The following is a 71,254-nucleotide window of genomic DNA, read 5'->3' on the forward strand; positions in this document are numbered from 1 at the left end:
CACCTCGGCTGTGACCTGGGACAAGCCAGCTCTGTTTAATCAGCATTTTAAGCCTCCAGCACAGGAGGTTTTTGCTCTGGGTACTTGAGACTACAGCTATTCCGTCAGCTCAGTTTGGGTTTGACTCCCCAGGAGCTCACGCAGCCCACGCACCCCGGCGCAGCCACCTCGCTTCCCAGGAAAGGAAACTTGGGTGGGATGAGAAACCTCTTCAGGCGCCCTCGCTGCCCAGTGCGGCAGCGGCTGACTCACGAGCGATGCCCGCAGGGCTGCCGCCCATCGCTGCGAAAGTTGGGTGCCTCAGCCGCCTTCCCCCCGGCAGCCCTGCCTGCGCCCCGAGGCACAAGCGAGCGATGGGTGTTTCAGTTACCAGCAGCACCAAAAAGTCAAGATGAAGCAAATCAAGAGCAGGTGGGGCTGAGCTGTTTAACAGACCGAAACCCAAGGTGAGGAACACAGCTTGGCTCAGCAACTGCGGTGGGTGAGAAGCGCCCAAAACTCACTGAGATGGAGTTTGACCATGTGAAAGCTGGGGTGGAAATCAGAAATCTGGGTACAGTCAAGGGCAGCTCATCAAGTCCCACTTCTTAGCAAGAAGCCAGCGCTGGGCCTTAGAGCAAGTACTCAAGGAGCAGAGGCTACGCACTGACACGGATCTCTCGGAGGCAATCCTTTATGCGTGTGCACAAAATCCATTGGTTTCTTCCTGCATACATTTTCCCACCACTATACCGCTCCTGAAACACTACTTAAAATGGCTTGAACAAACAGTGCTGCACACCAGGATGACGACTTCGGGATGCATCACACTAGCCATAGCTGGCTGTACCACTGCTGGCACGGTGTGTAGGCAGAAACCCTGGCATCTGTTGGGCTTCCTACACACTCTTAAAAGGACCAGACAGCACGTGCACGGCCAGCCCTGTGGTGCTGGAGGCACTGGACTTGCTTTGAGCCTGCCATGGAAGAGCTTGTGCATGCTTAGTGGGCGAGGTCAGCGTCTCTGGACATCTGGCAGCTCTTGACAGCTGCCAGAAATTAGGAAATCTGAGACAAACACACAAAAGCCTCCAAATCTGCCTGTACACAATGTTCAGGTGGAAAATGTCTGGGGAAACCTGCACGCATGGTAACCCTCCACTCTGCAGCCTGCTTTGCTTTAGCCACGACTGAAATGCAACCAGTTCTGGCATGGGCTTGGACACCTGTAGTGCCGGGAGCTGTGCTGGGCTGTGCTGGGAGACAGCAGCCACGTGAGCTGAACGTTACAGACCAGCAAAACATTGCTTTGTGATACAAACCTTGGCAGCCCCCATGCTGTGCACGTCTGGCCACGCTGCTGGAGCAAAGCAAGCACAAGAGCACAGCAATGCCTGGCATCGGTGCGCTACCAGTCACTGCTAGTTAGAAACGCTCCCACCGAGTCCTGCTTCAGAGCTCAGGCTTCTCTGGGGCTTGGGTTTTTTGGAGAGCGTCCCCAAAGAAGCTGCACAGCCCATCCAGGACAAGCAGCACCTGAGACCTCCCTCTGCATCACAGCTGAGGAAGATGATGTGTCCTAAAGCTTGGAGTTTTGTGGGGCCAAAATTAGGACCTTTACCCCTGAACCCACTCCACTGCCAGGTTCACTGAGGTATTTAGGCACAGGAATCTCATTGAACAACTAAATCCTATTCATTTCGCTGGACCTCTGTTCACAGGGAGCAGTTCCTACCCAAAAGAGCTTGCAGGTGAGGAGCAGCAATGTCAGGTGGTACAGATTATTAAAAACCAGCAGCACATACAGCAGATTATTAAAAACCAACAGCAGATACATGTCCTCTAGGAGAAAAGCCATTTTATCTGCCTGTTCCTAGTAAGTGCAGGAAGATGTTTCATGGTCACCGTAAGTATTAGGATTGAATAATATTTGGCTATATTAATCTGAAGTGCACAGCAGGGAATAAGGTAATTTTTCCATCCTTCTGACTATATGTAAAAATTTTATATGAGCTTTTTGTGGATTTGATTGCAGCAACTTGGGATGTTTCCCAATTTGCTCCTCTCCCAGGACAGTTTTTCTGGATCAGCTGCTAGTGAGCCTTGGTGTAACACATGGTATAAAATATTTGTTGCTTTAACATTTTAAACAACCTAGAGAGAGGAGGTCACACTCTCCTGGCACGTGGCCCATGTGCAGTGCCTTCGTTATCTCAGAGGTCCTCCTTTAATATCTGCCGCAGCCAAGCAGCAAGGAGTGAGATGGTCCCACAGCGCTGTGTTGGTTCACAGTGAGACACATGCAAACACAAATCCGTGCTTTCCTGCCCCGGCACTGTCCCGTTGACAACCTTTCAGTCTGGTTAAGGCAATGACAGGCTGGCTAAGAATGGCCTTGCCCACCCTCTAAACAGCAGCGCGTGTAAGTCACTTTGTTACTTAAAGTCTGTATGTCTTTATTAGAGGAGATGCTGCAAAGCACTTGGAAATAATGTTGGCTGCTGTGAACTGTGGTGCCTGATCAATGAGGGACATGACAGTCAATTACCCTTCCACGTTCTGATTGTCCCCAGCAGTCAGCCTGGATCAATACCTTCAATCTCAATTGATAGCAGATACGAAATCTGAAATAATATGTTTCATTGTTTGGGAAGTACTATCACATTGTGTACAGGCAGCCAGCACATTTAACCATTCATTTCACTTCCATCTGGTCCAACCTGTCTGAGCGATGTGCTGCCCAAATGGCTCCCTGAGGAAGGCTGTGTTGGAGAATAAGGAAAAAAAAAGTTTAGGTCACTTCAGCAGGGCAAAAGCATGAAAATCAGGAGGGAAACTCAGGTGCTGAAGCAAGGAAGACATTTCATCAGGTGCTGCTCTGCGGCAATGCTGTGCGAGCGGGGCGGACAGGAGAGGGGCTGCAGAGGGGCCGCAGCAGCCCTTGCTGTTGTTCCAGGCAGGTGGCTTCTCTGTCCCTTGTGTCACCCAGTTATGGTTGGACCAGTGATGGCCTCTCGGTGTGCACTTGCAGAGGCTCAGCTTCACAGGAGGGAAGGCAGCGGGGACACTGGGGGTAGCGCCTGCCTTTGTTCCAGGAGACTTAGCAAAGCTTCCAAATATTTGAAGAAATGCCATGCCAGGAGCTCTTTCAGAGTTTCCTTTAAAGATGCCAGTGTGCACAGGCCTTTGTAATTGAGAAGGATAATTTACATTTCTAATGGTTTAAACAAAAACCCATATACACCGATATGGGTGCGGTGAGCCAGGGCCCTGCTGCGGTGGCTGAGGCAGGGACAGGACTGGCTGGGATGGAAACGGTCTAGATCAGGGGAGAGCTGCTCTGCACTCCCACCCTCCCATCCAAAAGCCTTGTGGCCTTTGATTTTGGTGTCCCCCATGCATCCCGGCATGACCCCTCCCTGCTGTTAGCACCTATGGATGTCTTGGCTCCCCACCATGCCAGACCTATCCTCTTGGTGGTCCTTCAACACCTGTCCTTTGTACAGCGGGGTAAGCTCCTCTGTGGGATGACCACAGCAGCCAGAAATCCCCATGCCAATTCCCGGAGCATGTACCTGCAGGCAGCTCAGCTGTGAAGCCAAAGGTCTTTTGCATGCAGCAATTGCTCCCTGCAGGTGAATCCCAACACCACAACTTGCCACCACGGTGCTGCCAGCTCCTGTACGCTTCACCACAGGTAACTAGCTTCTTTCAAGCACCGTGTCCTGGGGTCAGACAGCCAAGGTTCTTGGCTTCTCCTTAAAAAGACTTAGGGAGGGAGAGGGAAAACAGAGGGGGTGTGCGTGTACCTGCTGCATCCTTGGAGTCATGGAGAAAAAGCTGGAAAACATGAACTCATGAGCTCAGGATGTAGACAGCAAAAACCTCACTCTCTAAAAATTATTTACTATTGGGGTTGGCTGTAACAGGTCTGAATTGTGGGTCCCCTCACCCTCAGTTCCCTGCAGCATCAGGTAGCCGCACCAGACATCTCAGGATGCACTGCACAGGCAAACACCATGAGCCCAGGCCAGGACCTTAGCTGGCTGCTTGTATGGAAAGGAGCGGAGAGATATTCAGTTAATCCGTTCACCAGAGGGGCTGAGCACAGCACCGCTCCAGCATGGCCCAAGGAGGACCAGGCTGGGTGATGCTTCTCACAGCCATGCAAAAAGGAGGTACTCCTGGTACATCTTCGGCTTCTCCCACCCTGCTCCTTACAATCCCTAAATAAAAATAACCAAGGCAAGAAACCTCCCCAGGAAATTCAGATGCCCCAGGTTGTCCCTTGCAGTCCCCAGCTCCTGTCCTTGCCACATTTTACCCTGCTTTTATCGGGGCAGTGGACACAGGCTACCATTTTTAGAGGATAACCTAATGAAATAGATTCCGATTAGCTGGCCGTCAGTTACTTCATTTCAGTGTTCACATGCAAGGGAGGCAGGAGAGCAGTTGAAAGATAATGGAGATAAAGCATTAGCCCTACCATCGCAGCATGGCAAGGAGCCAGGGCGCTCCCTTTTTTTAATACACAATACTTGTTATAAGATTGAATATCCATTTGGGGGCAGAATTCACCTACTTTCTTGTGCGCACTCCCCTCTGAAAGCATTGTAATGCTTTACTTATTGGCATTTTATTTTGATGAATAGGCTGCAATTGGTGCAAAAATATCCTGAATGGCATTAAGAGACTCAGCCATGTGACCGTTGGACCATTTGCACTAAGTACCATCAGTCAAAGTTCGTATTACTTACAGGATGCTTAAGCCAGCGTATTTTCCTAACAGGCATGGTCCTCTGAGGCTAGCACTAAATGTGCTGGGGACTTCTCTGAAGTAGCATAAAGGGTAATTATTCCCCAAAGTACCATTTAAAAAAGAGCCTTAAAAACTAAGTTTTGTGCCTTTGGACAAAAAAAAAAAATCCAACACTCCTGCCTATGCAGTAGCTGGCTGCTTGTCAGAGTAGTGCCTGGAAGGCTCAGCACAGCGCTGGCTGCCAGGCTGGGAGCAGTGTGGGAAGGAGAAATGTCCTGTCTCTGCTCCTAGTCTGGACTGAAATGCAGGTAGGGGGGTAGGAAGGAAAAAGGGACCTTGCAGAAGTGTGGGTCAAGTACAAGAGGTTGCTTTTATTTGCTGTATTCTATGTAACGGGCAGGGATAACGCAGGTCAGGGTACCTCGGAGAAGCAGACCTCAATCAGCAGTGGCAGCAACAAAGTCTCTGAGCTCAGGTGGATTTTTGCAACCTGTTACCACCAAGAAATCATTTCTCTGCTGACAAGCTGGCCCCAGTACCGAGCTACTCCTTACCAAAGTCCTTTTCCTCTTGGGATCTCAGGAAAATGCAGATGCCCAGGATGGTCTGCATTGAGTACCCCTTGGCAGGTGTTTTGGGATGTGCATCACCATGCCATGCGAGATGGAGGGGTCTGTCCCAGCACAGTGAAGCAGGCAGCACCTGGGGAGATGCTGAAGTTGTTACCACATGAAAAAATGCTGATGCAACACAGCCAGCTTCCCTCCAGCACTGCCCACGGCCCAGCACCACCGCTGCCAGGGGTACCCGGGTGCTGCCAGGGGTACTCGTGCTGGGCAAGTGCCCGGGCAGCACAGCAGGTTATTGACACCAACAGCTAACGATGGTGGTTTAACACATCAGCAGGGAAAAAACATCCTGCTGCTGGCCCGTTACCAAACCCTTCTTGTGCTGTGGGGCAAGAAAAGGGCATCACCACCCCCAGCCCACTCACATGTATGGGTTTTGTTGGTTTCTTCCAGAACTGCTCCTGACCTCACCAGTGCCATAGGGAAGCTGTGGAGACACAGCCTAGTCTTACTTTCTGACTGCAGAAATGGATTTGATGTGCTGCTGTTTGCTTTCCAAGAGTTAGACCCAGACAAGGCCCTGTCTGAGCGCCAAAAAGATGTATTTCTAGGTGGGGATGCAAGGGAAAGGCAGCTATTTGGTTCAGCTCAAGACAGGGGAGAAGCCACCCGCAGTATGTAGAGGCCCATGGTTTAGTATTCCCAATTACAAATAATTAGAACTTGTAGCATGATCCACCCCGTGCTTTCTGTCTGGCTCTGAGCAAAACAGTTGGCTAAAAGTTTTTTCAGGAGCATTTCATTTATGGTGTCAGAGATGTCACGCAGCAACAGTGTGACATGGCACTTTACAATGGATGTGCTGCTTTGCCCTACTGCAGACACAAAGCGCTTTTTCCCATGTCCTACCAGGAGCAGAGAGCTCCAGGAAGAGGTCCTGTGCCATCCCCAAGGAGCAATGGCTGGGTGGCACAGCCAGCCCCTGCTTCAGCCTCAAACCTGCCCGGCCACGACAGCTTCTCCCCCGTTCCTACAGCTTGGTTTGCTTTAAGCTTCGTGTGTGCTCAAAGGGAGAAACAGTCTAGAAGAAAGTTATACCGTGACTATTTGTAACATGGTGTTATGCTCAGAAACCCTCCAAAAATGAAAGATTTTCTGAATTTGCCAGCAACAGTTAAAGAAAAATCTATTTCCTTACTGCTGTTCATAATTTAGATAGCCTCCCCTCTCTTATTTGCACTGTTTATACATGAATTCCTACAGCATTATGCACTTTGTGTAAGCAGGAAAAGTCCAGTCCAGACACGGCTCCATGACAGCTCCCCCTGACTAATAGCAGAATTATCCTTACACAAGTCCTTTCTCTTCCCTGGCATTTGTTCCCCACCGGGAAGGTGCTGCCCTGCGCACCCGGCAGGATGCGCGCCGCGCAGCCAGGCGCTCCAGCTGCGCTCCATGCTTTATGTTGCAGTGCCATCTCATGGCAGCTCCAGCGCCAGCCTGTCACGGCAGATCCATTTTCTTTCAACTCTTTGCAGGTATTTTCTCATGAAGCCGTTAAGGTTTTAAATGTCTAAACCCTCCAAAAAAATTCCAAAGGTTAAATAAGGTTTTTCATTACCAAAAACTCTAGGTCCAAAACTGAAGAGCCTTCAAAGGAAGCTCTGGGACAGAGCACAAGCAGCCAAGAAAATTTAGTTTTTTTAGAAGATGATCAGCTTTCCAGTACAAACTACTGCTATATAAAGGGTAACACTATACAAACATGTGTCTTCCATATTACAGACCATCTCTAATGGCCCCTTTATTTCAATGGGGAGAAAAAAAGAAGATAAAAAACGTACCTAAATCTGGAAGCCATTGCAGACTTCGGACAGTAAAACTATTGCAAATGTTGAACTCACCCTCCCACCTCCTCGCAGCTCAGAGAAGTTTCCAGCAATAAAATCCCAGGGGTACCAAATGCCAAGAGCAACCCCTGCTCCATCCAGCACCCTTGGGTGTGCAGCAGGAGCACCTTGCCCCAGGCAGCCAGGGACGGTTCCTGTGCAGAGGAGGAGAAGCAGAATGAGCACACCCCAAAATGAGACACCCCCCCTGTCTTGTGGCATGCTGGCAAGCTGAATAAGTGTGCCAGGAAAGCCATGCTTTCAAAAGACCTTTTCTTCAAGGCTTCAGGAGGATCAGAGGGAGGCCTAATCCCAGAGATTAAAGTCTGGATGCAAGTGGAGGAGGGAAGCTTTCTGCTCCTTGGAGCACCAACACACACAGCTCTGGCTTGAAGGGGATTCTCCTTTAGCAGGCAAAACCCAGGAAAATCAGATGTTGTTTCCAACCGGCTCAGAACCCCATTTGCAAAGGTCAGTGCCGGGGTGGGAGATGGGCTGTCAGCACCGTGGAGGGTCTGCTGCTCCCCATGCCAGAGCCAGGTCAACAGGTCCCTCCTTGGAAAAACCTCAAGTCTACGTCTGATAAAAACAATCAGGGAAAATAACCACAGAGGAAGAGATGCAGCACCTGCCCTGCCCTCGGAGCTCCCCACCAGGTATTTTCCACACAGCAGGGGAAGGGCTCAGCCCTCAGGGCCACATCCATCCCCCTGGTTGGGGTTTGATTGTCTTGAGACTATGGGTCCGGTAGTACGTGAATCTCCACAAAAAGTAGAGGTTTATTCAAAGCACAGCAGGGTGGTGCAGTCATCATCAGCACGTTTGTTGCTCACTTGTTTTATGTGAGGAAGATGCTGCCACAGGCAGGAGAGGAGCAGTGGTTGTGCTTCCCGAAGACCTCAGGCTGACTCCAGAAACGTGTGAAGGAGGGAAAGAGGGGCAGAGGGTGCTCAGGGGGACAAAGGCTGTCAGCAGCTTGAAAGGGTGAAAAAGGAGCAGGAAGGATGGAGGTGATGACAACAAGGATGCTTGCATCACTTCTGTCATTAGCTTGACTCCAGAGGCAGAGGCATCACCCTGATTGCTTCTGAAAGCACAGAGAGGGAGTTGCCCCAGGCTCCTCCGGCAGGGTGTCCCACTGGGAGAAGCTAGGGGACAGTCACCTGGTGACCCCCACCACACAGCTGCAGTGAGAGATTGGGGGATCAGAGACACGAAGCTGGAAGAGCGGTGCCGCCACTGCTGTGGGATGTAGGGGGTGACCGACAGGCTAGTTGGGAAATACTGAAAGCAAACAAAACAAGAGAGCCCCCACCCCAATATCCGAAATTAAAAAACAAAACAAACAAACAAAACCCAAAACAAAACAAAAAAACACAAATAAAAACAAACAAACAAACAAACAAGCAAGCCAGCAAACTTTCTGTGCAGACTGTGCCTGTGCCATATGTTGTGGGATCATTTTGCATTTTATCTGGCAGGTCACCCTCTCCTTTTACAGGCAAATATTATTTTTAAAGTTTGCTAAGAGCTGGCAGTGCTAACACATTTGAGTCAGGGTTTTCCTACTCCAATCCCACTGCTTCATAACCAAAATACAACCATGAAAGATCTCTTCTGCCTTAGATCACATTTAGGATGTGATCTACCCCATGCCCCTGACGGCTGCAGCGGTGGGGGCAGGGGTACAGGGTGCCAGGCTGGATAACTCCCCGGTAGGATGGGAAGCCCTGCAACACAATTACCAGCCCAGGGAGAGCACAGCACTGCACAGGTTTACATGCACCATCCATCACTTGCTGACCACGGTGTTTTCTCTTTGCACACTTGTACAGAAATGTAACCACAAAATGTTCCTGCAAACTGTTCTCTCATGTGCAAATATAGCTTTAAATTACTTCTCTAGGAAAGAATCCTTACTATTTTATACAAATTGTCTTGCATGTTTATTACACAGAATCATGATCCAAAAAGAAGCGGATTCATCCCATGCTTATTCATAACACTGCTCTCCCTTATGCATTACGAGTTGGAACATACTCCAGGCCCCCTTACATGATGAACGATACCTACTTTGCTCTTCGCTTCCAGTCTGCTCTGATTTGCTTATTTATGGAGCCTTAGCGCACCGACTGAATCCCTGCTCTCCCAGTTTCTCCATGACACAGAGCACATCGTGGGCACCGGGCTTGCAACAGGCGGTTTGGAGGGAGAGCACCAAGACCTGAAACGCTGCTCCTGGCCCCACCGCTGTGCAAAGACACCCCAGGGTGGCTCCAGAACTGCTGCGCTTCCCACTGACGTTCTTCCCAGCAGCTGGTAGTTTCTCTACCACATTTAAAGTCCTTTCTCTCACCTCATGTCTCAGAGAAGAGGACCAGGCTGGACACGGGGCCACCTGGGTGCACGGATGCCCACCTGCCTGCTCCGGGCAAGCTGCGCCTGTGAGGCATGAGGATGTCTCCCACTGTATTTAGCTTGGCTGGCTCAGCCAGCCCATTCCAGTGTCTGCACACAGCCTCAGGGAGAGTGGAAGGAAACAACGGACCGGCCAGCCAAGCCAAACACTGGAAGGTCAAAGGCTGCAGCACAGCTTCTTGGAGATGACACACGCACCCAAGGCAAGTCCACTTGTCTCCTGGCGTGGGAGCATCCTGCCGAGCCCTGCACTAACACTGCAGCTGCCAACGCCAGCTCCTGGCCTCGGGCTCCAGCACAGGCTGCCTCCCTCGCAGGGATGCAGATTTTGCAGCCTGGGTGGGAGGAAGGTGCTGGGGTGGGTAGTCCCAGCACAGAGCACAGCCCCCCCTTCCCCAGCGGCGCTGTACGTACAGCTTCAGAAATCATCCAGTCTTCATTAACTTGTCAAATTAGGAAATTGAAAGCTGTCAAAGTGTAGTGAAGATCGGAGGTGGCTTTTATAGCAAGCTGTGGGATCTCCCACTGTTTGTCTAATCTAATTTCCTCATCGTCATTGTCCTAAGAGAATCATTACAAGAGAAGGAGAAGCAGCCTGATGAAGACATGAATGGTTTCCAGTTGAAAGTGCTTCCCTTCCGTGTGTGGGTGCAGATGAGAGGGTTGATACAAGCTGCTCAGGATCACTAGTTTCCCTCTGTCACAGACACGTTTGTGTTTTAAGACCACTCTTTAACTTCACCCCCTCTGGTCAATCCTGCCATAGGAAGAATATATAAAGTGATTTCTTTTGTACCGCCATCAACTGGCAAAGGCAGAGCACTGACTGAGCCCCTTCTGACCTGCAGAGCTTTTGTGTTCCTCACTCTGAAGTATTAAGTTAGTTAATTATTACTGAGGAGAGTGTGTCAACCTGTCCTGAACCTGAAACACTAAAATAAAAGCACACAGAAGACCAAGCAAATGCCATAGCCTGAAATGGCTTCAAATTAAAGATGCTGTGATGCACTCCTCTGCAGCAATCAAGCAGCATTGCTAAGGCATGTCATACGATGTAAAAGCACCTTCTCCTCTACTTGCTCCTCTTCCCCCCCTGCTCTTTTTTCAACGTGACTTTCCAAAACAAAACTCTACAAGCACCTCTATGGTGCAAATAAGTCATAGACCAGAATAATTCATTCCGGTATGTCTCTCATTTCCAGGACTATTTGCAAAGGCAGTTAAAAAAACCCCAACAACAGTACCAAGTGAGAGTGCCCAGCAGACAGAAATCTTAACATGGGGCTGCAGCTCATTTCAGTGCATGCAAATGGCACAAGTGCCTGGTGAACAAACCCCACGTGCTTCTCATGTGGTCTCTCCAACACATGTAGCTCAGTGGGGAGGGAGATGCTGCTGTGCATGGAGTAACCATGGTGGAAAACCTCCTCCCCGCAGAGGAAGCACCGCTGGGGTACAGCCCCAGCAAGAGGACAAAGGATTTATTCTCAGGGTGGCAAACACTCCTGTCCTCCAGTGCAAGCTTTTAAGGTGGCAGCATCACAGACCATTCTGGAAAAGCAACAAGTGGGACATCCCCAGCCCCTGCAGCTGAGATAAGGCTCAAGAGGACCCAGCTGCTGCAACAGCAGCGAGAACCAGCTGTCCAACGACAGCAGCAAACCCAAGCAAATTAAGAGTCAATACCATCTTTGCTGGAGAACGAGAGGTTAAAACCGTACCAGCAGCTGGCTGGAGATAGGCTTTTGAGGCAAAGCTGCCATTCTTTGCCTGCTAATTGTTATGTTTTCCAAAGATTTCATCAACGAAGTTGTGTTCAATAAACTGCTATTTAATTACCAGAGTAGAATCCTGTTAATTAGCCAGCCCCAAAAGACAGCCCTTCATCCCTGTTAAGTGAAATTCCCAACTAATCCTTCCAGCAACAGTTGTGTCGCAGCCTGGGGAGCCATGGAGGGCTATTAGAGATGCCCCCAAAGTTGGGGGGAACAATCAGAGCACAGCCCCCACCCGTTGCCAGCACCTCTCTTCAGCCCTGAGAAGGTGCAAACCAGCACAACTGTAATACTCAGAAATAAAAAGCTATTCGTTCCCCTTACCATTTCCTTAGTGGTCCCTCCTGGCTCCATTCACCACGGTGGCTTCAGCCGCAGCCTGGCCAGCATCTCCTCTTCCCCCAGGAATGGTACACCTGCCACATCCCTACGCACAGTCCATGCTTGCACCCGTGTAAGAGGCCAGCAGCTCTCCTCCAGCCAGCTCACTGCCATCCTCCGCTTAACACCACATGGCACGAAAGCTTGCCCCAGGAAGATGCTGGGAGCACCTTTCACATGGTGTTATGGACATTTCCAAAACCAACCTTTCCAAACCTTTTGTCTTACCTTGCTTCCCAGGACAGAGGGCAATCCCCATGCAACAGGAACTCCATGCCCAGCAGACCTGGGTGGCAGGACAGGTGTATCGAGGATATAAAATTCCTACAAAATTCATAAAAACAGCCTGGGTAAAGGAGACCAGTGCTCCAGCTACATGAAAGGCTTTAGTGTGACCTGCTACACCAGCAGACACCAGAAAAAGCCCAAGAGCAGTCCCAGTGTGGGCAGGTACCAGTCAGGGCTCATTGCCACCCCATGAGAGAAGCAGGTTTCTTGGATTCAGCTAATCACAGAATTGTTTAGGTTGGAAAAGACCTTTAAGATCATCACGTCCAACCATTAACCCAGGACTGCCAAGTCACCGCTAACCCATGCGGCAAGCTGGAGGTTCTTTGCTGTCCATCACCATGGAAAGTAAATGTTTTAATTTTATGTTGAAATGACAGCAGACATTAATTTTGATAGGAAGTTGTAGGCTTTTCTTTGATATCCATTTAAACAATTTAGGTGATTTTGAAGTAGGGGAGGGTCATTTAATCAAGTTTAATAAAACAGATCTCCAGGTGAAAATAGTAAATATTTAAAAGATTTAAAAAATTGACTGTTCATCATCATTTGGTATAAATATATCTGTGTTGTGGAGATCAACAGGGATGAAAGGACAATTAAAAAATTCTACAAAGTCTTTAAATTAATGGCTGCAAAATTCCAATATGCAATTTGTTGTGTTCATGTAAACCTACATTACCCCTTTTGATTGAAGCCTGCTTTTGGATTGTGGCATATGATATGCTGAATTTTGGTCAGGAGATATCCATCAACCCAGATGCTAAGTAATAATAACAGTTATCATCAGAATTAAGCCATACAGAAAAAAAATCCCTAATTTTATAGACCAAGGATTTAGAACAACGAAAAATTGACAACAGTTCATAATGTGGGCTTTGGTAGTCAATGCGCTTATCCCATGGCTGAGGTAGTCTCCATCAATCTCTACCCGATGTTCAAGCAGAGAGGTCTTTAATATTAGTGGCATGCAAGGGAAGCACATAAAAATAATTTCCTTCCATCGGATGAATAAAGTAGTATCTTAAATTGGCAACTTCCAGGGACACGACCAGAGCGGTCACTTCTGCCAGCAGATCCGACTCTACTGAAGTCAATGTCTGCACCCAGGATGAGCCTGGAGGAGAGGTGAGAGGCTCTGGCTTGTTTCCAAGAGTAAAAGCAAGCAGGGGGTGAGGCAGGCAATTAATTCCCCATTAGTATTCCATTCACATGTCCTCCAAAGACAGGAAAATATTTCAGGTGACAAATCTTGCCCATCAAGCCATGGAGAACATTTTTCCTCATAGTTTTCTACTCCTTGCTTCTCCGAAGTCCCTTTTGGACTCTATCACGCCAGCCTTGAGGCTGCCCATGCCCACTGCACTGGGAAACACCAGCTCGCACTGCAGGGGGCTGGGGTCCCGAGGTGTCCCTCCCCCCATCCCCTGGGAACAGAGAACTCCTCGCTGCAGAGCAAAGCCAGGGCCACAGCAACGCGTTCAGTTCACCTGGCAGGGAAAGCACCTTCCCACCTTCCCATATTTCTCCAGGGAGCTGGATATCTCCACATAGCAGTTGATGGGTGATGATGTACCTACAAAAGAAACTACTCCGTTTCAACACCATTTGTAGTTAAATATAGAATTATTTAAAAAAAAAAAAAAAAACAAAACCAAAAACCAACCAAAACCCAAAACAGATCTCAGGCAATTTAGACATAACAAAAAGGAGTAATACTATAAGAAGAAATCCTTGCAGCATTAGATGTATCTTGGAAAGTTACAGTGGTAAAAATTAATCTAAGCAAGGCTAGCTAGGGTATTTCATATACTGTCACTGCATATAATGCCACATCATATGTCACTGCAGGTGTCACATCATAAAATTAAATTGGTAATAGTCTCTATGCTTTTTATTTTGAAAGCTCCATCTAACTGCAACTTCAAAATATCTCAAGTATTAACAGAATAGATACAAGAATACATGCTACTAATAAACTTCAGGCCTCTTTTCTGATTTAATAACAGAAAAATAAATTTTAAAATATTTTTAATCTATGAACAAAACAGCTTCTAAAAGAATAAGTTTTACTGAGAAATACAGAGGTTTGAAAAAGCAGGACTGGTAACATTTAATCTCAGAAAGCAATTACAGAAGCAAGACATTTGAATTTCATAAAATTTGTTTAATTAATAATGCTCATTAACTGTGTGGTTTTAATTCATAAATACAGATAAAGTTGTAAAAAAAAAAACCTCAAATGTGCAATTCTTATTTTAAAATTTGATTTTAATGGCTGCCTCTTAATATACTAAAGATGTGGAAATCAGTGCAACTTGAACAGTTGCCAAACAAAAACCTCTTAACAATGAAGTAATGCTCAGTGGAGTGTACGTTCATCTCTACCTGGCAGCTTCTTCTGGTAAAAGGAACTACACCAATCTTTGGTTGTATATTAAAGCAAACTAACACCTCAAATAATTAATACAGACAAACATTTAAAGATTAACACTGTTTATATTTGTGGATCTTTGCATTTAACTAAATACAGTACAGAAGAAATGAAAGCCTGCTGTCTTAATGAAATGGGAGCAAATATAATCCGATTGAAAAAACAATAGCCAAAATATCTTTTTAAAGAAATTATGAAGAATTAAAAAACCCAGCCAAACTAGAAGCGATGAATTGCACATTTAGCGGTCAGAGCAACTGTTTTTCCTCATTTTCAGTAGCAATAGCCCAGTTTGAAATGCTAGAAACTCAAAGGGCCAACTGCGTGTGGTGCTTCTGCAGAGCTTCCACCATCCTTCTCATCCAGACCACCTCAAAACACCAAACACTGACACACGTGCTTGGCACAGACTGTGCACTTCATGTTTTTCACATCAGCCTTCAAAAGCATGATGCTCTCTGTGCGCTAAGGAAGACAGATGGAAAAAAAAATAAAAGAACATGTAAGCTCAGTCAAAGAGGTGAAAACATTAAAAAGAGAGAAGACAACAACGTATAAAGCAGTCAAGGAAGACACAACATGCCAACAAGTGATCTTTGGGAATACAGTATTCTAATAATACATTTATCTAAAGCCTAAAATAAGAGACCCTTTAAAATCCTGATTGCAAATGATTCCTCTATGAATACTTAAACTGAACAGCTTGTAGTCTTGAGAGTTATCAAGAGATTTGTCTCTCCTTTTACTCATTTCAGGCATATTAAACATGAAACCTGAAACAAGAATAAAATATATTCTACAAATAAACTAAAAATACCTTATAATTTGAATGATTGCTGGCTTTTACATTGAAAGGACGTAACTTAATGCCATGAGAGATGTCACGCTTCTAAATGGTTAATGATGAATTAGGCAGGATGTTTCCATGGCAAGACCACACCAGCATCTTGTTGCTCCAAATAACAGTACACAATACTTACATTTATAAAAGACCGCTTTAAAAGATGTGTGTGGCAGGAGTTTACGTATCTTTTCTAAAACTTTTGCTTCACTTGCTAAAGAGGCATTCACATTCCAGACTTGCACAACATCTTCACGGTCACGAATGCTGACACTAACCCCTATTACTTCATCACCTGCACAGAAGAGGGAGCATCATTAAGGAATACTTTAAAAGTGAGACATGTCTAATTTGATACTTATGTATTATAAAACAGCGCCCAAAAGCTGAACAAACTGAAGAAAAAGAGCAATCTCCAGTGAGGAGAATACCAATGCTCAAACCAGACAAAATAGTTACCAAACTGAAACAAACACTGTATTTGTAGAAACTATTGGAAATATTACCTCATTATGGTTTTAGTAAAGTGCCATAGGATTATTCTTCTTTGCTATTAGCACACTTACACTTGAGTAGAAGGGAATCACAAGACTCCCTTCAGAAATTCAGGTTAGCAATATAAACTACTAAAGATAATTTACCTACAGTAATGCCTATAAGCAAAAATTGGGGGTGAGGGTGAAACAACTAAAACCCCAAGAACAGTACCTGGCGGAGATCAGGCACCAGCTTTTCCAGACTATGCTTTCTTTTTCCTTTAACTTTGTCAAGGCAACAACAGGAAAAAAAAAAAGCATTAAAAAAAAATTAATAAAACCCCAGTCAGGATGATGCTGCCTGTGTCGGTAACGCCGTGCTTCGCTGTAGCCGCCCTTTTTGGTGTGAAATTCTGAGGATGCAGCTTTGTGGGAGCTCAGGCTAAGGCCATGCTGCATCTGGGAGCGGTGGCTGCCTCCAGTGCATCCTAAGGGAAGGGCCAGTAGTGAGCATGCACAGCCGGTGTCAGCAGCACACAGCCAAGGGGAAAAATTACCCCTGTAGGCAGCAGAATATCACATATTTGCTTGAACTGACCCCAAGACCACCCTATCAGTATATAAAGGGCAGGAATGCTCCCTTCTCGACACCAGCTCAGTTACGCGTGTTAAAGATTTTGAAAAACAGCGATTAGAAACGTCTCTCACAGCTTAAGGATTTGGGGCTTGTATTCTCTATCTTCCAGTTCTGAAAGTCAGGAGGGCTATGAGAGAAATCCACTGTTTGAGAAACTCATTCAAGAAAATTTCTGCAGAAAAAATAAAGGCACCAAGGCGATGCTACCAGCAGCAGCCTACTGCAATGTGCCTGCTCCACCTTATTAGCCAGGTGTAAGAGAAACCCTTTGAAAGGTTTTTGCTGAACAGCTCAGCAAACCCGAGAAATGCAATTCTTTTCTACAGAATGATAGAGCAGCAAAGGAATACTCCTAACGGGATATTCACTGTCACTGCAACAGCCAGTTAACCAGATACTCGTGCATAGGAGAGAAGTAAATATGGTCAAAAGAAATGATGGAGAAGTGTCATTTGAACTGAAAAGTTTGCTTAGTAACCAGCTCCCAGAACGCCTTCCCTGAAGGCCAGTGGATCACTACATTCATTGTTCACTTCCACCCAGAAGCAAGAAACAGTTCTGTAATGGAACCTCAATGAATTAAATGGTCAGACTCGTACTTGCTATCCATGACTAAGCAGCAGCATTTGATGACCTATCTTAAGCCAGCTAGTGTTCACAGTCCCTTCCAGGAGTCCATTTCCAAATTAAACATGCAACCTTGCAAGCCTAGAGAAGATATTTATTCTGAAAGCAACTTTGTTAAATTATTACCTCTGACCAAAATCACACATGAGCTTCTGGATGATTAATGCCTGTTTTCCAGTAAACCAGCAAGTTATTTTAAGAATATTTATGTATTCAATTACACTAAAGATTACCTTGACCTAAGCAGAATTTTTAGGCAAGAACGAAGCTATTGCTAACCTGGGCTTCAGGAGAGCCAGGTTTGTGTTATGGCCCTGCCATGGGTCTTTTAATGTCACCCCAGGCAAACCACGCAGCCTCCCTCTGCCTCAGCTCTGCACTAGTGCTTCCCCTGGCAACTCCAAACCAGGGGGGACCATGACAGCTAACAGGGGCATCTATCTCATGCAGCTGCTTCCAGCAGTGACACTGCAAACAATTGGTACAGACATGTCACTTGGGGTTCCAGAATCCTGTCATTGGAGAATGAATATTAATCATTTAAACAGTGGCTAACAGATAGATATTTAACAACTAGAAAACCTGCTGGCTTCCCAGGGAACCAAGCTGTTGAGCTTGAGTCTTATGTCAAAACAGTCAGAATACCTTGTCCTCCTCTTAATGACAACATGTATCAATGTGATTTCCAGCCCTATACCCCTTTTTTAGCAGTGTTTCCATGTTCTGTATTCAAACTCAATTTGTCATGCTAGCCTCAATCATTTTTAAGTTACCTGCTGCACAACAATCTGTAAACTGCTCTCCAATAGTTGCTAACAGTAGCTCTTTCCAAACTGCAGCCTAAGAAGGGGGAGAAAAAAAAATTTACATTTGCATTATTATTTTTTAATAAGTTAGGTTTTCTGGCTCAGTTTTGAGTGCATTCTCTTTCTGAAGTTATCTAGACAAAAAAGGTGTTTACTGTAAGTACGTGTTTTGTTACATAAGTAATTTCCTTAATCCAGTTGGAGCAAGAATTTAGACTCTGAAAATACATGCTGTTACACAGAATCGTTTAATAAATATTGTAAATATTCAACCATAATTTTACCTTTGCTATATCTGTGTGCAGAACTCAACCTGAACGCATTAGTTAATGCAAAGCCTGAAAGTAGATTTCTCCCAAGAATTTCCCATGATAAGACTGTAAGATCCACTTGTGATCACTTGTTTCTACAGAAAAGAATAACCAGCCACTCTAAGAAAAGTACCTGAAAACCCTACCAGTAAATTAAATTGATTTTATATTTAAACATCATCTCTGATTAGTCTTGACTATGAAATAAGTCCATCTTTCAACAAGTTCAGTTTGCTCACTAGAGAATTAAAACGGGAGGAAAGCTATCTGCCACTTTGCTTTAGCTGTTAGACTAATGACATCATTACTTGCTTTTGACACTTGTTATCATGTAAGCCACAGCTCACACAAAATTCCAAATGCATCTGGACCAACCTAATGCTCTAAAGTGTGGGTTTACAGGGACAGAATATTTTTATTTAGAATACATCAAGATATGTAGCTGTTTACCCCACCATAATAACTTCTTCGTATGCTACTTTCAAGGAACATCTTTTCTGCTATATGAAGTTAGCTTGAGTTTTAGTACTATTAAAAAAACCCAGCAAATCAAATCATAGAATCACAGATACGTTTAGGTTGCAAAAGACCCTTGAGATCATCGAGTCCAACCGTCAACCCAGCACTGCCCAGCCCACCGCTGACCCATGTCCCTGAGCACCGCGTCTGTGCGGCCATTAAACACCCCCAGGGACGGTGACCCCCCCCCACCTCCCCGGGCAGCCTGGGCCAGGAACTTCCCCCCAAGTTCCAGCCAAAGCTCTCTGCAATGCACCAGGTTAAAACAAAAAGCAAGCAGCCACAAAGATGACAAACTAATAAACCACTTTAATGGTGTTTCCAAGTACTCCTAAGCCACCTTTTAGAACACAAAGGATCTCTGTGACTCATTATCACCTAATCCAATGCATCACATGAAGCTGTGCTACGGGAGCATCTGATGCGATGTCTCCCGAGGCAGGCTGAGGACGTCAGCGTGCAGCCTCTGACACGGTGCCTTTTGCCTGCCCGTAGAACAGCCCAGCGAGGAACGATGGCACTGACCAAGCACAACCTCAGCAGCGGGCACAGTCGCTGCCGTGACTGGCCTTAACAGGCTCAAGGGTAGGAAGCACTTCATCCAGTAGTAGGCCTGATCCTGCAACTGCTTACGAGCATCTAAAAAAGTATTAGTTTTCATATTAAAAATTGGGATACAGAAGTGTCACTGTACACATACAACATTTAAGTGTCAATATTTTCTCAGTCTGTTCTTCTTACCACTGGAAAGACAGATATCTTTAGAAAAAACTACATTTTCCTCACCCCACACCCTCACCAAGAGCTGCTATAGCATATCGTCTTGAGTTAGGTCCGTACAAGATGGTTCATCTTAGCCAAGGAGATGCTGTGTGCACATGTGACAAAGAACAAAGCCAAAAAAAGAGAAACAGGCAGAAGCATATTATTCAGGCTATTTGCAGAGGCACTAAAAGCTGACTGAAGTTCACCTTCAATTAAACCTTTCAGAAGTGACCTGCGACATGCAGTACATAGTCTGAGAGATCAAAAAATATCTTTATTTCAAGAAGGGGCCGTCATTCAGCCTCTGAAAAACATGGCCTCTGAGGTCCCTAAATTCACTGCCCAGTAATGCAGCTCCCCAAACCACCTGTCACTTCAGACAATCTTCACACCTTGATTATAAGAGGAGAAAGAAAATTTCAGTCTTTTGTGATCACTGGGGACTGCAGGGGAGGAAAGCTGCAATTCACATACGGGGGAAAAAAGCCCACAGGCAAAAATCAATTAACTTTTGGCTGAAATTTCAAGTACCATCTTTCAGCATTTAATGCCTTCTGCAAAGCTGTCACATCTTTCTGACACTTCACTTTTCCTGTTTAAAGGCCTGATCCAGAACACACTTATGCACATAAACACCACGTGTGAAGAGGTCAAATCTCCTTGCCGTGACAGTTCACAGAAGTTACTCACATGCATTTGATTAGGGACGCAAAGAGAAACCCCATTATTTCAGCAGGGCTAGAACAACAGCATGCCTGAACAGGTTTTATCTTTCACATTTTTTTAATTGAAAAAAAAAAAAAAAAATAGGAGGGGGGGAGGTGGGGAACTGAGCAGCACTACAGTTTCACAAGATGTAAGCGAGGTGATCTGACAACTCACTGTTGCCACAGGGCATGATCCTACTTGTCTTTTTACCTTTACCCCCTATGCCCATCAAAACACTCTCCTGGCCATACACTCAAATTAAGAATAAACTGGAAAAGAGACTTTTTGTGACAGAGTGCATTAAGCTGGCTCGTTAACCCATCCAATGAACAGCAGAGCCAGTGCAAGAGGAATCAGGAGAGAATGAGGAAGATCTTCCCCTTTCCAGTGGGAGCAAGCCATGTGATGGGATTAACCATCGGTGGGAATGACGCCTGGGTCCAGTTTGGCTGCAGGAAGTCACAGCACTGCCCACAGCCGCACACAGGTGCGAACAAGCCGTGCCAAGGAGAAATCTCCTACTGAGTCTGACAGAGGGGTTAGGAGCATTTCAGTGATACTCTGCAAGTTGGGCTGGACTCTGTGCCTGGACCTTTGAAGAGCATTACTGAGGTTCTGGCCATAATTTAGCACATAATGTTATCAGGAAAAGATTTTTCTGTTTTTCTTCGTGTGCTTGTAAGCAGTCTTGAGAACAAAGGGCATTGTAAGATACCGTGTGTCCAAATGGAAGTGGAATATAATGCTGCAGCTTTTGTTTGCATGATAATACACTGACAAATATTATCAAAAGCAAGGGACATGGCATTATTGTAAACGAAACTTTTGCTTATTGTCTTAAAATAAAAGGTTAGAGACATTAATACAGCGTTTGATTGTTGTATTGCATGATGTCAGAACTAAAAAGCTTTACAACAGCCTTATCAGATGGAACTTAAAGAAACCCCATTACTAAACAAGGTCTAAGTAAAGTGTCAATATAACATACCGTACTTTCTTTAGGGACCTTCATTTTCCATATGCCTCCTTTGGCATTGTTTTCCTCTTCCCTGGTTATGGGAAATAGGTCAGTGAACATAAACATTCAAAACCACATCTAGATAACTCCAGTTTAATTTCCCCAGAAAAATCCCATCTGAAATGCAATTACTAATTCCAGGTAGCATGACTCAAGTTAGGTCTTCTGACATGAAAGAGAATTCTCCCATTGTTCATACGAAGCGTATCTCCCAACACCTAATCCCTTTCCTAAGTTTTGTGTGTTGGAAAAGACATTTTCCCTGACTACAGCCCATCTTTGAAGTGGCTGCACACTGTATGGGAACAAGCCACAAAATAATTTTATGTTTTACTATGGTAACCTTTTATTTTGGAAGAACTCTGGCATATTTTCACAGAAGCGGCTTATTACATTCAAGTTTATCCAATTTAACAAAAGAACATGAGCACACTTCATTTCAGTTTTGTTACTAGCTAGAAATTAATTGCCCTTATTAAAAAAAAAGACCGAAGCTGCCCAAGGTCAAGGCAGACATAATCATTAAGCTGCCTTGAAAAGACAAAGGCGAAATGTACAACCCTGTGAGCACCTCAAGTTAATTCTGTCACAATTATTTTATAAGATTTTAAATTAGGCCTTCTAGTTTCCTGTTAGAACTCTGTAAAAGCAAAGTTAAAGGAATAACATAAAATACACCTCTGGAATATCTAAACCCGGTATGAAACCTGTAAGTGTTCCCCAGGACCAACCCAGACAAACACTGGGGAAGGGAGGGTGAAGCTTTGGGATGGCATCTTCAAAAAACTGCACTCCTCAATTCTTAAGTCAAAATTTGTTTTTCTTCCTAAAAAACTAATGCTGCATTAGCCAATATACCATAACTGTAATCTGAGAAAAGCTCCTTGGCAGTAATTACTGAAAAATTAGGGGGTTACTGATGAGATCAATCTCTTGCAATCCCTTTCCTAAAATAAAAAAAAATGTCTTTTATTTAAGACTTTTGATGTATCATTTTCAGAAATGATCTTTGCATGTCACACCTCGAATAGTCACTCACCAAATCAAAACCAGAAAAAACAAAGAAACAAATCCCCTAAGTGTTCTCGCTTAACCTTGCAGACAGATGAAGGCTTGCACACAACAGCCCAGTTGATTTATACACACACCCCCCAGCATCTTTCAAATCCCGTTTAACTATCCTGACTAGTCACAGAATTTTTGGAAAAGTAATGTAGACCTTCAGATGCATTTCACTTCAGAGAATTATTTACTTCTTCACTAGATCAGGACAGAAGTCTCCTGTACTAAGTCGCCGCCCAGTCAGACACACTACGATCAAGTTCAAAAACTCTAATCCAATCACAATCTATGCAAACAATGCCAAAAACATCAAAACTCCTCAGAAAGTGCCTGGGATCTCTTATTGGGATGTGGCAGGGCTGCACCAGGAAGAAGGTATGCAAAACTCAGTTTCTGAAAGGAAAACATCAATTATATCAATGCTTTATTCCATTACTATCCTACAATCAAGTAGGAATTTGCTGCAATGAGTCACTTCGTAATGTCTAAAATTCCTTTTAATCCAAGGTGTATGTGCATCTACATGTGTACGAAGAATACTGCTGCACAGGTGAGGATAAGGATCGCCAGTCATTTGCACCATTACTATACTAGCTTCAGCAGAAAGAAAAAAAATTGCAAGTTAAAAATAATTCAAATAGAAGTCACATATCCTGTGTACTCAAAATTCAGAGTCATATTTTGATTTCTTAACTTTTTTTGTAACTTAATTTCTTTCTTACATTTACATTCAGAGGTGGACAATTAAAGTGCAGTCTGTATTTTGTCACTCCTACGATCCTTGGGATATTTCTTTCACAGGTCTCTCAAGTTGAGGCATTCACAGGCAATAGAAACAAGACACTCCTGTCCCACGCACACCTCCTTTCTTCTTCCACTGCCCATTCCCAGAAAAATGTCTAATGATAACATACCAAAGCGGCCGTCTTTCTCCCCGCATTAAATGGTAACTACATCTCAGAGGCAAATTTGTCACAGGAGGAATGTTGTTGTAGACACTCCAGAAATCCTTAAAAAGAAAAAAAAAAAAAACAAAAAACACACAACACCTAATTGCATTAAGGCAAGAGAGTAATTTTCATGCAGATTTACCTCCTTGGTCATTTTTTCTAGAACAATTACGTATCTTGCTCCTAGAGAACTGGCACCTTCCACGTTATAATAAAATGCTCTGGAAAGAGCTTGTTGCAATTTCACTTCTACTGTTTTGTTCCTGGGGTTGTTTTTCCATTGCCAGTTCTGCATAAGGTGAAGGTAAAAAGAAAGGAAGCACTTGAACTGTGGATTATTTTAGAATTAAAGTCCTTAGGAATAGAGAGAAAAAAAATCATCAAAATCAGAGTTACACTATGTATGTCAGAAAAAACAATACAGAAAACTTTCTTAGCAAATTAAAATATATACACTTATATCAATTAGCCATCTTGCTTAAGACTAGTCTAAACTTCTATGATTATTCTGAGTAAAAAAACTGCTACAAACAGTAATTCTGTTAAACAAAATGCCTAACTAGCAATCCAACTAGTGTGTCTAGATCACTGTGGAAAGTTTCACCCAGATGCAAAGAACAAGAGAGGCACAAGTTAATACCGGAATGGGGGAGAAATTAGAAGATCCAAGTTACCAGGAACCGTCGGATTACTTCCCAGCATTTCAGCCAATAAAAGCAGCAGCTGTCACGCATGTTTGGGGTGGATAAAAGGCACCAAAAAGCAGTGGTGAGCAACAGGGAGGGACAAGTGAAAAGATCCCCGGCCCCTTTCTTCTTTATCCAGCAATCGGGAATATTAAAGGGTTTTTAAAGACTTAAGTTGCATCTATATGCAGTGATGCAATATTAAGCATTAGCACAACTCATTATCTGATACTTAATCATCAGCATAAATTTAAAAACAAAAGAGTGCAACATTATGTGACAAATTTTTGTGGCCCTTGGCAATTCTACCTCCAAGCCATTAAGAAGAGATGGAAGACTATTAAAAATATAAAAGCCAGGTATAAACGTTACCTGCGTACCCAAACCCCAAAGCTGCTGACAGAAGTGGAAGAAGCAGCGCTGCGCTGGCAGGTGGCTGCGGAAATATTTGAGAGCTCTTGTGTCCTGAACCAGGAAGCCAGTTGGGAAGGTTTTGGTTTGGTTTTTTTCACGTGGTGCATGCCAGCATCCCTCAATGACTGGCTGCTGCCCATGAAGGACAGCAGTGAAGTCAATGAAGATTTTGGTTCTGCTTCCTCGAGGAAGATGTTACCTACATATGACAGCACAGCAAAAGGCATCACGAGCCACGCTGCCATTCTGACAGCCTCATCCAGACCACGAGGCTTCCCAGGAGACCTGAGGGAGATCCTGTGTATTTTAAGCCCCAACCTGATGAGAAGAAAACCAATTTCAGCCATTAAAACCTAATCATCTGAAGGCCAGATTCAGAGTGGGAAAACTGAGAACACCAGATACCGTGTACAACAGCCCGTGGCCTTAAGCTGTCCTGTTTTCAGCAGGAACCATGGCAACCCATTTTGAAACAACCCCACTTCTGCCATCAGCTTGAACTTCGGAGTGTCACTTCATTGCATGACCCACGGGAACATTCTGCTGACACGGAGAGGTGAGAGGGAACCTCTCCCAAAGATCTGCAGGACACTTCCACGCTTTATGCCAAAGAATTTCCACTGATTACTTCATCCCCAGAAAACTCCAAAAGCCAATTCATTTCTTAGGCCAATTAGCTGGGAAGAAACATCTCATGCAATGTACAGGTTGTGCAGACATTAATGAGAAAGCCTTACTTAAAACTCTGGTAGATCACTACGGCTGGGCTCCTTCAAAGGGAAGGTTTGGGCATCATCTTAGAATTTCAGAGATTTAGTGAACTAGAGTCAGCCTAGCATTAAGGTGAGACAAATACCAATTCATTACACTTCGTGCTAACTGTGAATGCAATTTTACTTGCAAGAGAAGCCCACTGCTAGGCACAGATGACACAGATATGCAGAATTTCTCATTGCTGTACAGCATGATTTAAAAGTGCTTTAATTCGTCAGTTTGCTAGAATCTCTTTTTCTTTAAATTCATGCTCAAGGGGTAAAAGAAGAAAAAAACCACAAGCTGTAATTTTGAGTCTTCATGTAATAATTTCCTGTATTTAAAAAATAAATAAATAAAGGAGAAAAGGCAGGAAAAATATTTAAAATGCATCAAATGTAACAATCCAATGGAGGTACAGTTGGAAACTGGAAAGTTTAAGAAGAGGGGGCTTGCCTGATCAATGAGCTTCCTCTTTTCCTGGTGTGGAAAGCCACATGAAATGCAGGCAATGACTGAGTCACCCTACACACAACCAGTACCACTCAATTCTGTCCCACAGGTGAGCAAAGCCACCAGTGTGGCTCGTCCGTGTAAGCCAAGCCAAAAGGCAAGGCGCGCGGTGAGAGCATGGCACACAGTGAGAGCATGGCACACAGTAGCCCCGGCCAGTGCGGCCCCTCACCTGTACCGTGCGTGCCGTGTAAATCTTCTTCAAATGTGATGCATACTCAGCCGCCGTCGTCCCAGGGAGCGACCTTGAAAACAAAGTCGAGGCTGATAAAAATATTTCTGTTATCAAGGGAGGAGAAGGGAGATGGATGGGGAAAGCAAATCACACCAGTGTGGATGTGAAATATTCATGTGTCAAAGCTGCGTAATAAACCCTAATTCCAATTATCGCCAATCATTTAAAGGCAGGATTTTAAGTGCTTCTATACTTTTGAATAAGATTCACCCAGTATTTTTGAAAATATTTTGGTTCAACAGCTGGATTAGGGCTTTTAAACCCAGACATTTCAAACCAGTGCCCCCACACACACACACCTTCGGCCGGTGGAAGGGCTGCCTGTACGGGACGGCGGGCCCCTACCCCGACCGTCCTTGTAACTGCATTTCGTGCGGGCCAGAGCCGCCGGTGGCGGGTTGCGGCGCTCGGTGCCCCGGACGGTAACAACCACCTCACCGGCGGCGGCCGCGGAGCAGCGCCGAGGCCCCGGGCAGGCGCCGTGCCTCGCCGCGGCCGCTAGGTGGCGGCGGCGCACAGCCCGGCGGGGCGGGGGCGGAGCAGCCCCGCCCCCCCGCAGCAGCCCCGCCCCCCAGCCGCGGTCCCCCGGCATCCCCGAGCGGCGGGGCGGGCTGGTGGGGGAGCCGGGCCCAGCGGCCGGCCGGGGGAGGGAGGAGAAGGCTGACAGGGGATCCTACCGGTGCATACAAACATCTTAAGGGCAAGTGTCGGCTGGACGAGGCCAGGCTCTTTTCAGCGGTGCGCAGCAACAGGACAAGGGGCAACAGGCACAAGCTGCAACACGAGATATTCCACCTGAATATGGGGAAGAGCTTGACCTTGAGGGTGACCAGCACTGGAGCAGGCTGCCCAGAGAGGCTGTGGGGTCTCCTTCTCTGAAGACACTCAAACCCGCCTGGATGTGACTCCGCAGACTTCTCCAAGAGAGCTTGCTGTAGCAGGGGGTTGGGCTGGGTGGTCTCCAGAGGTCCCTTCCAACCCTGACCATGCAGTGATATCACCTAACGCATGCAGGAAACCTTCAAGACCAGGCAGCTCATCCACCACCAGCAGCGTGTATTTCTTCCAGCCATGCCTGCCAGCAGTGCTTCCCGAAGTCCTTGGCTTGGTTTCATTCCAGACTGTAGGGATGCACTGATCTACGCCTGGCACAGGTCGGCTTTCCTAGCTCACCCTCACACTGACTATTCCCAATTCCCACCCGGAGCTGTCCCCTTTAGGCACACACAGCACTGACTGCACCCCATCATCTTAAACGTCTTTTCCAACCTAAATGATTTATGATTCTATTTATAACCTTCATCATGACTCTTCAGTGCATGAGACGCAGGACGGTGCATCCACACCCTTGACACCACTGGCTCCTGTCACCATACTACCAGCACATTGTACACCCATCGGACAATTCCCAGCACACCCCCACAGGCACAATCTGGGGGGAAATGAGGTCAGAATTGCTAAGGCACATTCATTTTGTTAGAACTGGAAACCTAATTTCCACACACACACCCTTAGAAGCTGAAATAGGATTTCTACAGACAAATCAAGATCAACAGACAAAGCAACCTCCCATTGCATCTCAGAAGAGGAAACAAAAATGTGTAAAATGACTAAATCTGCAAACAGAAGCGACAGAACGGATTTAAGGAACCACAAGAAAACACAGCTGTTGCTCAGATACCTGCTAAAGAAAGGGTAAGAGCAAACCGGCCCTCAGTAACCCTCCCACCAGTGCGGCTGTTTGCCCTGATACCTCTGATCAGCATGAAACGTGTCCAGGAAAAAAAAATAAAGTTACTCTCAGTTGTTACAGATACCATTTAGGCTCTGGGGCAAAACCTAGATATTAATGTAAAGGAAGAAATTTAGTATGCAAAAATACCGAAACAACATCACAACTTCAAAACTATAATAACAGCCCCAAGGCTTTTGGAAGGCTCATATCGAAATAAGTTACTTTGAAAATACATATAAAAACCCAGCAGAGAAATCCCTCCCAACTTTTTCAGTATTGAACGTGCTAGCATCTGCTTTACTATTTGTCTGTTAACAGGAGTACATCGCAACAGTGAAACTGATGAGAAAACAGTGTTACATGTCCAAATCTCATCAGAAAGTCACTTTAACTAGAGGTTATAAAAACAAACAAACAAAAAAACCCCAAGAAATCATTATGGCATAGGTTTTAGTCTGTGGCTCATGAACTATGAAAACTCCCATGGAAAAAACTGATAACCTGAAAATAACAAAAGGCAAAACTTCCACCAACGTACTCAAAAGGAATCATCATAGTACAGTGTTTAGGGTGGGTTTTGTTTTGTTGTTTCGGGGTTTTTTAAGTTTTGTTTTGTTTTGCTTTTCCCTTGCACTTTACACTCAGCATCAAGGAAAAAAAAAACCACAGTATTTAACAGAGTCAGACAGATGGATTTTGAATGCACAAAAAAAAAAGTAGGCAGTTAAAAGCAGACTTTAAATCTTACCAGGTGATATAAGTGTTTGTCAGTAGAGATTTTGCAAGAAACCATCCCTTGGTTTTCCCTTGTTCCTGACAGAAGTAGCGCCTCTCTGCTAACACTGTGTTTTGTGTATAACAGCACAAACAAGCAAAATCTGAGGCAACTTTGCCTCTTATTGTCTCACACCACTGCCCAAGAAATCCCTTTTCTTAGGCGCTACCTCTGCCGGTTCGCTAACCTAGCCGTCACCAACGCATACGGGTTAACTTTGTTGTACAACGTACAGTATCACACTCTCTGGACTCGCACCAATACTGCCAACTGAGATGTTTCAATAATATGGTCTACTTGAATACAAGATTAAAAACTGTTCTCTAATGACAGCCTTCAAAAGTTATCTAGACCATCACAGTAGCCATTTAGAAAATTCAATGCCATTTAAAAGAGCAGCTGAGACAGACAGAATATCTCACTTTGAGGTTATAAAATTATTCATTTTGATAGTTGTAAATAATATTTTCCAGAGAAAGTATGTGATCAGCTAGCAGAAAACACCAACCGAACAGCAAATTATCTGTTTTAAAAGTTGAGTGACCATTTCTTTCTAACACCCTGCCTGGCAAGTGCCCCATGCCCACAAGATTACACCGCATTAATTATTTCAGCATTTCACCCAGCTCTGCAAAGTGTCAGTGATTTATGGGTATGAGCATGAACCCCCAAACTTTTTTTTATTAAAAAAAACCCAAACAAACAACTATTGAAAAGACTGCAAATGAGAAAATGATTACACGCATCAATTTAAAAGTTCAGGATCATTTGCTGCAGAAATTATACCTGCACAAATTTGGTTTAATGGATGACTATAAGGCAGAGACAGTATTTTAATCGCAGCCAGACAGACAGAAGGAAAAATCCCAGAATTTCCTGCAAAATCACAGACTGCTGACAAATCTGAACCACAATGTTTCTGTCATAGCCACCCATAAACTCAGCAAATCAGCACCGATGACACCTGAGGGGGCTTTGTGCCTTGAAACCCATGAAATTGTGGTGGTTTGTGTTTTTGTTTGTTTGTTTAACCGAGTACACTGAGTAATTTTAAATTAAGATCATACAAATGGCAAATTACTTCCAAGTGAAGGGATCTGTAGAAATTCCTAGTTCTGTAACTCTTCCAGCAAACACTTACACTATAAGCTAGGAGTAGTGAGGTGGTTGTGTACTTTGCTAAAAACCTCAATACACATGCTACTTACAAAACAAGAACACTGCAAATACTGACCCTTGAAATGAAGCCATCACAGGATTCCCCCCCCTTTGAATAATTTTACTGCCATCAACAATAAAATTAAACTGATATGCCATACTAGACTGTCAGTTATTGCTATGGTGAACAATTCATTTCCAAGTAACGCAACAGCCCCTGGAAATCCCCATGAGTGCACTGACAGGAGGGGACGCACATGACGGCACCAGCCAGGCACCCACAGCTCTTCGGGTCCCCCGTGGGTCCCCCATGGACAGCCTGCACATAAAATACTCAACAGTTCTGGACTGCCTGGTCTGTGCCCTGTGATGTCACTTTTCCGCATCTTCGGAATCTTTATGGCAGAAGTTATAGTGCAATATCAGGAATAATCGAGTTGGCTCGTCAGGCCAGACCCACCATACAGCATCTCACGGGTGGCAGTTACAAGTGGAAGGTGGAAACAGGAATAACCTACACAAGCTGAATCCTAATGCCAGCTTGCTTCACTACTCCTTCATTATTCCAGCGCAAATAAAGAACAAAGGATGCAAAGATAAATTCCATTGTTTCATCCATGAATAAACCTCCAGGTGGCTGTGCTTATGTTAATGTCTGATGCAGAACTGTAGCTCTTCTGTTCCCCTGCAAAGAATTAAGGACAGAAGTTTTTTCATGTGTGCTCACACTAGCCTTTGTTTCCCGGGGGGGGGATCTCATCACCGCTTTAGCAGGAGCTTTAAAAGCTGCCAAGCACTTTTGAGAATACCCCTGTAAGTACTTAGCCACAACTGGTTTTGGTATAAATAAGCAAAATATTTACTCTTACAAATCATAAACTCAAAAACATGCTGTGGCAACTAAATAAATCTGGTAATCCATTCTGAATACAAAGACTGATTTCAAGCCATCAAAGCCTGTCAAAATGCATTTATGGGGCTGAACGTTCTTATAATATTAACCATCATTTTTCACTGTAAGCCACCTACTCATAAGCTTTAATAGATGAAACAGATGATCCTAGATAAATAAGATTTTGCTATAGGGAAAAAAGGAAATATATTAAGTTTAGCTTCAAATATCTGATGTGTTCAGTTATGAAGATTCAGAATTATTATAAAAATGGTTCCGTTATCAGAATTTATCTACTAAACTTTCCAAACAAAACTGTATAAACATAGAACTCATCAGTATAACATGCAGAGAGAAAAAACAGCACATAAGGATAATTTGTTTATGTAAGAATATTTTCACTTTCCTGAAGCAGGCTAATAACATCGCATTATACTCGACAATGTTCATAAGCATATTCTTACCCTCACAAAGATACAGAGGATTTAAACTACTCTTGCAATAGAAAGAAAATTACCAAAAAAGCACTGTTAGAAGTCAGGCAAGAAGGCAAGGCAGGCAGGCCATGGTGCTGCAGTGCGATCTGCCCGGCTGCATGCTCCCATGGAAGCGAGCACACCTTTGTCGAGGTTTATCTAGAAACAAGACTTCGGTACTAGGCTTTGCGTGTTGTGTGCTCAATTTCTGACAGTGCTGATTTGTATAGAAGGGCACTGGTACATTCCTTGCCGCTGACTGCAAGCGGTCTGTCAGCAATGCTGGCAGCTCCAATGCAGTCAGATCTTCACAAAGCGGCTTTTTGCAGCGACGCACATCATCTTCATTATCATGTGCGCACACACACGTTGGGCTAAAAACTGTTACGCTGACAAGAACTCCCGTTTCTTGTCATGAGCTGAAAAATCAGGCAGCTACTAGTACTAGTACGTTCCCTTTGTTATTTTGGTAGGAAAGGCTTACCTGGTGCAGCCTTAAACATAAGATGGCATACAATACCCTCGCTAATGTCATGATTTGCAAAGTTCACAAAGTAGGATATTTGCATCGTGTCCACATGCACATCAAAAAGCATCATCAGCTTCACAGATTAGTATTTACATAAAGATTACACCCAGATCCACAACCCCAAATCCCACAAAGGGGATTTCAAGTGCCTATCACTAGTCATCTAGGACATCCCAACCTTAGATGGTCATTTCACTTCTCCTTTTGTGCAATCCCCATGTTGAAGGTGCCAGACAGCATGAATACAGTGACCAGATTTGTAATCCTTGGTTTTAATTTGTTATAGTCAGTGATGCATATTGACCCTTTGTTGTAAAAAAATTGAAAGACTACACAGTGTAGCAAAACTAGAAAGGTAATCTTGCATTGCAAAGCCAGAGGCCACTATAAGCAGGACCCTGCACCAAACCAGATCCTCGCCAAGATAAACATGATTATGAAGAGCCACCAGCTCTTTATCTCTTATTATGAATCAGCTTCAAGGTGGCACCAAATGCATCTGCAAGACTTGCTGAAATTCCCCACACCCTCTAACATCACTGCAGCCAAAAGTGCTATGAGCGAGGTGTGTAGGTATGCACTTGGAAACGTGCAGAATGGACAAATGAAACAGCAGGTCTGAACTCTGGGTTTCAAAACCTTTAGCACATGACCTTAAAATGTTTTAACAGTTAAAAAGGAAATCCTATTTCTCTCAAGAGAAAAACACCTGACAGCTTTTCTGTCTTCTATGAAACTGCTGACCTGCAAGCATTTGAAGATCATAGGTGGGATCTTATTTGTCAGACTGGTGAACAATATTCTCCCAAACACTTTCATCATGCTCACTTTCCTAATGCATCTACAGGGTAAGATAAAAGAGAGCGATATCAGACTGTCACTATTTCAGAAACACATACCAAGAAAGGCTTAGCAGTTATGGGAAAGGCAGATGCCCTGTGACACGTGGAAGATAATGGCAACGAACCAGAACCTGGTCACAGGATCCCAGCCTCCAGATGCTAAGCCTGTGCGGAGGCATTCACAGAAACAAGTGCTGAGGTAGATTAAACAAAGGCATTTACTCCTGAAGCAGGAGATAAAAGCAAGGTCATGAACCCCAAGGGAATCACTCGGTAGTGTATCACCAGTTGTTACAGAAAGTACTCCTTAGCTGATGGGTATTTATTTTAACCATGTGACTTAACGAAGATGTATTTTAACATCTCCAAAACATATTTCATGGATGTGTCTCTCCCAGCAATTTAATAGAAAAAGATATCAAAGTCTATTTATCCTTAATCATCTCTTCTTGGTTTTCAGGGCAAGTACAGGGTAAAACATACCACCAGACAAAAAACAATGCCATCTCATGAGGAAACATCACTGCCCCACAGTGGCGTTACTAAAGTGAGTTAAAGCACCCACAGTTATCTCTTATGGGAAGTCCACCCTACGGAACCCTCAGCAACAATCCCTCTGTCAAATCTGCATGGTTGTCCCAACAAATGTCGCAGCCACTTCTGTGGGACTCTGTAAGGAAACATCCACCTCCACACACCATAGTAAATGAAGTCTGTGGCTCCATCTCATGCGTGTTTTTTAATGCCCTAAATGGTTTTAAAATGTATGTGGCGGGCTGCCCCCTGCTGCGGGCCAGGTGCCCCCCCAGCCGCTCTGTCCCTGCCCCCCCGGGCACAGACCATCTCCCCAGGGCCGGCTCAGCCCCTCACACCCTGCGGCTTCTGACTGCTGCCGTGCTGGAGCTTTTCCCTAGGGAAACCAGTGATCCCAGAGCTGCTGGGCCTGGGGAGCGCTGGGCCCGGCTGGGAGCTGGCTGGCAGGGGTGGTAGCGGGCATGGGGGCAGCTCCAGGCAGCCCCCACCACCAGCACACCCAACGTACTCACCCCAGTGTACACAACACATCTCGCTTGTGGCATTCTTGTTCCCTGCTGTTATTCTATCACTGCTGCTGGCAAACAGTTTTGTGTATATATGGTTCCTTTTTTTTTTTCATATACCTACACTCTTGGTTTTATAAGTTAAGGAACAATAATACTACCTAATTAAATGCACTTATATGTGAACAGAAAGAAGAAAAAAATAAACAGAACAACTGAATTTTAAGAGTCCAAAATAGGGTGGAACCAAGACTTACTAAAAAAAAATCATGACACAAGTCAGGGACTTGAAATAGAATTTAACTTCCGATGTTGGTTATAAAAGATGGACATGCTTATCTCCACATGGCTTGTGTAAACAAACAGATCCGGATGGTGGCTTGCCTGAAGAGCAGCCCAAATGCTGCCTTTTGAAAACACACAGACAGCACAACTCAGATCCCAAACGGGATAGTAACTACCTCGTGAGTTCAAAAAGATTGATCAGAAATAATTTGTGGGGTTATTTATAAGATTTGATTGGTAGAACCCAAGCATGTTCGTGCGTTTTCAGTAGTTACTGAGAGAGGGAGAGAGAGAGAGAGAAGACGTTACCCACGGTGTGGGGCAGCACATACGGACAGACGGGCCAATGCAGGAGAGAACTTTCTTCTGGAGTTGGGCGAGGGGAGAAATAACAATTAGAAAACTGAGAGAAAGGAGATGCAGAGATTCAAACCAAAATGCCAGAAAAAAAACGCATTAGAAAAACAATAGCAAATTCTGGTTTTAAGCTCCCCGTTTCAGTTTTGGCACTGGCACTTTCCCCCTGTGCCCTGCCGCACGTACCAGGGGGGAGCTCCCCTTGCAGCACCCTGGGGACCACAGCCCCCAGCGCACCAAGCTGTTTCAGCTCATCCTTCAAAACAGATCACTCCAGGTTTGAAGAGCCGATCAGCTACAGGAGTCGAACCTGGCTACTAAAGCGTTCTGAACTGGCCACGCCGCGGCCACCCAGTGGGCTGAGGGGCGAGCGCCAGCTCCACCGTGCCCACCACCGCAGCGCCTGACCTTCAGCCTTCTATTCCTGGGGCTCGCCAGCGTCACGGCTAAATTTAGAGCTCAAAACACCGCCGACGTCGCCGGAATCCGTGTGTGCCCGTCGCACCGCAAAACGGAAAGCGCTGCCGACACCCGCTCGAGCCCCGAACCGCCGCCACCCGCCCCGACGGGCCGGGACGGCGCCGTGCGCGCCCGGGGCTGCCCCTGCCGGGCCCCCGCCCCACGGCCAGCGAGGCCGCCCCGGGTCGGGGATGCTGCCCCCCGCCGGGCTTTGGGGGTTCCCACACACACGCAGGCTTTAAGCCCCCCGCCAGCCCCGGCCCCACTCACTTGTCCAGCCAGAAGGTCCAGGGCGAGTGGAGCGGCAGCCGCGGGGGCTCGGTCGCCTGGCCGCCCCGCCCGGGGGGGCTGAGCGCCATCTCCCTGCCCCGGCCGGCCTGCGCGGGGAGGGGACAAGGGACGCGGGAGGGGGGAGGAGGGGGCGCCGGGCGAGGGGAGGGACGCGGGGCTCGGGCAAGGGGAGGGACAGCCGCGGGCAGGGGAAGGGACAGATCGTGGAAGCGTTTAGGTTGGGAAAGACCTTTGAGATCATCGAGTCCAACCGTCCGTCAACCCCAGCACTGCCCAGCCCACCGCTGACCCATGTCCCTGAGCACCGCGTCTGCGCGGCCATTAAACACCCCCAGGGACGGTGACCCCCCCACCTCCCCGGGCAGCCTGGGCCAGGCCTTGGCCACCCTTTCCGCGAAGGGATTTTTCCCGATATCCCACCTAAACCTCCCAGCGCAACTTGAGGCCGTTCCCTCCTGTCCTGTCGCTTGTCACCTGGGAGAAGAGACCGATACCCCCCACCGCCCCGTCAGGCATCTGCAGAGAGCGATCAGCCCCCCCAGCCCCTCCTCTCCAGCTGACCCCCCCCAGCTCCCCCCGCCCCCCCCCAGCCTTGTGCCCCAGCCCCTGCCCGGCTCTGGACACGCTCCAGCCCCTCAGGGTCTGGCTGGGGCTGAGGGGCCCAAACCTGAGCCCCGGCTCCGAGGGGCGGCCGCACCAGCGCCCAGCGCAGGGGGACGGGCGCTGCCCTCTCCTGCTGGCCACGCTGCTTCGGACACCAGCCAGGTGCCGCTGGCCGCCTTGGCCACCCGGGCACACTGCCGGCTCACGGTCAGCCGGCTGCCCACCAGCTCCCCCAGGCCCTTTTCCTCCGGGCACCTTCCCAGCCGCTCCTCCCCGCCTGCAGCGCTGCCTGGGGTTGCTGTGACCCCGTGCAGGACCCACATGGCTCCTTGAGGAGCCTCATACACTTGGCCTCGGCCCATCAGCCCGGCCTGCCCAGACCCCTCCGCAGCCTCCTGCCCTCAGGCAGGTCAACACGGAACACAGCGACAAGCGGCTGCTGGGCCAATGGGCCAACAGAGCAGTGGGAAGGACAGATGGATGGGTGAGGGGAGGACAGAGCCATGGTGATGGCAACAGCGATGGACATGGGCAAGGGCCCATCTGAGGGCACAGGTGGCTCCAGGAAGGGGCCCTACCCAGGTCCTGCACACATACACTCTCCCCCACCCATGTCCCAGCCCAGCCTGCCAGCCACAGCAGGGAAGCACAGACCTGCCTCACCGGGTACCCAGCCCCCACCCCACACGCTGCCAGCACCCCTTTCACACAGGCACAGATCACGCCCCAGCCTGATGCACCACTAGGGCTGCTGAAGAAAAGAATCTTCGTACTCAGTTTAGCTCAGCAATGCTGACCAGAAAACTAAATCCCTCTAAAAATTCAAGCTTGAGGACATACAACCCTTGCATGCTCACAAAACGGAGGGATGAATGTAGTGCACACTGGCTGTGGATGGAGACAATAACGCAACAAGGAACCCCTCCGGTCTTGGGGGATGAGGGTGTAATAATTTATCTGTCTTCCCATCTTCTCCCCAGACTATTTAATTTACATGCTTGGTTTTATAGGGAGATGTTCCTCATAATCCAGCATGGACACGTGCTAAAAACCTCACGTTATTTTTATAATAGTATTTTTAAAATTAAGATTCCCCTCATTGGTACTATGCACAGTAGTAAAGTTAAACACCCACATAAGTGATAGCAGGATCAAAGACCATGAATCACATAGGTTTCCTTGCAAGCACATTTAGTAGGATGAATAATTTTATATATACTTTATTGTAAAAGAAAAATCAATAGACACACTCCTTTAAAGAAATAAAAAACTAACAGTAAGAAAGGGCAGAGATCACCCATAAAAAGCAGTCTTTAGAGTGACAATGAAGAAGCAAAAAAAGTTAATGATTATGTTGTGCAGATGGAAAATACTAACTGCTAAGCCAAATTAAATAAGATCTGGAAAACCAGTTGCACCATCTCTTGCAATTTAATTTACTCTTCTTTAAATAGAAACCAAGATAATTACCGTTTGGGAGAGCCTGGAATCTAAAAATTCATTGGTATGCCCACTCCGAGTGTTTTCTCTCTATTTTAATGGTGAGCCCACCAAAAATATTAATTCTGAGAAAAAACCCACAATAAATGGCTGTATCTAGGCACAGATTTTCTCAGAAGAGCTGGAGAAGACAGGCGGAGAGGAGGAGAGTGCTAATTTCTCATGACTCTGAAGGGCCACATCTTGCCTCCACAACTGCCAGCGACAGCCTCCACACCTAATACATTTTTGGTGTCTTCTGCCGAGGTTGCCAACAAAGTATTAAATTTTGGATATGCAGCAGCAGCAGCACACTGGAAATAAGGCCAAACCCACTAGACTGTAGCACAGAAGCTAACTGACTTCGTATCCAGCACCTGCCTCTGACGGGAAGCACACACTTCAGTGAAAACCTCCAGATTCCATTTATTAGAGAGCTGCTCATCATTCAAAACATTATAGCTCAGGCTGAAAACAAATTATTCTGTTATAAATAATCTGAGCTGCAAGGAGCAATATAGAAGTACAACCCCCACACCTCTGAGATAGCAGTGAGTACCAGACGGCACAGCCTGTATCATTATTCCAAATGAGACATGTAAAGCCTCCGTTTATTTCTTGTTTACATCAGCAAATACCAGGCTTCACAGTGGCACAAGTTACCTTGTGGGAATCTCAACTAACAGTAAATTAATCTGGTTGCAGAGGAAGGGCAATCACAGGATGCATTAAATTAGCACATCCTTGGCCTACAGAGATTTCTAAGAAGTCGTGACACAGAGGCAAAAACGAGTCTCCTGAGAGGGCTCTTGCAACAAAAAATAATCACAAGAACAGCATCCTGATTCTGCTTAGCCACCTTGCACTGCCAGCACACCTTGAACAAAGTCAGAGATTAAAAAGCCCAGGAAATTATTAGCATTTTCAGAGAGATATTTAAATGATTTTACTTAAAAATGTGTTTTATTGATATTTGCCATATATCTTGGAAGGTCCCTTTTTAAAGGAACCCTAGTGATGCCATCTGCTGTGCTTTTGTACCTTCTCACACAGATTTACCAGGAACAAACTGCATTATGGTGCAGCCCTGTGCTATGAGACAGTGCACAGGTGAGTTGAGTCGCTTAAAGCTCACCGCCATAGAAGGGACTTCTGGCTCCATTCTTTCCACCTTCTCCTAGTCACGTCCTCCTTTTCCTTGCAGAGCTCTCCAAGTAAACAGGCCATTTTCTGCTCAGGCCTTATAAAGCAGGACTGTGTGGCAGAGAGCAGAAGTCAGCCGGTAGCTCAGCTGATTTCAGATGGGTAACAGCTGAAATTTTCCCAGGTAACAACTGGGCAGAAAAAAATCCAAACAAGGAGCGTGGGAAATGCTGTTCTGCCCCATCCTGTGTGCTCCTAGCATTGCCTGCCTGCACCTGGTTTCAGGCACCTGAACCTCCTTGCCACAAAAAATGCCCAAGTTGCTCCACTCTGGGGCTAATTAGAGCTGAAGAAGGTACATGATTATAGCCAGAAGAAACAATGAATATTTCATAACTCTTTCCGTGGTTTTCCTTGAGATTTAAATACCTATTCTCATAATCAATCCTTGCTGATCCCCAAATCTTGACAACAACGGGTATGTTACATGTGCTTGAAAGGTTATTTGCCCGTTCCAGTAGCTTTTCCCATAGCTCCTGCTCCCAGCTAGTACAGGAAATCCCCGTGATATAAAGCAATGGCATTTCAAAGGGGCAGACTGCCTCTTAAAATCATCAGGACCATCCTTTCTCATGCTGACAGTTGTGTACCATCACTGTGGCAACTGCAAGGCCTGCCTGCCTGCGTGCGTGAGAAATATTAGGAAAGCATTAGGCTTATTTTAGCCATATTCTAACGCAATGTAGCACCTGGAAGGGAACAAGCACCATATGAGCAGTCATACTGCGTTTCCACCCTGGAAGTGTTCCACAGCTATTTCTGAGATGACAGGTACTGCACCTTAGAAAACATCTAACAGCTAACCTGGTTTGTTTGTTCCGTGCTCCTGATACAAAACGAGCTGTGTGAAATGTTGGGCTAGACCCCTCTCCAGCTGAAGTTCCTCTTTTTAACTCCAAGGCAGAGCTAGTTGGAGGATAAACTTTCATGGGCTTGAGGGATGGCTCGAGTACAAGCCTTGGCTGCTGTGCCCAGCTGCTGCTGCCCTGCTGCCTCGCAGGCTGAGCCAACAGCCATGAAATGTAATTTCTCTACCAAACACTGGTGTCACGACCACTTGCTCTTGAAATACTGCCTGGGACTTCAGAAGCATATTAAGTAACACAAGAGCTGCTTCTGAGAGGTTCCCAGGAAGATAAACTGATCAACTGAGAGCCGAAGCAGAGGTGAGGATGAAGGGATTTTATTTGATATTTGCTTCCAGAGGCTTAAATAAATGTTTTTTAAAACCTAAAACATGATATTAAAGTGTTGAATCCCAATGCTTTTGGCAAAAGCTCCCTCATCCAGGAATGATTTCATATCAGCCAAGCTGTTAAGTGGAGGTTGTCATGGAAACAAGTTATATTCAAATGATATGGCCAGAGATATACTGCATTTAGTGAGTTCTTCATTTGCTGCATATTGGGAACATGTCAGAACTAAATGATATTGCATAACTTTGTTTTGTTAAAAACAAACTGGCTCACTGTCCCTGGTTTTCTCACAGGCTTGCGTCCAGCCCTGTCTGGGCCAGCAGGTTTCCCGCAGTCCCAAGCACTGCTCCGTGGGAGAGGCTCCTCACACAGCCGGCTCCTGCAGGCGCCTGGGCACACAAGTCTTCCTTCCAATGCATGAACCTACCAAAGCCAACAAGCAGACGAATGTCTCCTTTAGCTTGTTCAATTGACATAACCATTCACTAGTCCCAAAAGAAGTGCAGTTCAACTAGATCCTTTCCTTCCCTACTAAAACAGTTCCTACATTGTGAAAGTCTAAACAAAAATAAAAAATTCTATAAAATCACATAAAAGTAAAGCCAGTTCATGTGTTCACGGCCATCCCATCAGCGTCCATGACCTCCTTGTAAACACAGGACTCCTATTAATTTACTGTCTGTGGGCGATGCTAGAACAAATCTCAGAGGACCATGTGCACACCGAATCTGCATGCCTGCTTTTTCAGCTGCGGAGCTGTCAAAAAGTGCAAGAATTTTGTTCCACATGCGAGGAGTAAACGCCTATTTTTTACATAAACAAAACTAATGGAATAGTTCTTACTCAAGTTATAAACCAAAATCAAATCATCTTTGGCCAGGACACTGTGTGGAAACTTCAGCTTTCCACAGTGAAAAAGTGAAAAGAAAAATGAAAGAAAAAATTGGCTCCAACCTCACTATCATGGGATCCGCTGTGCAGCTTTTACGGAGCAGCGTCCAAAGGCAAGCATTTTAAGCAGTCTCCCAAGGGATCAAGATTCCTGATGGCCCAATAGAAGCTGAGCATGAAGTGAAAGCTAAACAAAAGTAAAACCTTACCCTTAAAGTTGTTACAGAACTGAACATACTGTCAAATTCTTCACGGAAAGGCAACAGCATCTCAGAACTCTGGGTCTGGGGGCCTGTGAAAACAGAATGGGAGCTTGCTAAGCTCTGAATTTCTCCAAGCTTTCTCTCTATTGCAGTTTATAAAGGGAAAACCCAAGTCTAAATAGCTCCTCTGGTACACGGAAAAGCAAATCACAGGACGGGCTTCTGCCAGATGTGAACATGAAGTGTAAGCATGAAGAAGGCAGTACCAGTCCTCCACCTACCTCAGGTTAGCGTGCAGGATCCTTGATGGACCACAGAATCACGGCTCTCTTTGGTCACCATCGCTTCTGAAGGACGGCTGAGCCTCATCCAAATCCCTTCACAATTAAGTACAGGCATGTATTGACTTCCATACGCTTTAGGTTAGATCTTTATTTTTTACCTAGCCATCTCTGGGGAGCTGAACTGGCTTAACTCCACATCCAATCCATGCATCGAGTATTAGGAGACTTGAGTTTCTTTCTTGGCGTTGGATCCTAGGCTTCTGCTTTCATCCCTCCCCCTTCCTCTTCCCCATGCTTGTAAGGCACTGGAGCTATTTTGGCTGCTAAAGAAAGAGATGCCCAGCAAAGGTGAGATCAGGGCCATAAATGCAACAAACCTGACAGACCTCAAAGCTAAGTTATATGTTGGAAATAAACTCCAAACAGCTTGTTTCTCCTTATTTCCCAGTAAAATATCTGCAGAATGTTTCATTTAGATATCGCTTCCCCAAACACCGGGACCCCAAACAGCACGATCCACAATGCTATTCTATGTTATATTAAATCAAAAAGATCATTACTGGCACCACACCTGGCACTGGCTTTGACGTGGAACATGAGCTTAAATACTGATCTTTCTTTTTACAGGCATCCCAGTATACAGCTGAAGGAAACAATGTGCAAAAGTCACATCCTACACACCGAGCAAACCATGTTAACCTGTACCGCAGAGTAAGCCTGGGATGGCAAGCCTCATCTACTATTGATATTGTCAAAAATGAGCAAATTCTAAAATAAAAAAAACCACATAAAATAATATTTTACAGGGTTTATGCTCATCTCTTAAAAATTATGAGCTCAGTGCTGCTCTATGGTTCAGCTCATAGGGGTCATTCAACTTTCTGCATCACACGATCAATCTGGTACCCGTCCAAGCCAGGAAAGCCCAGGGCCCCTTTGGAAATAAACCACTAGAGGGAGAATGACTTCAGCAATGTAACACCCACAGGGAGAAAACCCTGCGCATCACTTAAAAAAAAAAAATAATCAAGATTCAGAAAAAAAACGTGCTCCCGATGGCTCAGGTCAAAATTACTCTTCGTGTTTCTTCTTCACAAATAAAAAGTGGCTGAAACTAATGGGTCAAGTTCAGCTTCGTTACCATAAATTGAGGGAGCGTTGTGTAAGTGTGATCAGGCAGTCACGTATTCTACCGTTTGAAAGAGAGGTTAGGCTGATTCTATCAAAAAAAACCACACCAGAAAAATACCCCAGCCACTGAAAATACTAATAGCTGTATCCTAGCAACATCACAGATTCCATGTGGACTTTGTTCTGGAGTCTACAGTCTTATTTCATCAAAATTATTGACTTTCTCAAAGTCTCTAAACGACCATCAAAACCCAGTTAGTGCTTAAAAATTACAAACATTTAATTAGTCACATTAATAAGAAAAAGAAAAAGTAAAAGAAAAAGAAAAGAAAAAGAGAAAAGCAGCATTGCATGCTAGCGCCCCCTTTTCATGGCGCTCAGTTTAGCTCCCTTTGAAATCAACGTCAAAATTCCCACTTCACTTACTGGTAGCAAAGCTGGGTCCCTCCTTTGAGAAGCAAAGCTGGAAGTGGCCCGACAGAACTTGGCAGATGAGGTTTGTTTCCCAGGCTGGGCTCATGCATTGCACAGATGAAATTCATACAGCTGTCCACCGTCCTCCCAGCCATCACGTCCTTATTTTGAAGGTAATTCAATTGGCATGCAAGTGATATACAGAGGCTTTCTACAAGGGTTTTGTACTATGCATATAACCAAGGTCATCTTTTTTTCTAAGCTTGGTTTTTATTTAACCACAATAATTTTTTTTCAAGGTCACAAAAAACGTGAAATCCTGTTGAATCATCCCAAGAGCCCATACCCTGCTCCTCACAGGTATGAAGACTTCACATTTAACACAGCTCTGGAAGGTTTTTCCTCATCAGCCCTGCGTCACTGAAGTGAACTTTATTACACAAAATACAAGAGAAAAAGGCCAAATAATCATTAAAAAATGAAACCACCCAACCCTCCCAAAGAAAAACCCTTCGCACAAAAGGAACAACTAAAAAAAACAGCCAACCCAACCCCAAACAAATAAGCTGTTAGTTATCCTTAACAGCTTGCACCATGCTCTGAGGAATCCTGGGGCATTTTGGCATTTAGCTCAGGGTTTGGCCAGGCTCAGAATGTGGTCACAATTTTCATTGTGCTCCAAACTACATCACTGCTTTTCTGACAGTTTTTATCTGTTATTTCAAGCTCTGCTTCAGTAACTTAGCAAGACCTTTTACCAGAGAGAAAGTGCTATTAAAATAATAGATTCCTTTTCATCAGCCTGCCTTAAAAGCTCAGTTGATAGGATAGTATGGTAAAAAAATGTTTCTTGTGCTTTACTTAGCCTACAAAGTTGGTTGAGACCCATGAACACTTCTAAACTGCAAAACCTTTTTACGTGCTCTTTCTATAGTTCATAATTAAGTGACGAGAGAATGCCTTTGTTGAAGGAGTAATTTAAATACAGAAGGGTTAGTTAGTGACTTTCAGCCTTTGAGCATGAATCTGGTGGTGACTGGATTTGAATCCCAGGCGCGGCGCTGAACAGTCCGCCCTGCTGCAGCAGCAGAGAGCCTCGAGCTGCCCCCCGAACCGCTGCTCCTGGTCAGGGGAATGCGCTGCTGGATTGCCATCCCACTCCAACACCCTGGCAAGGGCTTCATCTAAGCAGACAACACCTGTTTAACTAAGAATTTAGCAGTTGTGGATGCTCTTACATCATTAAATCTCACAGTGTGAGTCATGCCCAACGATTTCACATTGCTCATCCTTTCCTTCCAACCAGCTGTGGAGGGCGAAGGGGCTGTAGGCAAGGAGGGGACATCCCTTGGCACAGAGTGCCAAAATAAGAGCAGTTCTGGCCTCAGCCTAAGCCATGTGGAGGTATAACCAACAGGAAAGGTAATATATAAGGACAGTAGAACAGCAAAGAAATCAGCTTTCAGATTTTATTTACTCAAGTTAAAAGATGATATCAGAAGGTACTTCCAGCACCTCAAATAACTCTCCCTGATGATCAGATTTACTCCAAAACTGCTCCAAGGAGAGCAACTAAACAAAAATTTGAGAGCTGCATACCAAATTATGTTCCTAGTTATACCTTGAAAGAGTTAGCTGTTGGGCTAATTTATACTTGGGTAATATGTAAAAGGAGGGGGGGAATAGATATACACATAATAAAAATACATAATAAAGATCAAGATGCTTTGACTAGCCAAGCAGATTTTATTTGAAAGCTCCCTTTAGGGTTTAGTAAAGAGTAGCAACTACAGCCTGTTGACCAGTTGCAGCAGGATTGCTTTTGATGGCAAACACTGCAGACAGCAAGTGGAGAACAGCAAGGGCTGAACTCATACTAAGGAGGTAAAAACCTGCTTTCCTGGTGATTCTGAAAATGAACTTTCAGTCGTGCATTACCTTTTTTTTTTTTTACCCAGTGAATTTTCTAGGCAAACGTTCATAGTAGGTCTATCCAAAAGCAGAGAAAGGATAGCAGTGGAAATAAATTGTTTTGTAATCAGAACAGCTACCTTTTGTTCTGCAGCTGCCCACACTGTCCACGGTGAATTTGCTGTTGGGTGCCAAAGGCCGTTTCACCATGACGAGGGTGGTGGATTCATCCTGTGCTGCTGAGATGGCGCAGCCCCTGCGCAGGGAAGGCAGTCTGCGAGGGCTGGAGTCAGTCGTGCAGGGAGATGTGACACGCAGTGCAGAAAGCCTGTTGTTTTCTGTTTGTTTCTCCTGTTCTGCCTCAGCCCGTGGAGATGGCTGCAGTACACACGCGTACGCATGTAATTAGGAATACACTTATTTATTGCAAGACGTTATAACCCTTCCTGCTAACAAAGAACCTGGGGCTTGAGAAGCACCGCAGTGGCGGAGCCAAGGGCTGGCAGTGCTACTAAAGGCAATAAGCTGCTTATCTCCGGCCTAAGGAGTTTATAGCACCCATGTATCTCCAAAAGCTCATGAGCTACTCCGTGAGCAGTTGAGACATTAGATGCACAAGAACAGCAGTGGCTCGAGGATGCTACAGCACAGATAAAACTTCTGAGCTTGGCTAGTCTGCAGCAGGCTGGTTCAATAGCCTGAAGCAATCCCGCTTAGGTAGGAACTGGAGAAAGCCTGATCTTGTGAAATGCTCCTTAGCATCCAGCTTTGCTAGGAGAAGAGTGCGCAGCAACAGCTCAGCCCTGAAGAGGGGCTGCTCCCGCCTCCCTGGTACCCACCAAGAGCCGAAACCGGCAGGGCACGGCATCTCACAGCATCACCTGCCACGGCAGCAGAGGAAGCTGAGAATGGCCCCACACTGCATCCGACTCTCCCTTGCCCTGCACTCCTCCGGTCACTCACAGGGCTGAGGGGTGGGAACGCAAGCCAGGCAGCTGGCCTACATCCCCTGGGAGACTTATAGAGAGAGGAAGAGAAGGAACAGGAAAATCTGGGCCTGGGGAGGCTCCCCTGGAGATTTTAGAGGAATGGCTTTTTGTAACTTCCTTGGCATGTCCACGGGACTGGATCACAGCTACCTGTAGAAAGCCACCATATCAGGGATATCTCCTGTCTCACTGCGGCAATTCCCCACGTCACAGGGGAGCTCCTCCACAAAAGAACTGCTTCTGAAGAACAGCGTGTCACCAACAATTCAGCGGGTTAAGTTTAGCAGAGCCAGTGATAGAAGCGCGCAGGAAGGAACTATTCCCCTCTGCTTTTCTTCCTTCTCCATTGAGCAAAGTCTTTAAAGACCAGCTCCCTTTGCAGAAGGCTACAGAACTTCTAGCAAGTGGCATGCATGGAGGCATTCACAGCCATGATACCTGTGTCTGGTTATTTCCAGTCAAAATAATCTCCTACTCAATTATGGAGAAGAATAGAGGAGCTCAGCCTGACTCACAATCACATGGGGGAAAAATGAGAGGAGTTGTTCAAGTTCAAAACGTTCAGCTCGCTGTGGAGGAGGATTAGTACCACTGTGGAAGGAGGCTTTCTCTCCCTCTGCAACAGCACAGCACTAAGGGATGGAAAAGACCCGAGTCCACTTCCCTGCTGTGCCAAATATACTCCTCCGTTCTTCTCTCCTCCCTCCCCAAGAGAGCATATGAAGTATTAAACAGCTAGGAATAAGCCCTTGAAAAATGTGATAGCTGGCTGTCAGATACCTCTCTGCCAGATAGATGCGGCTGTGTGACTGCTCGCCTGCAGATCCTCCGCTGCCATCCAGGAAATCGGGATTCAACAGTGACATTAATACTCTCGGCCACTTCGGTGTCACCTGCATGTTTTGCACGACTGTGCTAACACTTCTGTGAACAAAGCCACATCCAAAATGCTTCATTAGTGTTTTGCTGAGCACAGATCCAGCCTCTCCTGGCCCATGTTCCTCCCAGCCTGATGGCTGTCCCCAGTGCCCCATCCCTGACCTGACATCGGACCCTCTGCAAGCAAGAGGTAGGGTGGGGGTCTTCCAGCGTTGATTTAAATCTGTCTTCATGTCACAGGCATGTACCTTGGCTCCGCCTTGGTTACAGAGGGCAAGCATGACTCCTGTGCAAAGCTGTTATTTTGCGTAGCACTGTAAATTTTGCAGACTTAAAACTTCTCACGCTGTTTTCTTATTAGCCAGTGCCCAAACGCTACCTTAGTGTATCGCCTTCTCTTCTGTTGTTATTACAAAGTACTATCATGATCCTTGCAAACTCCCACAAACGTACTTCATTATCTCCTTGCATTTCTTCCTCCTTTTGCAGGGGTAAGTGATAGCTATGGTTGTACTGATGCCATTCCCTAGGCTGCAACCTTGCTGTTTGCTCGTCCTCCCCCTTCTCCAGGGTTCCTATTGGCTCTTTCTCCCATCTCACAGTTGGATTTTAAGTTCTCTTGGCAAAGGGACAGCTTTTTGTTTTGCTTATGTCACATACTGGTCCCTGACTCACTCCGTTAGGTGCAAAGATAACACAAATAATGAATGTCATCTGGAAAGCTGTCTGGGAATTACAGGAACCTGAAAGGAGGATCCAAATTTTTCTTGCGCCAGCATCCGACTAGAGCCTCTGTTATCCCTTTCTGCTTCAGTCTGACCTTTCTGTCTCCTCAATTACTAAGCCTGAAAACTTTCCCTTGCCTGAATTATCTGTGATGGCAAAATAGTTTTGGCTGACAGCTCTCACCTGTCCTGCCTCCCTGTGGCATCTTGGCTGTGGAAGGGCTTCTGGGTTTGTCCTTCAGGCATGTCCAGCCATCTCCCACTTCTTCCTTATGCCACAACAGAGGTAACGCAGATTTCTACTACAGTAGTACCAAGGATACAGGACACTTCTCTTTCCAGGAACATTACACAGAGCTCTGAGACACAAGAACACAAATACCACCACCACTAACAAACAGCTACGGCTTCAGGAAGAATACCAGTGACTGGTGGAAGGAAGGCAACACGCCACAGTATTTGCTGTAAGAGCTGTATTTCAGCTGTCTTTCCCATTAGAGGCAGCGAGTGGAGAACACGAAGAGGCAGCCAATTCAAGTAAGGCACATTGAAAGGTCAGAGGAATCCATCTAGCCTGTGCAGCACCATTTTGTAAGCAGCAAACAGCTCTTCGTTAAACACGTTTTGTGAAAGAGATTGAAGCGAGGAAGGGGAATAGCTTACACGCTTATCACAATCTCTGGAAATTACCTGTTCCCTATGACTGCTGCCATGAAACTGGCTCTCATGCAGCCAAATCAATATACACCCCTGGGTTCAGCCCCGGGCACCAGAGGTGGGGAGCCCAGCATCGCTGCGCCATGCCTGGGGTAAAGCCCTGTGCCGAGGTGCTTCCACTCAGCTGGGGCCGGACACCCGGCAGCACGCTGCAGAACCCAGCAGCACCAAAGACAAAAGGTTCACTGTGGGGGTGTCAGGGCAGTCCCTGCTGCTCCTTTGGACCCTTAACAGGGGGCACCTCCACAGGCACCCCGGTCCCTGCGTGCTGGATGGACTCCTCCAGCAGCTCTGCAACAGCAGAGGGGTTTACAAAATACCCTTTTTCTCATTTTTTAGTCAGACACTGTAAATGTGGCACTGTCCTAATGTCCAAACTGAGACTGAGCCTGGGCAAGGAGCTTGGTTGAACCTGATGGGTCTGATGCAAAGAGGACATGAAGCACCCCAAGGTGGAGGTGTGCCTGCATGGGGACATCCAGCCGTGGCAGGGAGGGCTCTGCCCCTGGCGGGGGGTGGTCAGAATATGGGCTGGAGTGTAACTAACAGGCAGAGGCACCTGGCGTGTCTACCCCAGGCCAGCCCCTTTGGGAGGCAAGGGGCCTGCTCCTATGAAGACTCTTAACCCCTCACCTGCCCCTTATTTTCTCCATTCCCTTTGGCTGTTCCTTTAGCATCACACCTCTCAGTCAGCCCTGCAAGGAAGCTGGCCCCAAATTCCTGGCCTACACCTCCAATAACACTATATAGCAGGGGAGCAGGCCTGGGAAGTTGGATGAAACACCATTCCCTGCCGGCTCTCCCCTCGCTACAGGTGGGAGAAAGATGAGCTAGCAATTTGCTGCTGGCCTGGCAAGATAGCAGTGAATTACGGCAGCTCCTGAGCCAGCTCAGCTGCGCTGGCAAGTGTTCAGGGAGAGAAGAAACCCTACCTGCAGGCGCAGAAGAGGGAAGCAGGTGTGCTATTCCTTTTTGCTCACTTGATGGCAGAGACCACAGAGCTAACAGGGTCCATAAGGTCTCCTCTGCTCCTCCAAAAAGCCACGCGCCCCCAAGGACAACTGATCCCCATACTCCTGCTTGGCAAAGTGCTCTGGATGCTTGGCACCGTGCTGTGAGAGACTCTGGTAGTGTGTGTTGCACCAGGGGCAAGCGAGGTACGCAGTGTCCCTGGTGTCCCCAGCTCCTCCAGAAATACACTGCTTGTGACGCCAGTGCTGCCGAGGGGACACCGTGCACCCGGCGCTCAAGTCACTGCACAAATGTGAGAAACGCCTTGAAAATTGCACAGAGCACTGAACAACCCGTGGGCAACTCTCTGTCACAGTAAAACTTTGGTGCAAATGAGAAACCTAACAACTGAAAACAGCTCAGATGTACTGGTAAGAAGCAAAAAGCAGCCTCAGTTATCTTCTGCCACCTTTTTTTTTTCCCTCTCAGGATTTCTTTGCCTACCTAACACTAGCAATAAATAACAGATGCCAAGCACATCCACGGGCAAACGAAGTCCTGTGCATGATACAGGTTGCCCCAACACATCTTTGGGCCCAAGTCTGGTTTTCGTTCCACCAAATGCCAGGAGTTCAGCAGAGCTGCTCAGGATGTCTGGTGGCACGATCGAGGCTGGTGCCTGGCCCCCGCCACGCCCAGCAAGACTTTCTGAAACCAGCCAGAAAGATGCACTCCAAAGCTGCTCCACTGACATCTGCTTCTGGGGCTGATGCAGACGATTTAATTGCTATCGCTTCTGGAATAACACTGAATTGACTGATGGCTTTTAATAGAATGCTCGAAAAGTATTTCAGACGTGTCCTTCACAAGAGGCCATGAAGGGAACGCAGTAATAGTGCAGTAATTGCATTAACATCTCCAGTGAGCCCAGGGCTGCGTGGCAGTGCGTGCCTTGCGCGGCACACAGAGAGGCCTTGCCCTAAATACGCAAGGATGGCCAAGTGGGAGAGAGAGGACAAGGATCTGTGTCTCACTGGACTACATTAATTAAACTGCCCGTTATAAACCCGGACCAACGGTACAGGTGCATCAGCAGCTCTCTCCTAGTCAGGCCAAACATGTTCTCCCCAGCTCACAGACACGCCTACCCAGCCCTCCCCGAGCGCCCCAGAGCTGGTAAGCCCCTGCGAAACGCGGGAACACCGACAGCATCCATATGGGTTGGGGACAATTTGCCACCTCCCCTCCCGTTTTGTCACCTCAGGACTCCCAGTCAGACCCCAAGTCTCAGGCTCCTGCCTTGCAGAGGCAGCTTTTCCTCGATGTTTGCACTGAGCCATTTGCCACAGCAGCTTGCTGCAAGCCTCCTGCCCCTGCCGAGCCCCTGCCCCTGCCTCTGTGGAACCCCCGTCCCCGCGGAGCCCCTGCCCCTGCCGAGCCCCTGCCCAGCAAGGGACCGCGCCTGGATGCCGCGCTGCAACAGGCGCTACGGGACTGGCCTCCCCTGCGTGCGGGGAAAGCGAAATGGCTCCTTAGCGGGGCTACACCTCGCAGAAGCCCACGGCGGTGACAGTGACATAGGGCTGCTGCTGCCGTGCGGCTCTATGGGGCCGGTACACACGCGGCAGGTACCGATGGGTGTGTGCCGGGCACCCGCGGCACGCACAGTGACCGCACCGCCACCACCCCGGCTTCGGCCCCCGTCGGGCGACGTGGGGGCTCCCCGCGGTGTCGTGTGTCCCCCCCAACCCCGCGGCGGGTGCAGGGCGGGGGCCCCGGCTCCGCTCCCAGCCCCCCTGCGGCACCGGGACCTCCGCACCGCTCCGCGCCGCTGCGCGCGTGACTCAGCCCCGCGCTCCGCAGGGGCCGGGCTGCGCGGGGGGCGGGGGCAGGGCGGAGGGACGGAGGAGGAGGAGGGAAGGGAGAGGAAGAAGGAGGGAGGGGGATTTACCCCATTGTCCTCGGCGGGAGCTGGGCAGAGCCGCCGCCGCTGTGCGCAGGCTCGGCCGGCCCCTCTCCCGGCGCGGAGGAGCAGCTCGCCGGCGGTAAGGGGGTGGCTCCGCGCCGCTCCGCGCCTCGACCCCCCACCCCCCACCCCCCCCCAGCGCATCCCCCATCCCCATGGGGGGGCGGCGGCGGCGGCGGGCGCGGCCCTAGCGCGGCCGCGGGGCGGGGGAGCCGCATGGCCCGCGGGGAGCGCGGCGGCAGCGCCCCGCGGCGCCGGGGTGGCGGCGGCGGCGGGGGGAGCGCGGCGGCGGGCATGGGGGCGCCGGGCGGCCCGGCCCTCGGCCCCGGCGCGCTGCCGCGGCGCTGAGACCCCGGCCCTGCCTGCGCGGCGCCGGCGAGGAGGAGGCGGAGGAGGAGGAGGAGGAGGAGGAAGGACCCGATGGCGAACAGCAGCGAGCTGGGGAGCAGCAGCAGCCCGCACCTGCCCAGCGCCGGCGGCCTGCTGAGCGCCTCCGGGCTGAAGCTGGCCACCCTGGGCTTGATCCTCTGCGTGAGCCTGGCGGGCAACGTGCTCTTCGCCTGGCTCATCCTCAAGGACCGGCACCTGCACCGCGCCCCCTACTACCTGCTGCTGGACCTCTGCCTGGCCGACGGGCTGCGCTCGCTGGCCTGCTTCCCCTTCGTCATGCTGTCCGTGCGCAGCGGGGCCGCCTGGCCCCACGGGCCCCTCAGCTGCAAGGTGCTGGCCTTCCTGGCCGTGCTCTTCTGCTTCCACGCCGCCTTCCTGCTCTTCTGCGTGGGGGTCACGCGCTACATGGCCATCGCCCACCACCGCTTCTACGCCAAGCGCATGACAGGCTGGACCTGCCTGGCCGTGGTGTGCATGGTGTGGACCCTCTCCATGGCCATGGCCTTCCCCCCGGTCTTCGATGTGGGCACCTACAAGTTCATCCGGGAGGAGGAGCAGTGCATCTTCGAGCACCGCTACGTCAAGGCCAACGACACGCTGGGCTTCATGCTCATGCTGGCGGCTGTCATCGCCGCCACCCACCTGGTCTACATCAAGCTGCTCTTTTTCATCCACGGCCACCGCAAGATGAAGCCGGCCCAGCTGGTACCGGCCATCAGCCAGAACTGGACCTTCCACGGGCCGGGAGCCACCGGCCAAGCAGCTGCAAACTGGACGGCTGGCTTTGGCAGGGGGCCCACGCCGCCCACCCTCGTGGGCATAAGGCAGGCCACCCACAGCCAGATCAAGCGGCTGCTGGTGCTGGAGGAGTTTAAGATGGAGAAAAGGCTCTGCAAGATGTTCTACATGATCACCTTGCTCTTCCTGCTCCTCTGGTCCCCCTACATTGTGGCCTGCTACCTGCGGGTCTTCATTAAAGCCAGCTCCATCCCCCAGGTCTACCTGACCACCTCAGTCTGGATGACGTTTGCCCAAGCAGGGGTCAACCCCATCCTCTGCTTCATCTTCAACAAGGAGCTCAGGGTCTGTCTCCGAGCCCACTTCCCATGCTGCCAAAGCATCCAGAGCACCCAGGGCACCATCCTTTGCGATCTCAAGAGCTTTGGGATGTAGGGGGGCTTTTCTCTTTCTAAAAAAGAAAGGTGGATACAATTTTCCATGTTTCTGCATACGATCTCAAGAGAGCGTGACCTGTGGGGGACATGCTAAACCACCACCCAGCACCCAAACCTTAGGCTGTAAGAAGCTATTTTATTTATTTTTCTATATTTTGCGTATGCTCTCTTCAGAACATAAAAGGTTGCTGTCTATGGGACCAGGTACTTGAGCAGAACACCCCCAAACCTTAGGCAGTAAGAAGCTGTTTTTCTTTGTGATTGTGTGGTTTATAAAAGCAAAACAGGGCTCTGAGTTTCTGGTCTTGCTTCTAACGTTTCTAGACATGATTCCAACAGATATGGATTAAGGCCATGACATTTTTTTTTTGTTTGTTTCCCTATTCCTGTCTGTTTTGATAAAGGCTTAACAATTTTACTCATGTAATATTTGATAAGGGCCAAGACAATTTTATACTAAAGTTATTTTTTATGACCTCAAGAGGTGTTGTTTTATTATTATTTGATTTTAAGTGAAGAACAAGAAGAGGACGTTCCTAATGTGGTCAGAAGTCAGTTTTTGGTGGGAGCTGTTGGGTTCATTCATTCTCAAATGGTTTGAATATTTGAAGCAGTTACTTATAACTTTTGCTTGACATGCAAACAGTGTAGAACTAATTTCAATTTTCTTGTTGCACTGTTCATTTGGTAATATTTCAGAACTATTTGTGAAACGTGATTTTAAAATATCAACTTTAAAAATAATCAACTATAGCAGTTTTTAAAACCTAGATTGAAATTCATATTTTACTGCCTTTATAGGAAGTTATCTACAAACCTGGGTAATACTTGTACATTTTGACTGTTTTCTTTAATAAAATATTGAAAACCTTTACTGTATGTAATTGTTTCAGAATGGCAGCATTTTGCTTTGCTGACAAATAACTTGTGTATGTGGAAGGTTGTATGTCTTGTGTCTGAGTAGATTTCACAGCTGAGGTTATTATGGACAAGCACAATCCTTATTTGCTGTTAGATCTCAATTTAGGTGTTTATACCAATAAAAGTGACTAAAGCTATTTTTAAGGAGACTTAAGTTCATGGTGGGCAACAGGTTTAAATAGCACAAATCTTTGTGTCTACCAAAACCACATTTCTGTTTTAGCTAATCGCTCCTCTGTTAACGATAGAAAAGAGTGCGTAATTGTGGCTTGCTAATTTTAGTTGGCAAAGCAGTTTTTTAACATGGTGGCTTGGTTTATGGCTTGGTTAATACTGTACTCATTTATAAACTCTGTTCTTAATTGGTAATTTACATGTATTAAGCATGGCATCTTAACCTGCTTTATTGTTCTACAAAAGCCTCTCAAAGTGTTTTACCCAGCAGCCTGATGGCAGGATCCAGACGCGACTGTGTAGCCCTCTCGGGGGAAGCTGTCCCTGACATGCTCATTCAGATGTATCACACTTAACAAACACTGATCACCGCAGTGCTGGAGCAAGTCACACGCAAAATGACAAGAGATAAGCTCAATTTCCACAAAGAAATCTGCATCAGTGCTAAGGCTGTTTCTGTAGAGAATAGTCCAAAGTTGTTAGGCATCAACTGAGAGATAGTTGTCCTGACTGCGAAGTCAGCGCAGAAGAGACCTGTGTGACGGATCAGACGAGGGTTAAGGTGGCAGCTTCAGGTTCAGGCAGGGAATGAAATGAGGTGGGGCTTCTGGCTTAGTTTTACATCCTGCTTTCCACCCCCAGCTCAGATCTGAACACCAGAGAGGCAACATTTCTTCATCTTCTAAGTGTCTAAGGAGAAGTCTGCAATTTGAGTTTTCGGTACAGCTGTGGGGAAGGTAGGCAGGGGAAAGTGGAGCCACACTGATGCTGCCAGAGCTGGGCTAGGAGATGTGACCGTGGGGGGGAGTGTCTTGAAAACAAAGGGAGACTTAATGATCATTTCCAAAGCTCTTTGAAAATGCATCTGAGTACAGAAGGAAAGCTGTCAAGAACTTCAGATCACAGCAGAAGCTGGTTATCGGTGCTAATTATATTTTCGTCCTGGAATATCGATCATAGCTTAGTGAATCTTAGAGAGTAATGGGATAGAGTTGTATTACAAGGGCTTGGGGGCAAGGCATTGATGCTGTTGCTGGGAGTTGTGTTCCAAGTATACCTGACATCTGTTTTACTGTTGGGTCTTTTCAGCAGGGTCCCAACTTCTGCAGAATCCTTAAAACTTTCCTTAAAACACAAGCAGCTTCCTACATGGAGGCCTAGAACTGTGATCTCTAACTCAAATCTTGCCTTCTTTTTCCCAATGCTGCTGGTACCCAAGCCAATGTTTTCTTTCTTTTACTCTATTAAAAACGCCTGATATTTTGGCATCTTGTCCCTCTTCCAGGCTATAAGTAGTATGGTTATGATTCTATTTAAACCATAGAGATGGGAGAATAGTTATTTTAAAACCTCCTTAAAAGCTGCAAGGACCAGATTTTTCACTTCTAGAAAAATTAAGCACAAGTTGTATAGGCAATCATATACGCGGGGGATGAAAAGTCACCTTTGGGTGACCTGATGGTTTTATTTAGACTTAGCTTATCAAGCCTCACTGCTGTATTGAATAACAATCTCTGTGCACAGGCATCCCCCATCTCAGCAATGCCCTTGCTACATGAGCAAGTCTGGTTCTTACCCGCTGAAGATGAAGGATGTTTTGCAAACACCCAGCAGTGGCAACCGGACCCAGACTTGCTACAGCAAAAGGATTTTTTTTAAAAAAAAAAAAAGTTTTAAGACTAGGGGTTTTATACCATGCCTCTTGCTTACATCTAGCTTCCAGGGATGTCTCAGGACTTCTAACGTATTCTGAGGGGAGGATTAACGCTGAAGTTAATTTTATATTTTAGGTACCTGTAATATCAGGCAGATTACATCCTGGCCATGCTGGTACAAAAGAGAAAGAACTCCAGTAGCTTTAATTCAGGGGTTAGATGGGTGTTGTACAATAAGGCTTCATTCCAGAAAACGTGAAACTAAATGTTGAGGACAGACACGTAGCAGAAAACGAAACAGTACTCTGTGCCAACACACCAACAAACATCACTCTGTAAGTCTATCCTGCTGGCTGAGAGTGCACCAAGGAAGTACGAAAACCCAGAAAATCTGAGAAAAGATAAGAAAGTTGCAAAACCCCACCATTTCCAAAGCACACCATTAACATGTTCTCACAGCATCCTTAAGTCAGCATATGGGGAAAGTGGGTCACAAAATTAAGTGCTTTGACCAAGATCGGAGAAGACCCGCTCTGGATAACAGAACTAGAGAAATAACGTTAGGGCGAATGTGCTGGGCACAGAGAGCCATCGCTGATGCTGTTGGGACCTGTGAGGTATGGCTGTAAGCCTCCGTTCCCCCAGCCACCCATCAGAAAAAGAGCACTGCAGGTCTCGCTCAGAAGTGCTAATGGCTGAGGGTCAGCAGGAACTGGGTGTTAACAACAACCTCCAACATCCACGTGAGACACTACTGCAGCTTGTGTAAGTCCTGGGCTCACTTGCAGAAACTCCTGTGGCCTGCACTCCTCTCCCCATCCCCAATGACCAGAACACAAAGTGCTTGGAGGGTTCGGGGGACTACACGGCAGCCAGGCTTTCCCAGCCCTTACATCTACCTGTGCCTGACCAGAATATAGATTGAGTCATCTCTATACCCCTCCAGGCAGATGTACATGATAGTTTTCCAAGTTCTGGGCAACAGGAGTGCTGAGTGTCACAGGAAATACCACCCCCACCACCCCCAGAGGTTCTCCGCAGCCTGGCTCAGAGGTCGCAGCCCGCCTGCTTTTGCGTATCTGTGGTGAAGAATTGCAGTGGCGCCGAGAGCTGCTCTGGAAAAAGCTTGATCGCTGCTGGCATCTTCACTCACTCACCAGGTATTTAACACGTTCCTTGCGAACATTCCCAGTCAAAAATCTTGATGTCAGCAGAGAGGTTTTTTAGCATAAACTTAAATGTCAGGCCAGCTTGAAAAATAACACAGGTCTGAAATCTCAGTAAGTAGTGGCTGTGGCGACCTCTGATTTACAGCACTCGGCGCCTGGAGTATTGTGGGGTGCTTCTAGCTCTGTTGTTAGATTTGGAAAGAGTTTGCTAGGAAAGGGGCTGAAATATTTGGCACTAGCCAAACTACCTTATTGGGTGAAGGGCTCATGCAGTGGTTGTGCTAGCGGTGGAGGATGAGCAGGGGGGCACGTGGCCCACAAGCTGTCGCCATTTGCTTTTCCAGTACCAGGTCTGCACCAGGGGAGACAAAACCGCCTCCCAGAATGGTGTGAAGCCAGTAGCCTTGAGGAAAAGGGCAGGAATTTGGCTTGGTCTGGGGGCTCTACCTGGATGTGATACAGCTACACCTCCAGAAGGCTGCTCTGCCATATGCTGCGGGGCTGCCCTGGGATACATTGTGCTGAGCTCAGAGGAGAGCAAAGCTGGCATTTTCCCTCCCTTCCCAGCAAAGGATGTGTAGAGTTTGGCTGGACCTCTGCCACCTACCCCACACAGTTAAGCACAGTCACCTTGCTCCTTTGTAGCACCAGTACTTGCTCGGAATTACCAACAAACTGCCCTGAGAGAAGCGGCTCCGGACAGAGTAACAGACACCTATTGGCAGAATGTGATGTTACATGTCTCAAGGCACTTCATTAACTTAGGCTGCAGATGAGATGATTCTCTGCATTATCAGAATACCCCAGAAACCTTATTAGATAGTTATGCTGCAAATCAAAAAGTTATTAGAAACATGGCAGGGGGGCTGTTCTCTGATAGAGTTCCCCTAAAATCCTCTATTTTAGCACAGCTTCCTTTATAGTTCCTCAGAACACTGCACAGGCTACAATTAACTCCATTGTGATGCGAAGCAGGAAGCATCTCCCAGGCTATGTTCTTAAGCTTCAGAATGTTGCAAAGTATACGACACCTCGAAGAAATGGAACCATCAGAGAAAGACCGTCAGCAAAGACGGTCTTTTAAAAGCTGGTGCAGAGTCACACTGGGCTGAGGCTGTGCCAATGGAACCCTTACCCCAAATCTCCTTTTATGCTGGTGACCTCTGATGCCATGTCATTCATGAAGGACCTTGCGTGGGGTAAATCCTTACTCATCCATCAGCTGCAGAACTGGTGACCAAGATCTGATTTTCTGACAGGCCTGATGTCTGCGGTGCCCTGACTTTCCCTAGAGCTGATGATGCTGAGCATCTCTGAGCCTATTTTCACGCAGTACAAGTCATTAACTGCCCCACACCTCAGTACTTTATCTGAAAAATGATTAATTATTCTTACTCACCTTTGTAAAGCACAGAGCTACTGATGGCAAGAGCAGAGCATTATCACGGGTGAACAATCGCTGACTACATAAGCTTTCATCACTTAACTTTACAGTCAAGCTAAGCCTTTAATGCAAGCTGTTGCATTTCTGTATTTCTATTCATGTTTAATGACCTCAGTACTTGCACTCTGTCTTTGATCTTGTGCGTCATGCACGGTTGTACTGTGGATGTATTTATCGGAAAGCCACTTTCTTCAGTGCCACATTTTTCACATCTACCATGACCAGGTTGATAGCGCAAAGCACTTTGTGTAGGAGGCTTTCAAGTTCAAAGCTAGTCTTGCAAGGGCACAGGGAAGCTGTGAAGTCCCAGTTAATTTTAGGCAGTCATCACAGCACTAATAGAGTAGGCAGAAATCAAGAGATTGCCCAGCAAAGAGAAAGCCTGTCCTAAAGTTTTGGAATGTTATTTACTGGTGTGTCATTAAAAAAAAAAAACAAAACAACAAATTATCCTGTGTTTGTGTGAGCATGATTAACCATTAGAACAAATCATCCAGGGAAAAAATGGATCCTCCATCTGTGAGACGTGCGGTGTGAGCCTGCGCGCCTGCCCACGGCACACCTGCCCGGGAGCCTGCTGCCTCCTGGCTGGGGTTCCTGCGCCGGGTCCGGGGCTCGGCCCAAGCACGCGGGGGCAAAAAGAAATCAGAAGCACCAGTAAACAGCACCAGAACATTCTCTGTCTTGCCGTGATTCACTCTTTCCTTTTGCTAACTGTTTTACAACACCCATTTTATCATACCATATAAATACCAGTGTTAGCTCCACTCAGAAATTTTAGCAGAGGTAGAGCTAAAATGGCTTTGTCATTAAAAAAAAAAAAAAAAAAATCCACAGAGGGCAACACAGGAAGGCTCAGAAGGAAGGGCTGGAGGCTGGGTGCTTTCTGACAGTGAGAGAAAGAGGAATGATTTAGTGGAATATTACCTCACTCCATCAAACCACTCAATATGTCCCCATCTGTCACCAAGCACTTGCAGGAGGGTGATGGAAAGGAAACCGTTCAGTAGCTTGATAGTCAAGTAAATCAACTGGGCTTTTTCCTTTTCCTCCCTCATTAGGCCCTGCACGCTCACGCTACACATCAGGTGCCCCAGTGCCCTGTGCCAAGGACAAGGGAGGCGAAGGGACAGTCCCCCAGGTGCCATGGGGCTGCAGTGGCCTTGGGGCAGAGGGACCAGCTCCGAGTGCCCGCGGGGCCGAGCTGCCCTGGGGAGCGAGCTCCAGCAGAGCCTCAGAAGACATCTGGGTGTGGAGGAAGACGGATGAACATGCAATATGTTCAGCCAAGCTGCAGTGTGACTAAAGGGGGAGAACGTGGGCACCAGAGCCAAGGAGCCAGCAGAATTGCAGGCAGAGGTAAAGCTCGGAGCCATGGTGTGAAAGCAAGGAGGGACACGTTTAGGCTGAGCATCACCAAAGCGCTTCCTGGCAGGGTGATAGAGGATGCTGCGGAAGCCAGGCTCTGCAGGACCTGCCCGCAATGCTGCTGATGGGGACGGGGGTCCCAGTGCTATTTCCCCCCCTCAACAGTACATAAACTTTCAACCAGACAGACTTTTTCTTACTCCCTGTTTGTGCAATGTCTGAGTTAAGTGCTGATGTAAACTGAATCCAAATCGCTGAAGGCTCTGTTGCAATGTGCGAAAGGTTTGTTAGTGGCTTTGGGGAGTTTAATGAAACCAGAGTGGGGAGGGAGGTTACATTATGACACCACTGCAGCCAGGGAGTTTTGCCACTGAATTTGAAGGGGTGGGGAACCTTGCTGTCAAGGTTTCACCCATGGGAGAGAAGAAACTGGGGAGGGGAAAAAAAAAAATCTGCTAATTTTACAGGATGCAGTGAAAGTTTTGGAAAGAGCGAGCATGCTTACAGCTGCATCACCAGTGCCTCTCTCCCCAAGCTGGCCTTTCTGCTGGGGCCCATGAAAGTAATGAGAGATGCGCTCTGCTGCCTGGGCTCCAGTGCAGCCTAGAGGAGTAAATAAAGCATGGGCTCAGCTTTGCATCCCCTGAAGTTAATAGCAGCTTTGCTGGCTTGTGAACTTTTTGCAGCAAGAGCCACAGCTGCCCGTTCGTGCTGAAAGAGCCCAGGATGTCTGCATGAAGTGACATGAGTGCATTCACATGTACAAGAGAAAAAGTAAATAACGAAGGCTCAGCCCTACTTGCCTGGCTGGAACCAGGCCACATTTTCAGCCTGCTTCTGAACTGCATTACAGCCTTGGCATTTACAAAGCCACATTACATTAAAAACAAGATTTAATCCCTTCCACGGGTTGCAATGCTGTGGCAGAGGCATGGCACAGGGATTTGGAGGACTGGGTGAGATCTGCAGCCTGGGAAGAGATACGCTGCCCATGCGGTGCAATGCAGAGCCCCCACGGGGGTCCCTGCATTTGTGCCTGTGGGGTGCTGGCAGGGACATGGCTACAGCCCATCCTTCCCATGGCACCTGCTGGGACACAGTGTGGGGGCAGTTACGCATCCCAGGATAGCTCAGGCTGCAGCTGTGTGGGTGCACAGCACAGACACATGCTTTACCTGGTCTGTGAGATTCATAACCTGCTGGGGACAAGGACATGCCTGTAACACTCTGATATCTGGTGCCATGGTACAAAGGAGCATCGATCTGGGATACTCTGGGCACTCCAGATTGACATACATATACATTATACACATGTATTTATATATGTACATACATAAAATTAACATGTACCCAGGTTCCCAGGCAAACTGGGCTTCCCAGAGGAAACTTTCTGTCGTTTTCATGTGGGGCGTGCGTTCATTTCCCCCCCCCCCCCCCCCCCCCCCCCGAGCTGTTTTACACTCGGAGCTTTGGGAAGCCCCTGCCATGGGGGTGTTCACAAGTGTGCTGTATGGTTGTGTTGCTCATTCCTCTGTTCCTGTACTTTGCTGTCACCCTGCACTGTACTCCTTGCTACGACACATGCTGCCCTCCACACCTCCCTCAGCACATCAGGCTCACTTGGCTTCAGCCCTTCACATTCTGCCTTTCCCAGCCCTGATGACCAGGCAGAGCAGCCCAAAGGCTACCAGGCTACCACCGTCCTCCAAGGCAACTGGATCCAAATCAGTGAGATGTATCCTACTGCACTGGGCTGTCAGCCTGCACTCAAGACTCTCCTTGAGAAATGATAAGCGATTTGCTGTCTGTTTGATGTGCATTAAACTTATCTCCATTCCTGTGCTCAGAATTATTGATTAGACTAACAGCTGTACCCCTGCTGGTTTGACATTTCCTATCTGTGTAATAGAGAAGGGCACGCTGATTTTGCTATTATCAAAATCCTCTTGTATTCACACAGTCTTTTCCTGCAATTTTCTAATTCCTTCTGGAAAACATGTTACACATTGTCAAGATCAAATTCCTGAGACATCTTGTTTAAATCAAAGGATTCTTAGCACCTTCTGTTTCTTTTGAACATCCATCTGTGCAGTAATAACAAATCAGAGAGCTACTGGGGCAGGGTGAGGCATCAGTGAGGACCTCAGTCTGTGGTCATACTTGCTGTTATCATACATCATTATGGTAATCATGCTGATGAGACAAATTAGCAAAGTACCTCTTAACAAGGTATGCTTTAAGATCTTCTAACACTGAAGTTTTGGAACAATAACGAGATTAACATTTCCAGCCCACCTGCAAGAGAATAAAACCAAGCCTAATTCAGTTTATTACCTTAAGAGCTCTGCATACAGGTATGTGTTGCTCCATGCTGTCTTCTCAGCCACCAAAATAATCTTCAGTCTTACCTCAATTAACCTCACTCCAGCTACTCCTGCTATAAAACCAGGGTAGCAGTTAGGGGGACCTGTCTCCTAGGTAAGCACCCATGGAGATCTGAGTCCCATTTGCCACACAACCAAGAGTTTATGTCACCCCCTCCCTCAAAGGCTTTATAACTTTTTTTTTTTCTTGAAGTGGCAGAATTCCCCAGAGGGGATTTGTGGGCAGGAGAATACAGATGAAGCTGAGCTTCAGCTGGGTTTTCTCCTGCTCAGCAGCAGAGCTTTCCCTCCAGCCCCCCAGGCTTGCAGGTGCAGGCTTACTCAGCCAGCTGTGCACCCGCAAACGCAGAACACCTTGTTTCACCTTTCCTAATAAGCATGTAACCAAATTAAGGCAGCAGCTCATTATGTGTGGTGGTGTCCTTTCCTAACAGGGCTCTCTGCTAACCCAAAATCTGGTAATAAATATGGAAACTCCTACAGTTTGGTGGGATATCATCATTATTCTATAGCATAGCTGTAATATCAATATTCATATAATATTAAAAATTAATGTACACATTTCTATTAATAATTAATATTATTACTGCAATATTAATAAAATTAAACTAAGCATTGGCACAGACCTCCTAAATGGAGTGACTAAGGGAAAGCATTTATACCAGGCTCTCTCATCAAGCTATGTGTACTGGAGAACAAGGCTTTTGCTTTTTCACAAAGGTGTTTCCAGGGCTGCATGAGATTTGCTTTCTTTTTCTCATCTAATTTCTCTTGCAAGAGCCTGCCCCCTTCCCTTACTCCCAGGCAGGTGAGGAAGCTGTTTCTGGCCTGGGATAATTGCCAGGGTGATGCCAAGGCCAGCTGAGCAGTGCAGGGGGCTGCAGAAAAACGTCCATGGCAGAGCTGCTTGGGGCTGGCCCCATTTTCCATCATCACGTTGAGTCAAGTTTGCTGCACCCCTCAAGTCATCAGCTGGTGCAAGGGAAAAGCAGAGGAGCCTGCGTGGCCATTTACACTTGGAAATACTTGTGTGGTCACTGGTTTACCCATTATCACTGTAAAGCAAAGGTAAAATCTCGTGTGTGTGTGTGCCTCCCCACCTCCTCTCCCATTGCAGAAAGAAATTAGAAGGACTTTGCAGGCGTGCTTGGGTTAAGGAAACCTCCCCTAGGATGGGAAACAAGATAATTGATTAGGACAGAGTTTAGGAAAATTGGGCTGCAAAAGCTTAATCTTCCTTCCAGAATGATCTCTCAGATCAACTAACCTTCACTGTGAGTGTCAATTAATGAGAAAATACTAAAAGGGGAATCATAATAATTATTGCCAAATGAATATAATGGGGATGTAGGACAGTGAGATTTTGCCTTTAGCTCTTCTACGTCAGCAGCCATGCTCCGGTGGCAGCAGGGATGGTGTGGAGAACCCTGTGAGGACAGACACTGGATAACATCTCTCCCAGAGAAGCACCTTCCTAATGCCCTGTCCAGGAACGTCTGCAGGACACGAGTACTTTGACCTCCCATAGACGGTGTGAGCTTTGGACTCATATAATTGGGGCTGTTCTCATTACCCAGATAAATGCCTACCTAATCCCACAAGTTAATTGGCACAAATTACAACTACAAAGTTGCTCTGCTCTTGTCTGATAAACTCTCCTAGGAGTTCAGTTTGGCAGGTCTAAGGCAGTCATCAAATGTAATTGTCCACTCATTTACCATGATACAAACCAGGATTATTACCTTCAGTGGAATCACTGGTGATTTGTGCCAGTGGGAGATAAGAAGCAGGGCTGGTGCTTCCTGCTATGGTTCATCATTGTGAAGATCATGCTTTGGTAAAACTGAATGGAGCAAGAGATGGGACACATACACGTCTGGGCTGCTTCTATTTTCCTTCTTGATTTTCCCTTTGAGTGTAAATTAAATCCCTGGCATTAAGCCAATTTTATACTGATAGACATGAACACAAAAGCAATCCCCAGGCTCCCAGTGTGTTCCTCCTCTGCAGACTCAGACGGCATTGGTGCTGAGGGTGTTTCGGCAGCCCCACTATCAAGTGACAGTGGTAGAATCACATTTTGGGTTTGTTTTTAAATCCAGGTTATGGGAATTTCTGCAGTGTTCACTGTCACTGCATTAGAATGGGAACAAACTGGTCTTTCACCTGCACAATTCGGCCCTTTGGGTTAGCGGTGAGCCCCTCTAAGCCTTCAGACTGAATACAGACACTTTGTACCTGATCACATTAATGCAAACCACATATAAAATTACCATTTGGTGGCACCTCAAACTTCCTGTGTTGTTTTTTTTTTTTTTTTTTTTTATCCCTACAGGACCAGAGTCTGTTGCCACTTGCACAGTTGCATATCACCGCTGCGAAGGGTAAAGCAAAATACACAGGCTTTGGAGCGGGAGCCCTGGGACTGGGCTGTCTTCAGCCAGGAAAATGCAATCTTATCTCTCAAGATATTTATTTTTCTAACATGTGCAGGATCCATAAGTATCTAGCAAAATAACAGGTCCAGTTGTTCCAGTCTCCTCAGGGAGGCTGTGGAGCCCAGTGGAAGGTGCCTGGTAAATGTGCTGGGGCATTTCTCATCTCTAAGTACTCCAGGTGTTTGCCTTAATACAAGCATGCTAACTTCTCTCAGTGCCTGCCCCATCGTCATCAGCAGCAAAGCACTGATTGTTGAAAGGTGAATGACTTCACTTTTCCAGTTCCAGCATATGTTTGCACATCTGAGAGCAAGAAACGTGTGAAACTCACACAAACTATTGGAATTCCAGCTCCAGGGACTGACAAGTAAATATGAAGTTGCACAGTATTTCATAGAAAACCCACAAATTTTATGTTTGCTGGGCTAAAATTGATCCTTTGAGGCGTGTGCCAAGAAAAACCTCTTGTATTAGCTACACCAAGATTCCTCCATCGTCTAGAACTGCAGCTTGATTGAGGAGTTCATGCCTTGTAAACTGCTGAGCTTCCCTGAAAGCAGCCAGAGGCATATAATCTTTTGCTAAGCTATCCATAAGGAGCTCTGCTAGCTTGGGTGAATTGAGGATGTGATAGCAGATTACACTGAATAAAAATGGAAAACCACAATGACAAAATAATGTTATAATATTAAAATAAATCAAATCATATACTGCCATTATTCTGATACAGAATTTTTACACAGCAAATTTGATACATATACGAGAAGTCAAGCAGCCCATTACAATAAACTTCAGAGTTCCTTTTTTAATATAAACTACATCTTAATACATAGTTTGAGATGATCAGGTAGTTTTACACCAACTCAAGTAACAACAACTTCTTCTTGTCTCAGAATACTAAAATAACAAAATCTTTTAATGCTTTGAGTATTGAAATGCTTTGGTTCCACCTGCCACTTCTAAAAAGTTTAAAAACTGCTTCTATTGGTTAAACTTTTACCCTAGAGGTGCACTAACTTTCAAATACAGTTATATTAATAAAGATATGAAATGCAATGTAAATACAGGTTTTTGGCTTTCGTCATATGCTTCACGCTATGCAATTATTAAACTCTCAGCTGGATTCAGGCATTGCAAAGTGTAAAAATGTGGCCAAAATTTCCCCAAACTAACAATTATTTTGGCTGTTTTCATTCTGGGGTTAAACTGGAACCATGAAGACCATGAAATGGTTCAGAAATGGTTAAGCTCCTGTCCTCAGAAAGCAGTATTGCTTTAGCAGATGTCATTTTGCTCACCCCAAAATGAAAGCATCCATCACTGTGGGTCCCTCCTGAAAACCTTGGCCACTACAGCACAGTGTCGCACCTTCAGCTTCGATGTTGGTGAGGCAGCGAAGTGTGGGAGAGGGTTTCCCCTGGCAAGTACCTTGTTTGTCACAATAACAGGAAAAAGAATACATCGAGCGGCTCTTCCTCATGCAGAATAGCTCCTGCTAAAAAAAGACATCTTCTTTTCTGAAGTCTGGTAAACATTTGAATTTGCTGGGAGAAGTCCGTACACAGGCCAGGCCAGGGAGGCACGGGCAAGTGTGGTGCATCCGCCGCCCGGAGAAGGGGACCTGGGGACAGAGCACAGGCGTCAGGGACAGGGAGCGCAGCAGCAGCGGTGCCTGGGGGAATGGATTCAGGTGAATAGCGGGGATACGGGGGATGCTGCTGGGCTCCCTCCACAGCAGGAGGTCCCCACGAGTGGCAGCACAGGGGCTGGAGAGCAGATGGCAGAGCCAAACGTGTTGCATTTCCTGGTCAAGCCATAGTTAAGAGCAAGATGTAACAGTCTGTGTTGCTGTGTAAATCTACATCTGTCACACATGTTCTCCATTTAGTCCTGTTTCATAAAGGAGTCTGTTGTGAAACAACACTGGCCTTTAGCACCACATTTTGCGGTGTGTACTGTGCAGGGGTTTCTGCTTGCCCTAATTCCTGCACTGTCGTATGGCACAGAGCGGCCTGTCAGCTGCTAGCCGGACCCGGGAACCGCAGGATCCCATGGTAATTCAAGCTGGAAGGGATCTCTGGAGGTCATCTCGCCTGACCTCCCTTTGAGCAGGATCCTTTTTGCCACAGGGCAGAGGTTTCTCATTTCATGCCATCCTCCTCCAGCTATGCTGTGTTGCAGGGAGCACACATACGGACTGCATTAAACAAATCTAATTGCCCCACGGTGCACACATGCACCGATACTCGTTAACAACTTGATCAAAAGCTCTGTCTTTTATAGGAGCCGTGCCTCTGCCAGCACACAAGCCCAGCTGGACAGCCTGGTGGGACAGCACGGCCGGGAGCTGCGGTGCTGCCGGCGCATGCTCAGCATCCATCTGGATGCAGGGTGGGAAGAACAGAGGTACAAAGCCACTGCTGCTGGCCAGGCAGGCAGTCCAAATTCCCAAATTTCCAGATTTCAGGGTGGTTTGAGCCCGCAGTTTTAATATTCCAATATTGTTTTGTGTTGGTGTGCAAATTTTCTCCTTAAGAACCTCAAAGGGAGAAAGTCCCACAGGTTCCCCCATGCATCACGCCAAGGAACCTGCCCAGCTCCAGTGGCACCCCACCGGGTGGGGGGTGAATGGGGGGCTCACATCACTGTAGTGCCCTGGGCCAGTGCCAGACCCCTGCCCAGCACCACCGGAAGAGCAGCCCCAGAGTGAGGAATGCCATGGGCTCCCCCATGCCACCTACCACAGCCCCTCTGCTCTGGTGCAAGCAGAGAGGCCACCAACTGCAGGTGCTGGGGACTCCCCATGGGAATCACACCTCTCAGGCACCCACGCGCAGTGCTGCAGAAAAACCTAAAACCTGAGCTCCTCGGGCTGGTAAGGCTGACTCAGAGGTACCTCTCAGCCCTCTGACAGCTCAAGTGATTTATTCAAAACGTTACATTAGCTGCAAGGAAACGTGCCTTTCAGCGGGACTCCCACGCTGAAGATGTGGCTTAATAGTGTGCCTGGCTGGTGACAGGCAGCAGGTGACAACGCTGCAGGACAGGCACCTTGCTGGGGCATGCAGCTTTGCTGGAGCAATGCTGGCTGAGCACCGGTGCATGCTTTGCCATGCCCTGTGCCCACCACTGGGTTTTAATGAGCACAAGGGCATGGGAGGTTGTAGGTGAAAAGGAAGCATGAGAGCTCCTGGGAGAGATGTAGGGGTTATGTGCAAGGTGCACAGTGCCAGCAAAGCCCCCCCTGTGCTGCCAGCTCTGCCACCTGCCTGGCCCTGCCTGCAAACCCTGCCTCCGCAATGCCAGCGGAGATGGTTAGCAGCATCAAGCCAACGCCATCTAGTTGCTGAGAAGGAAACTAGAGGGTGGAAACCCAATTGCCAGCCATCTCCTCCAGGATATCTCCAGGCTCTGCTTGAGGCCCCCGAGGTGGTGGCATGGTGGTGGCAGTGCCTGCTTGGCGCCTGCAGGCAAAGGAAAGGTTTTGGTGCTCGGGACAATTGGTCTGCCAGCTGCCCTCCTATCCAAATACTTAGGGGAGATGAACCATTAAGCAAACTCCTCATCCTTAAAAATATCTGATTTCACATCCTACAGTAAATCTATTTGCTCTGTGTTTGTCATGAAGAGCAGTGGGATGAGGAATGTAAATCTAAAATTAACCTCATAAAGCTTATAAACATCAGTGACTACAACCGTAAGTCTGGGGTGGACAAGCATCTTCTCTGATTGTAATTATGCAGGCAATTAGCTTAAAACATATCAGCCAGTATAAGTTACTGCCCAATAGCAATAAGCTCATAAAAAAACCAACCCTAGAAGATGATTTATCTCATCTGGAGACTCCTGTTAAAGAGCCCTTACAAGAAAACCCTCCTACATTACATAGCAAAAATGAAAATTTGGTCCCTAATATCAGAGCAGAAGATTTAAAAATTTAACTGTAATAAAACAGAACCTTCAGCTTCCTAGAACTGGGAAAATAAGCCATAGATACTGAGCTGAGAAGCCAGGCATTGGATGAGACAGTAAGAGGCAGCTAACTAGCTGCACATTTATAATGGAAATTTATTCCCTTGGCATCTTTCACATGTGAGGAGTCCTGGGCCATACTCTTCCCTGAGGATGCTCTGAAGACCACCATGTTCTCAGGCTCCTTGGTAACATCCCATTTAGTCTTATGTATTACTTATAAATAACCAGCCTTTTACATAGCATGTATAGCATATGTAATTACATAGCCTTAAATAATATAATGATATTAACAATTACATTTAATAATAGAGTGTATCAGATAATAATGTACTAACATGTAACTAGTGTTTTATATATATATGTGTATATATGTATACATAAATATATATTTGAAATTAGTAGGTAGAATAGAAGCGAAGAGAGCCCATGGTGAGTTTTCTCAAGTACGAGTGTGTGTCAACACCTTCTCAACGTCATTTGAAGGCACCAGTGGCTCTCAGCCTCTGGAGCACAATGGAATATCACTGTTTGATGGCAGGGACTGTGCTGCAGTGATGCACCAGGTGTCCCAACACTGGCTGGTGACATTTTTATGCTTGTGATGGGATCTTGTCCAGTGGCACTGAGGTCAGTGGCATTTGCTACACTCCTGCTCACACATGTAGGCATTGCCAGAGTTGGGCTTGGGAAATGCTAAAGCTGGTTTGCGTCATGTCATGAAGCAAAACAGCAACAACAAGCTAACCAGAAAACAGTCTGGAGAGTGTGTAGTACTTTCATCCCTGGATTCTCTTCAGCATAATTCTGACAGTAATGTATTTCCTTACGTAGGTACCTTCAGCACTTTTTCCATACAGATGCAAATGGCTGGGTATTGTAAGGCATAGAATGTTTCCCTGCCTTTTCACCACGTATAGCTTTCATGCAACGTGACGTACAGCCCAGTATATTCTTGTTTCTTTCTGCCCTGCCAGCTCCAGTCCCCCAGCCCCGCCGGTGACGTACTCACTCGGTGACTCAGAGGATGGCACTCCTCTCCCAAATTTCCCATTGGCGTGCACATTCGCAGGCTGCGGATCCAGAGGCTAACCGCACAGCACATCCCTCCTCCGCACTGCTGGTCTCGGTCGCAGGCCTGGAGTTCAATACAGCATTAGGCAAATAAAATGAATAATAAATATATTCCAGAAGTAGGACAGATCAGGTGCTCAAGGGCTGCCTCTGACACCGCACAAGTCATCATGGCTCATTAAGGTGGAGTAACAAGATTCAAGGCTGATTTGCAATACTTATATCTCCCATGGATCTGAACATACAGGTTCCTGGCACAGTTCAGAGTGGAGCCCAGGGTGTTTAAAGCCATGACCACATACGGAGCTACTCAAGACCAAATCCAGGACAATCAGTAACTTACAGTCCCAGCTGGACCATGGCATGTGCCACTGCTTTCCCAAATCGGAGCCTGAATAAGCTGGGGCAGGTGCAAAGATCAAGCACACCCACCAGGAATCCTGTCTAATGGGAAGCTAAGATAGGAAATTACCCATTAATTTAAAGACTTTTAAGTAACTATTCCTTCTAACTTCTTATGATAATATCTTATGGTTGAATGCCTTTGCAAATGCAAGATTGCGCGATAGTTTTACTAGAGAAGTCCAAGTAGAAGTAGCTATAATAGAAGTTTAAATATGGATTCTGTGGTTGTTATCTAGAATTACATGTAACTAGAAGAGGTCTTAAATGTGTAACAGAAAAAGCTTTGCGTAAGTATCCACATCCAAGAAAATGCTGTTGTGGTAGCATTCCCCCTGCAAGTGGTGGGGAGGGAAATATATCAGCCACTTACCCAATACAGCTTAGATAAGCAAAAAACAAAATGCAAACTATTGGGTATGTTTTAAAAAGCAGAAACCATGAAGAATAATTGAAATGTTAGGGTTTCAAAATGGGTTTCTGCACATCATTTATCCATTTCTAAGCCAAAAGCTTATCAGTCTTTTCGTTATACAAATTTCATGCAAAAAAACAGACCCCTTTCTCTGATGAAAAATGCCATTAGTTAAAGGTTCTGATTACACCCCAAAGGTAAGCTTAATTAACTCACTACTCTCTGAATGTTTGACAGGAGTGATAGACAGAAGGCACTGGTCAGCAGTACATAAACAGGCAACTTGTAAAAAAGTACATAAAAGATGATAACAGCTCTGGGGAAGTCTGTGTATCAGAGCAAACATTTACTTGAGGAAAAAAGCTTACAGATCTTACCTTGGGATTTACATGATAAATGCCATTAGACTGTACTCTACTGGGTAAATATTATACTAGATCAACCAACAGAAGCCAGACCAAAATAGGTATTTACAGATCAGCCAGTAATTTAGGAAGAAGCTGTTGCGTTAGGGTCAAGCTATTAAATAGCGTGTGTAACCCAAACGGCTAGCAGTCCTCCTAAACACACATTTAACAAAGCAGGCAGCTTTATGCTACAGGTGAGCCCAAACACACAGAGTATTTACTTATAAGACTAATACAGCCATTAAACTACTGCTACAGCCTGCCTGGTAGATAACGTTTACTTTGAAACTTCTCTCCTAAAAAAAAAAAAAAAAAAAAAAAAAAAAAAAAAAAAAAAAAAAAACCATAAAAAAAGTTCTCTCATGGTCTAATTTTGCTCTAGTTGCAAAAAAACTGCACGTCCAGCATTGCTGGCAGCCCCCGGCATGCCGGCAGCCACTGCTCAGCTGGGGTCACAGGCTCTGCTATTCCTCAGCAGTCAGCTTCTTACTCCCTTCTTTTCTCAGCTGTATGTCTCAAACCCCATCCATCTCTGTGGGACAGGTCCTGGAGTGACATGCCGCTCAGCCACAAAACAGGTCTGAGTTTGTCCTAATAAGCAAAAGCATCTACAACACTGTGCTGAACAATTTATTTTTAAAACTCACACACATGTATATACATCTGGCAGAACTCTGAAGGCTCCCTTTCCAAAAATGTATGACAAGTTTTGAGAATATTCTACCGAAATGCTCCTGCCCACACCTTATCTGCAATGTGTAATTCCCACTGCTGCTCCTAACCTTCACAGGGCACAACATAAAGGACATTCCTCTTCAGCACCCCATTTAAACACAGTTTTGTGGAAAATGCAGCTCAAGGAAAAAAGTCCCAAGTGAAATGCCAGCTCCAAAGGCAACTGAAATCAGCACATGAACCACCACTGTAGTGAGGAAGGTTTGAATCAAGTCCTTAAATTGCAAAGGAAAAGCACCTTTCAGGCTCAGAGGACGGGGACGGCAACACCTACATCAGCTCTCATCTGAGATTTGCCTCTTCATCAAAAGCCAAAAATGCATCAAAGTGGTTTAAACAGAAATGCACTGCAGTAGTTAATAAAGTAACATTTTCTAGCTCTAATCTATTTTTACTTTTCGAATCTGCTTTGTCCTTGATCTGTCATTCAGTACTTCACAATTCCTTTAATTAATGGATTAATTATGCTTTAAAGGTGTAGCTACAATTCTAATAAGATACTTATATAAACTGCTCCTCCATTGCTTGAAATACTTCTACTTAAAAGAAACTTGAATATTAAAAAATTCCTTCACACTCTCTGCTCTGAAAATTAATCAGTCCTGGGAAACGATCTGACTTCCAGAGAAATGCCTATGAGCCATTTCACGGACTTGAGTGAAGTCCAGACGGGGAGCCTGGACAGTCACGGAGTAATCAGCTGCTGTGAGTACAACTTCTGATGGTTACAAAAGACATGTAAGCTCTTGAAGGAATGCAAGTGCTGGGTTATTAATCCAAAGCAAACACTAAAAAAATCATTTTACTTAAGAATGATGCAACACTTTGGGTTAAATAACGTCTTTGGAAAAAAATATTTTCACAACCAAAGTAAATCTCAAGCCTAAAAACAACAACAACAACAGAGGAGTCATTTGCAATGGGTGGCTATTGAGGG

General features: G+C 46.5%; 3 protein-coding genes across 7 annotated transcripts in view; 1 reads left to right on the forward strand and 2 right to left on the reverse strand.

The window, feature by feature from the left end:
* Window positions 1-14,204: 14,204 nt before the first annotated feature.
* On the reverse strand, window positions 14,205-35,177 carry EIF4E3 (eukaryotic translation initiation factor 4E family member 3). 5 transcript variants are annotated; one of them, XM_080382608.1, is made up of 8 exons: window positions 34,632-35,157; window positions 25,751-25,823; window positions 23,355-23,501; window positions 23,177-23,271; window positions 21,171-21,231; window positions 17,847-17,913; window positions 15,473-15,628; window positions 14,205-14,957 (listed from the first exon to the last, which is right to left on the reverse strand). In XM_080382608.1, exons 1-8 carry the CDS (start codon window positions 34,718-34,720, stop codon window positions 14,926-14,928), a joined length of 720 nt encoding a protein of 239 aa, XP_080238734.1. In that variant the 5' UTR covers window positions 34,721-35,157; the 3' UTR covers window positions 14,205-14,925. The 5 variants fall into 5 exon arrangements, with proteins under 5 accessions (XP_080238734.1, XP_080238735.1, XP_080238736.1 ...); XM_080382609.1 differs by lacking the exon at window positions 23,355-23,501 and having other exon boundaries at window positions 34,632-35,177; XM_080382610.1 differs by lacking the exon at window positions 23,355-23,501 and having other exon boundaries at window positions 25,757-25,823.
* Window positions 35,178-50,498: 15,321 nt separating this feature from the next.
* GPR27 (G protein-coupled receptor 27) lies at window positions 50,499-59,916 on the forward strand. The gene has a single exon (XM_080382607.1). The coding sequence runs from the start codon at window positions 50,615-50,617 to the stop codon at window positions 51,755-51,757; it is 1,143 nt and encodes a 380-aa protein (XP_080238733.1). The 5' UTR covers window positions 50,499-50,614; the 3' UTR covers window positions 51,758-59,916.
* A 4,877-nt stretch (window positions 59,917-64,793) lies between these two features.
* The window catches only part of PROK2 (prokineticin 2), a 10,695-nt gene continuing 4,234 nt past the window's right edge, over window positions 64,794-71,254 (reverse strand). The window contains exons 2-3 of the mRNA XM_080384379.1: window positions 68,297-68,422; window positions 64,794-64,933 (exon numbers count right to left, since the gene is read on the reverse strand). Of these exons, the coding sequence (XP_080240505.1) occupies window positions 64,808-64,933; window positions 68,297-68,422 (252 nt within the window). The 3' untranslated portion in view covers window positions 64,794-64,807. The remainder of the gene's footprint in view (window positions 64,934-68,296; window positions 68,423-71,254) is intronic.

The sequence above is a fragment of the Falco punctatus genome (assembly GCF_963210335.1).
Source record: "Falco punctatus genome assembly, chromosome: 4".
Classification (NCBI taxonomy): Eukaryota; Metazoa; Chordata; class Aves; order Falconiformes; family Falconidae; genus Falco; species Falco punctatus.

What these genes read in the sequence shown, in the direction of transcription:
- EIF4E3 (XM_080382608.1), bottom strand. Translation starts at nt 34,720, where the DNA reads ATGGCGCTCAGCCCCCCCGGGCGGGGCGGCCAGGCGACCGAGCCCCCG. An exon ending in TAGAAAAAATGACCAAGGAG is followed by an intron (nt 23,272 to 23,354) that starts GTAAATCTGCAT and finishes TTTCTTTTTAAG; the next exon opens with GATTTCTGGAGTGTCTACAA. An exon ending in AGGTCCCTAAAGAAAGTACG is followed by an intron (nt 17,914 to 21,170) that starts GTATGTTATATT and finishes CCCCCTTCTTAG; the next exon opens with GCTGCAGTTTGGAAAGAGCT.
- GPR27 (XM_080382607.1), top strand. Translation starts at nt 50,615, where the DNA reads ATGGCGAACAGCAGCGAGCTGGGGAGCAGCAGCAGCCCGCACCTGCCC.